At 40.5% G+C, this 66687-nt stretch overlaps 2 long non-coding RNA genes across 4 annotated transcripts in view; one reads left to right on the top strand and one right to left on the bottom strand.

The window, feature by feature from the left end:
• The first annotated feature begins 16505 nt into the window (after nt 1–16505).
• On the top strand, nt 16506–34578 carry LOC144321921 (uncharacterized). Its single transcript, XR_013387423.1, has 3 exons — nt 16506–18949; nt 23637–23703; nt 34431–34578. It is a non-coding gene; the product is annotated as an uncharacterized LOC144321921 (long non-coding RNA).
• Nucleotides 34579–61933: 27355 nt separating this feature from the next.
• Nucleotides 61934–66687, bottom strand: part of LOC144321922 (uncharacterized) — a 17889-nt gene continuing 13135 nt past the window's right edge. Inside the window, exon 3 of one of the 3 annotated variants that reach the window (XR_013387424.1) lies at nt 61934–62769. This is a non-coding gene — a long non-coding RNA (uncharacterized LOC144321922). Of the gene's footprint in view, nt 62770–65951 lie in introns of those variants that run through there. The other 2 variants (XR_013387425.1, XR_013387426.1) reach the window with 2 other exon arrangements.

Raw genomic sequence — 66687 nt, 5'->3', positions numbered from 1 at the left:
TCAGGGTGGTTCTCTTCCCCCAGAGACCCTGTTAAACATTTGCCGTATCTAAGGCTATTCAGCCAATTCAAAATAAAGACAAGGTTTGCCTGGACTATGCAAGTATGTGTTTTCACCCTTTCATGTTTACTGTGCTTTTAAATTTTTAGGTTGCTTTTGCAGACATAGATCTATTTTTCTCACTTCAGAGAAATCCTTTAAGGTAAGGTAGGAATATTATTTCTTCCCCTCTCCCATTTCAGAGATGAGGACATTTAGGTACAACACAGATGAAATATGTTGCCCCAGGACACCCAGCTACGTAATGGAAAAAACAAAACAGACTGGTTGGTGTTTTGGCTATCTGTCCTGCTCAGGACACGATGGATTGTTGGCAAAAGAGAAAAACGATTGAGCAAGGACAGAAAATCAATGAGGTGCCCCACGCAGCAGTGACCCTATGGCTTTGCACTTGTGATGCACGATACTTTAGTACTTTGACATGAAATCTGCCAACTGGTTGTGACATCATAGTTTCAAAAATATATATATACAGGAGGAACTCAGTCTCAATGGGCCAGTGAAGGGTCTTCTTTTTCCTAAGTGGATCCAATTAGTTACTATGTCATAGCAAAGTTTGAGACTGGGCTGTGCATTATTCTTATTTAGGATTACAATCTTTAGAGCTATGTTCATAGTTAGACCCTATGGCACCAGACCAGGATTCCAGGTTGTTTCCATTAAGACTCATTTATTAAAAAAAAAAAAAAAAAGAGTTTATTCATTCATGAGAGACACAGAATAAGAGGCAGAGACCCAGGCAGAGGGAGAAGCAGGCTCCCTGTGGGGAGCCTGATGTGGGACTTGATCCCAGGGCCCCAGGATCAGGACCTGAGCTGAAGGCAGATGCTCAACCACTGAGCCACCCAGGTTCCCCTTAAGACTCGTTCAAATGCAATTGCCAAAATGTAAGCCAAGCTGACTTGAAGAAAACAAGCTCATGTAACTGTGAAATCCAGGGGCTTCCCAGGCAAGGGTGGGTCAAGGGATCCAAACTGATTTTTAGGACTTTCTTGCTCTCCATATTTTTTAAGTCTAAAGACTACCCTTGTGGCATTAATATCTCCAGGCTTACAGCTCCAATTTGAATTTTGGTAAGATAAAGGGTTATTTCTCCACAGTCTGTCCATAGAAGTCAAGGGCTCCAGCTACACAGGCTTCGGTTGCATCACATGCCCATCCCTGACCCATTTGCCAGGGTAGGATCTCTGCCTGGCTTGAGTCGTGTGTCTGCCTCTGAAGTCAAGGCTGGAGTCAGTTCCACCAAATCAAATGGATTGGTGTGGGGCTTGGGATCATCAAGGAAAATGACAATTCTGTTATAAGAATAAAGAAGAAAGAGGAGACTACATGGTAGGCAGAAAATCAATGGGTTTCCACAACATAGAAGCTCGATAGCTAGATGTTGAATATATGAGTGAAGAAATGAACGAAAGATCACAGCAACTAAATCACCATTACCTTTTACCCCTGATAACACCATTTTATTTTTTTTCAAGATTTATTTATTTATGAGACACACACATACACACACACACAGAGGCACAGACACAGGCAGAGGGAGAAGCAGGCTCCATTCCATGCAGAGAGCCTGACGTGAGACTTGATCCTGGGTCTCCAGGACCACACCCTGGGCTGAAGGCAGCGCTAAACCACTGAGCCACCCGAGCTGCCCTGATAACACCATTTTAAAGAATGTAATACTAGTTGTTTTTCGTTCTCTTCTTTTACTGGTGAAACTTATAAAACACTCCATCGCTCCAAAGACAGAGGACTTTACAGATAGACTCATAGGTGTTGTCCAAGAAAATCTCTGATAACTAAATATCCTCCATCAAGCCCATATCAAAATTCTCCCACCAGAATTGCAGCCTTGTGTAATTGGGGGCAAGTGGGCTTTTTTTCATTGTCCCAGAATCTAACCAGGTCTTAAGGCTGAGAACAAAACAGAAGGTATCAAGTACTCTCATATTCAAAAGCGGACAGACAAAAGTCACTAAGAGGTTGGAGTCAGGCATCTCTGTTCGGAGCTTATCAGGAGTTGGCAGATCCTGCTGTCCTAGCAACAACCTATCCCTTCTACTCCCCAGTCTACATAAAATAGGGTGGAGGAGTTGGGAGTCTTTACATTGTAGTTGTGAGTTGGTCAAATCGCTCTTCAGGATGTTCACTGGGAGTGTTCAATGTTCATTCCCAAGCTAGGACTATAGTAAGTCTGTAAGAAACACATTCCAGCTCCTGTTGTGGCCACACTTGGCCCTCACCCACCCGCAACAGAACCAGGTCTTCCATTTAGATCTTAGGCATCCCGGAGCTTTGGCCACATCATACTTCCCTGCCTCACTAGCTTTGTTCTCCTGTCTCTTGCCTGAAATGCGCCCTGTCCCAGGACCCTGCCATCTGGGAGAAATAGCAACTCCTCTCCAAGGTGATACTCCCCTCGGAGTGTCAAGTATGATACTCCCCTTGGAGTATCAAGTATCATGTCTTTCAGAAGCTCCCCCTGTGGGAAGGACTCTCTCTCCATCTCTGGGATTCCATAGAATTTCACTCTCACTTTCTGGCAGCTGTTGCAGGTTCTGCTCTGCTACAAGAATTCCTGTCTGATCTACTCCCAGATAAGGGCCGCCTGAGGGCTGGACAGCCCCTAAGGTAGAGCCTTATTCAGCGGGGCCCAGCTTATTCTTGTACTGAATTGTAGCAAGACAGTTTTGTTTTGTTTTGTTTTGTTTTGTGAGTATTAATTTGTGTCTTGCTTATGCTACTTTAGAGAAATCAGAGAGAATACCAGGTGCTGAGTTTTTGTTTTTGTTTTTTTTAATTCTATTTTCCCTCATTCCAAGAGAGTAGTTGCCTTTGAAAACTCTTGCCTCAAAGACTAAAGAAGTGGCTTCTGAACAACCTCTCCTCCTGGCCTTTTTCTACCCTTAAAGGCTAAACTGATTGAAGAGATGATGGTGAGTGTTTGGGGGGTTGAGTAGGGCGGGAAGCAGGCTCTTAGAAGTTCTTTGTGGACAGTAGCTGAATGGAAAGGACATGGTTTCTTTGAGTAGGATCTGTACTTCATTCCCTATAAGTATTTCAAAAAAGAGTAGGTCCATGGTGCACCTAAAAAGGCCAGACTAGGAACTAGTGTCTCCAGCTTTGGCACAAAGCAGGGTCTTTCCCGGGATTTTATAGATTTAAGCAACAAGTGTATCAGTGATAACCAGGATGAACTAGAGATACTTCTATTGTCAGCATTCAAGTTCTCAAATTCTTCTGTAGTCCTCAGAGGGGAAGGAACTCCCTCCAATAAAAGCTAAAACCCTGGTAGGATATTGGCCAAGAGTTGCAATTAATTTGATTTACAGAAAAATAAAATAATACAGCTTTCTATGTTGGCTGTTGAACCAAATGCTGAATCAAAAGGGAGTTTACTCTAAGCTAGGATCATTATGTGTTGACTTGCACTGCACTGGACCCCAGGGAGAATCTGCTAAGAACACCTGGGTTTCTAATCCAGAAACAGTTCAAGTCTGGAGCAAAAAAGTGCAGGTAAATAGTATAAGAATAGAAGATGATGTCATTCAGGGATCAAGTGAGGCCCTGCAAGCTGTGGAGCTGAGAGACGCACTTTGTTTGGCTTTCCTTCTGCAAATGTGCATTTTGCAATATGGCAGCTCATAAAATAGTCATTCTTGGTCCTTGGCAGGCAACAGGCACTTATCAGAGGTTCTGATCATCATCACCCACAAATAAAATACTGGTTTAGGTACTTCCTATATAAATATGTGTGACACATGGAAGCTTTCAAAGATTTCTCAGGTAGGAGGAGATGAGTAAATGTTATGGGATGCCCTGCTATTTCTAGAAACTTTAATAACAAAAACATTGGGGTAAAAGTATGATTTAAAGTTGTGGGCCCTGGGACACCTGCGTGGCTCAGTGGTTAAGTGTCTGCCTTTGGCTCAGGGCGTGATCCTGGGGTCCTGGGATCTAGTCCCCCATTGGGCTCCCCGTAGGGACCCTGCTTCTTCCTCTGCTTCTCTCTCTCTGTGTGTCTCTCATGAATAAATAAGATCTTTCAAACGAAAGACAGAAAGAAAGAAAGAGTAAAGCCCAACTTCAGTAAGGTATTGCTATTGAGCCATTTTCTGTTGAGTGTCCTGCTGCAGCCAAAGAGCCAATCATATCAGGAGGCAGGGGGTGGCAGACAAGCAGGCTTTCCTCTTGGTCATTCTGGGAGGAGGCAGATTCTGGCTGAGGGAAGGAGGAGGTGAACGACAGGAAGGGGACAGAAAAATCCCTTCCTTTTCCAGCAGACATTGCAAAATGTGATGCATTTTGAGATTTTGGGGAGGAGAGGCAGGGCTGTACCCTCCGGGTAAAGGCAGGAGGTAGCCCCGTGAGGAATCCCAGAGCAGATGTGAGTTCTCAGAGAAGCCACAGCTAGCAGGACTATGAGTCTCTGTCCTAACCCAAATTCATTTCATTGTACCCAAACCCTCAGAGACATCGTCTTCCTTTCAACTTAGTCTTTGAGGGACTGTAAGGGACCAAGGGAAGGTTTGAGTCAGACTCACAAAAGGGCTTGATTTCTCTCTCTGATCTGAGGCCAGAGTTGGGGATGTAGTGATAAGCCCAAGGACGAGTCATTCCCAAGAATCATGGGCAATAACATTAGGCAAGAGAGCAAGGAAGAATGAAGAAGGTGTGTCGCACCTGCATGAGCTAGCATCCTACACATTCTTTTTTTATTTTAGATTTATTTATTTGAGAGAGAGAGACAGCATGAGTGGGACAAGTCGAGGGAGAGAGAGAATCTCAAGCAGACTCTGAGTTGAGCATGGAGGCCAATGAAGGGTTCAATCCCAGGATCATGGGATCACAACGTGAGCCAAAACCGAGTCAGATGCTTAACTGACTGTACCACCCAGGCACTCTGTCTGCATCCCACACCTTCTTCAACATGCCTGGGGGTTGCTTTGCAAAAACTAGGGTCTGAGATCATGCTGGTGGGGTCTGGAATCTCCTTCCTGGGAATATTAATAGAAATGTGATGATCTAAGGTTATAGTCGCAGGCCTTTGAGAGCTTCTGTGGGCTTATTGCCTGAGCAGTATCTCTTGGTGAGGCCACCTGGCCAAGGAGCCGTCATCCCATGTCCTTGGGTCCCACCTTCTTGCAAGACTCTTCCATCCCAATTTCCTGCTGCCACCTTCAAGCCTGGTCCCAAGGAATGCGGCTCTCCCTCTTCTGTTCTTGGGCCTGAGCAAGGATAAAACTACTCTTCTTAAATCTCTTGAGTATGGTATTATCTCAGCACTAAAAGAAGTCAACTCATACTCAAATTAATTTTAAATTTGACTTCAAAGGGGATTTGAAACAAATACTGAACTCTAATTATAAAAAGTTTGAATTACTTTAGGCTATATGTTTTTAATTTTTCATATTGGCAAAATATTTGCCTATTGGCAAAAATACATGATAAAAAAAGATATTATAGGCCTGCCTGGGTGGCTCAGTCCATTAAGTAGCTGCCTTCAGCTCAGGTCATAATCCCAGGATCGTGGGATCAAATCTCACATTGGGGCCCCTACTCAGTGGGGAGTCTGCTTCTCCCTCTCTCTCTGCTGTTCCTCCTGCTTGTGCTCTCTCTCTCTCTCAAATAAATAAATAAAATATTTTTAAAAAGATATTATAAATAACGCAACGTTTTTCAATATGCAAATCCAGATCCTACAGTAATTTCACTTCAGCACTGGGGCAATTTTACAGACATCCCTGAATTCTTTTTATATACTCCATCCTGTCTCCATGGGCCAAATGCCATCATATTCTCTGCCATACTGCAGTGGTGTTTTGAATGCCGCATTCTTTAATTGTCCCAGTCACCCACATTGGTGGCTTGCCCCATCATGTCCATACTATAGACCTTTTTCAGAGTTGATTAACAGTTCAGAGTAGTAGGGATGTCTGGGTGGCTCAAAGGTTGAGTGTCTGCCTTTGGCTCAGGTCATGATCTGGGGGTCCTGGGATTGAGTCCTACATGGAGTCCTGCATCCTCCCGTAGGGAGCCTGCTTCTCCCTCTGCCTGTCTCTGCCTCTCTCTGTGTGTCTCTCATGAATAAATAAATAAAATCTTTAAAAATGCATACACACACACACACACACATGCACGCACACACCAGTTCAGAGTAGACTGACACAGGAATGGCTATATAGATCCACAATACCACAAGCAACGGCATATATTTTTTAGCTCAGGGCACAGCCTAATGAGGAGCTCAATCTCATGACTGAGATCTCAACCTGAACTGAAACGAAGAGTCAGACACTAAATGTATTAAGAGGAAGACAGTTTCTCTTATATTCTGCTACTCTGTGTGCTAGATTGTATTTTCCAAAATGGCTAGAGCAATATTTTTGGGCCTACATGCTCTTCCAGAACCTATTCTTATTTCCTCTCCCCAAACCTGGGCAGGGCCTGTGATTGCCTGAATGAATAGAATGTGACAGAAGTGATACCACATGCTATCTAAGGCTAGACTACCACTTTCTACCTGCTTGCTTGTGCTCTTTCTCTCAAAATGCTCACTCTTAGAAACCATCCACCATGATGCATCTAGGAAGCTAAAACCAGCCCATGCAGAGAGACCACATGGAGAAGGCCCATGTGCACAGGAATTGAGCACCCCCCCCAAACAGTCAGCATAAACAGCAAGCTATATCAGTGATTGAGCTTCCAGATGATTCTAGGTATCAGAGAGCAAAGAAAAAGCATCCTCTCTGTGCCCTGTTGGAATTCATGACTGTCATAATTGTGAACATAACAAATAGTCACTTTACACCTTTACATTTTTGGGGTAATTTGTTACCAAGCCATAATAATTGAAATATGCTGGTAGGTTGGATATACAGATAGTGACTGAATCTATTTTTTTTTTTCATTGAATTTAGACTCCCCCCATGCACCTGGGTGGCTCAGTCAGTTAAGCATCTGCCTTCAGCTCAGGTCATGATCCCAGGGTCCTGGGATCCACCCCACACACACACCCCTGTCAGGCTCTCTGCTCAGCGAGGAATCTGCTTCTTCCTCTCCTCCCCACTCGTGCTCTCTCTCCAATAAATAAATAAAATCTTAAAAGAAAAAAAAAGAGAATTTGCACTTCCCTATTTCTGAGATTCCTTTCATGGCTGCACATACTGGGGATGGGGATGGGGCTTCAGAGGCCCTGAATTTGGAACAGTCCAGAGATATCCTTAGGAGTCAGACATACAAAGTTGGAGAATATCAATTTTGTTACTGGTACGTTGATTGGTAAATACGGCTTGAAAACTATGGTCAAGCAGGTTTGCTAATATATCAGTCCTCCATTAGACATGGTCACTCATTTGTGAGCACTGGCCCAGTAGAATAACAAAAAATAAAAAAACAGGGGTGCCTGGGTGGCTGAGTCGGTCAAACATCTGCCTTCAACTCAGGTCGTGATCTCAGGGTTCTGGGATCGAGCCCCAAGTAAGGTTCCCTATTCAGCAAGAAGCCTGCTTCTGGTGTGGTCTATGTATACGATGGAATATTACTCAGCCATTAGAAACGACAAATACCCACCCATTGGCTTTGACGTGGATGGAACTGGAGGGTATTATGCTGAGTGAAATAAGTCAATCGGAGAAGGACAAACATTATATGGTCTCATTCATTTGGGGAATATAAAAATTAGTGAAAGGGAATAATGGGAAAGGAGAGAAAATGAGTGAAAATATCAGTGAGGGTGACAGAACATGAGAGACACCTAACTCTGGGAAATGAACAAGGGGTAGTGGAAAGGGAGGTGGGTGGGGGTTGGGGTGACTGGGTGATGGGCACTGAGGGGGGCACTTGGCGGGATAAGCACTGGGTGTTATGCTACATGTTGGCAAATTGAACTCCAATAAAAAAATTTTAAAAAAATAAATCTATACATTTGGGCAAATTAAAAAAAAAAAAAAAAAAGAAGCCTCCTTCTCCCTCTACCGCTTCTACTCCAGCTCCCCCTGCTTGTAAATGCACGCTCTCACTCTCTCTCTCTCTATTGAATAAATACATAAAACCCTTAAAAAAAATCTCAGTTTTGAAAAAAAAATGGAGACTCCTGATTCCTCCTATAATGCTAGCAATTGTGGGATGATTCAGAATGTCTTCAGATTATGCTGGATTCTGAACCTCTGTGTGTTTATGTGCCAAAAGCTGTTCTACGAGCCTTTGAGACAAGAATTTGCTGCCTTATATGTGCTCTCGTCATCCTTGGTGACAATAACTGCTGCTCCATTTTTTTTCTCTCCCTTTTTTCTTTTTCTCACTCTCAGAGCCTTCGGGGAAAGATGCCAGACAGGGGGGTGCCCGCCTAGAGTGCAGTCACCAAACCACAATAGGACGGGGGTTAGAGTGTTCTTGGTTGCTAATCGTGGCCTCTGGGACTATTTCCATATGTGATTGAAATATCAATTTGAGAGAGAAGATAACCTCCTTTCATCCTGACAGCCCACACTGGAATGTCCTTGTCACTTGGTTTCCTGACTCACTGCACAAAGATGGGGAGCTCTGGAAGCCAGCCAGGCCCTAGAAGTACAAAACAGTGGTGAGAAATGCCCTCTTGTACCACCGACCTTTCTTTGCCAAGAAGGACATACTCGGCTGAGGGTTAGACGATTGTTTCTCACTATTTCTTAGGAACTTTTCTGAACTTCAGAGAATACAGAACAATGTATTCTGCTCTGCTGGGTAGAGGGGAATACAGCCAGGAGCTGGGTTCTGACTTCGCTCTGCTACCAGCTGCTCCTAGGATATTAGGCTTCCAAGTTCTTTGGGTCTTGGTTTCTATATCTTTTGATGAAAGGAATTTTTTTTCATACTGAGCTTCACAGAACCCTAGGATCCCTGGATTTCCCCTCAGACTTAATTAATTTTTTAATGAATTTATTTATGTTTGTTTGTTTGTTTATTTTCAGTGTGTGAGTAGGGAAGGGGCAGAGGGAGAGGGAAAGAGGATCCTAAGCAGACTCAACGCTGAGCAGAGTCCAATGAGGGGCTCAATCCCACAATCCTGAGATCATGACCTGAGCTGAAGTCAAGAGTCAGATGCTCACCCGACTAAGCCACTCAGGTACCCCTTCCCAGACTTAATTTAATGAAGGGCAAAAATTATGAGGGTCAAAGAATAGGCTGATAGTCTGGGATTAAGCACATCCTCCTTCCCCCTGTAACACCCAACCGCTCCAGCAACCAAACCAGCTTGGCTGTGAATTTCTACTTTATATCTAGGAATTCTAATAACAGTTTTGTTTGATCTAGGGAGAAAACTCACTGCTGATCTTTTCTCTTGCTTTTAATCCACAGAACTTAAAGAGGTCCTTAAAGAGTCCCTTTGATCTCTGGTGCCTATGATTCCAGAAGATTCCAGAAACCCTAGATGGAATCCATGGCACTAATCCTTCTTTGTGGGATTTCTTTTTCTTTTTGGTCCCATGCCATACCTGATTTTATTAAACTGAGTGGGTTTAATGAGTGGGTGACGTGGGCATTGTGATGATCAGTGCTCACCAGGGAATCAACTCAAGAGTCACTTAAGCCTACTTATCAGAGGAAACTGGTCCATCTGATTCTGCTCAGTCTCCACCAGAGTTACTTGAGTTACTTCTTCTCCTCCATGTCTCCTCCTGCGCCCCCCCCCCCACTCCCTGTCATAGTGATGTCCCTGATGAACTACTTCAAGTTGCCTTCAAAGGCAACAGATTTTGTGCAGTGGACTGCCAGGGCATTTAAAGGTACAATTCCACTCTAAAAGGCATCATATCATCTCAAAACAAGATAATCCCTCTGACTTCTTTCTCTCTGTTCAAGGACAGTGTGCTGTCACCCTAGTATCAAGGGCAGCAAACAAGGGAGACCTCCTCCCAGGTTGGGCAGCAGTGACCACGTTCAGCCATGGTATCTGCTAACCGGAGAGGTGAGGCTCCTGCAAAGTGCAAGAGCAGACAAAGTTCTTTCTTTGACCAGAGGGAATGAAGGACTGAAGGGATGAGTGACTCCCATTGATTGAAGGATCAGTAGGCATCTTTCTCATCCATGTGGATAAATAATGGCAGTGCGTACAAAGAAAGACTTGCTATCTCTGTACATGTTGGAAAGACACAAATGGCACCTGCCCCAGTTTGTCAGCAGCAGCATCTGCTGGGAAGTGCTGTCCTCCACATCAAACACCTTCTCTACAGAACACAGCCTGGCAGCCACAAGCACTGACCTGAGCCTGGACTAATGGGGTGCCCACACCACTCTAATCACTTCCTGGCCAGTAGGACATATATCATCATATGCAGTCCACAAGTTGGCTGTTTGGATTGCCACCAATAGAAAAAATACATATAGCTACCACCCATATATATATATTTTAAAAACTCTGCCTATATATAATTAAAACTTACTTTATAATGCAACAAACGTTGCCTAAATTTCAGGAAACCCTATTAGGAAACTAAAAGTGTGATTCAATAAACTGCAGAAAGAAAGTCTGCTTTGGCAAAACCCAATTCAACAAATGAATTCATTTATTCATTTATTCATTTATTCAACAGATGTCTATCGGCTCCTGTTAGGCGCCAGACATTGTGTGAAGAGTTGCAGGAAATCCAGACAGAACACAGCTCCTATCCTGAATAGGAGTATGTAACTCACACACTTACATACACACAAAAAATATAAAACTAATAAGAATGATGTCATGAAAGATATAAACCAAGCACTGTGGAAATTGAGAATGGGGAGGTCTTCTGTCCAAAGGATGGGTAGGATTTTTACAGGTAGAAATGGAGGATAGTATATTGGGGAGAAGAAAGTTTTCCCAATAGCCAAGGTTCACAACCTTTTGAGTTACATACATTTACTTTCTATTTAGGAAAATTACTTTACTATTTAGAATCCAATTTGACCACAGGGCGGGGTGGGAGTAGAAGGCCAGGGGAAAAAACAGAAGGCAAAGACTGAGGACTTTAGGCTTAATTCTCAAAGCAATGGAAAGTGATCCAAAACGAATAGTTATGTGATCAGAGCTGGGTATTAGGAAATTTGACCTGGTTCTTGGTGTGAGTGGGTTTGGGGAAGGAGAGAAGCAAAGGCAGGAAGGCCATTTTAGAGGACCCTGCAAGAATCTTGACAGGGAGATCTGGATCAGGAGTTGGCCATGGAAACAGACAGGAAGCAAGGGACAGAAGAACTGTTGCTGAGGTTGAATCCTCAGAACTTGGTTGTGGGCTGGCTGCTCGAAGCAAGTAATCAGAGGGATTGAACCCTCTACTCTGTGTCAGATGTATTTAACACAGACAAGTCAGGAAGAAACATATCTTGGGAAGCTAAAATTAAGTTTTATTCTGAGAAGTTTCTTAGAGAAATAGAATGTATGAACTGACCTGCCTTCTATTAATTCTCTTATCAAACTGAATTGCACTGCTGCTATCAGTAAAATAAAGCCTGAAGGGAAATGTGATTGGAGTGGGGTAAAGAAAATCCATGTACCCACTGAAGGAATGAAAAATGCTTTATAGGGACAGTCTATTCTGTGTGATTGGCCCAGATAAGAGAGTGCAGATTCACTTAATTAGTTTTTCCTGTTCTATTAATAACTTTTTTCAATTTTTCTGAGGTATAATTGATGAATACAATTGTAATTTATTTAAAGTGTACAATATGGGGGCACCTAGATGGCTCGGTAGGCTAAACATCCAACTCTTGGTTTCAGCTCAGGTTAGGATCTCAGGGTCACGAGATCAAGCCCGGCATGGGGCTCCTCACATAGTGGGGAGTATGCTGGAGGTTCTTTCTTCCTCTGTCCCTCCTCCCACTCTCTCTTTCTAAAATAAATAATGAGTCTTTAAAAAAATCTCCATGTGAGTCATTAAAGTTGCTTTTAACGCTGCATGAAAATCTAGTTCCACTTATGTCGTTATGTCTTTTCTTCCTCCAAGATACAAATTTGTCTGCATATTTTATTCAGCCATAATTTGCAATAACTTCAAGATTTTTTCCACCTATAATATTTTAAGATCAATACAATCAAACTACTCTTAATGCTGGTGTGCTCTTTCTTGACCCATACCAGACCACAGGCAGGAATGTGTAGTGGTCTGAACTGGAAGAAAATAATTGCCTTTAATTTATAGGTTCCACTGTTAGTCTTGGAAAGTCAAACTTAACTTCATTTTTTTAAACTTCAAAGTCCAAAATGGCTGGAAATAGAACTCTTTTATTTTAAAAAAATTTTTTTTTTAATTTTTATTTATTTACGATAGTTACACAGAGAGAGAGCTAGAGAGAGGCAGAGACACAGGCAGAGGGAGAAGCAGGCTCCATGCACCGGGAGCCCGACGTGGGATTCGATCCCGGGTCTCCAGGATCGCGCCCTGGGCCAAAGGCAGGCGCTAAACCACTGCGCCACCCAGGGATCCCTATTTTTAAAATTTTTAAAAAAATATTGTATTTATTTATTCATCAGTCACCATGGGAAGCCTGATGTTGGACTCCATGTCACAGCCCCAAGATCATGCCTTGAGCTGGAGGCAGATGCTCAACCACTGAGCCACCCAGGTGCCCCTGAACTCTTTTATTTTATGAGTAATTTTCACAGAGTTTTTCCAGAATAGCCATAAAATAATCTTTTTTACTCCCTTTACCCTCCCTCCACAAAATGTAAAGAAACTGATGACTAAATTCATCTATAGATATTTCAGAGATTCAAGTAAACAGAGATTCAGAAGGTCAGTCCAGACTACCTCCAAGACAGGAGGTGAAAGCCCACGGAAGCCTTGGGTCTCAGCATGAGAGGTTGCTGAGCAAAATCCTACAGGAATGAGCTAAAATGAGGGCTTGCAGGGCTGGAACCAAAGCCCCTGGACTCTTGGACTCCAGAGCATCTGCAGGCTGCGATAACCCCAAAAAATAATAAGACCAGTATGAAAAGTCAACCTCGCTGCTGCAGTACAGCGACGGATGCCAGGCACTGTGTATTCACAGTGTGATTTCGCCCTGTGCACAACAGCTCTGGGAGGGTGAGGGTGTGTTTTTCAATCTCATTTTACAGATAAGGACATCAAAGCCTCCCAGAAAGCTGCAAAGTGGCAGATTTATGATCTGGACCATTTGCCTGGCTCTACATTGTGCTGCCCCAGCAAGTTTTTCTCACACACTTCGAGAAGGAGGCCAGCTAGGAATCCAGGCAGCCGGCTGAGCTGTTCAGCTATTGATGGCCAGCAAACCGAGCCCTTGGGCATAAAACTGAGACTCTTTCCAAATTCTTCTGGTGAGGGGTTCTTCATTTTAGAAATTCCTACTTTTCCATGGCACCAGAGATTATTTTCTAATTTCTCCTGCTCACAACAAAATAAATATTTTTCTGCAGTTCAATGAAAATGAGATACACAGTTGTGTTGCCCTTCTGCTAATCCTTGTGTTTTTGCTTCCTTGCACTCTGAAGGCCAGCTTTAGAATGCTCATCCTTCCCTGTCACCCGCTCTCTCCGAATTTGCTTCCTGTTTCGATTCTTTGGTCACTTTACTTCTGAACTATTACATTTGGTCTTGTTATATCTGGCCTCAGCTCTTTAATCCTGAGACTCTTTGACACTTGACTTGTGCATTTCCAGGCTCTCTGCCGCTGCGTATTTAGATTTAACAATGCCTGCTTTGGGGTGCCTGGGTGGGCTCAGACAGTTAAGCCTCCAACACTCAATTTTGGCTCAGGTCAGGATTTCAGGGTCATGAGATTGGGCTCCATGCTGGATGTGGAGCCTGCTTGAGATTCTCTCTCTCTCCCTCTCCGTCTGCCCCTCCTCCCTAAATAAATAAATAAAATCTTTTAAACAAAATAGACGTAACAGCTTGTGCTTCAGAGTGCGTTGTTCATCACTCTTCCATCTTCTCTTGAGCTTTCCTTAGCTTGAAATACTCTTAGTATTTTCCTCAGCTAGGACAGATGTGGACTACATCATGTAAATCATCACACATTCATCAGGAGGTTTCTTCTTGCACTGGGAGGCCAAGGGCATCTTGGCTGAGAGCAGGCTTTTGAGATGACCTTCCTTTCTTTCAATGTGTAGTAGATATGATTCCAGCCTCCTACCTTCCCTTGCTGCCATCGAATCCTAGTCTAGGGCCAATCAAATACTTTGTCTTCTGTCCAGAAGCATGTGAAATTTCTCTTTATCCTTGCAACTCAGAAAACTAACCAGGAGATATCTAGGAATAGACACATATTAATTTTTCTAACCCTGCCTGGAACTCACCAAACCTTTTCAAGGTGATAACTTCAGTTTACTTAAACCAAAGCTTTTGTTCTTTGTTTTGAGAAATTTCTTCTGCTTGACCATTGCCCCAGTAATGAGATTCTCAATTTCATCTTTCATCCCTTTTTATGTTTTGACTGAATAATTTAGCCTCAAAATAGTGCTTGTTTGGCCCAGAGAGTGCTTGAGGGAGTGCATATCTATTATTTGTGTGTTTCATATTAAAGTTCTCTTCTGTCTCTTCCAGTAAATGAATGCAGTCAAAGTTAACCCAATTCTAAGTGTTCCCATGGCTCTTTATTGGGTTTTGTTTTGGGGGGTTTTGTTTTGTTTTGGCTGGTGGGTTCCCTAAAATCTTTAAGATTTATTTATTTATTTATTTATTTATTTATTTATTTATTTATTTATTTATTTGACACAGAGAAAGAATGGTAGAGCACAAGCCAAGCAGGAGGAGCTGCAGACAGGAAGAAGCAGAGTCCCTGGGGATCCCCAGGTGGGGCTCAATCCCAGCATCCTAGGATCATGACATGAGCCAAAATCAAGAGTTGACTCAACCAACTGAGACACCTGGGTGCCCTGTTTTCTTTCTTTATTTTTCAAATTCAAGTATAAGGAACATACAGTGTTATGTTAGTGTATACAAAGTATTATAGTGATTCAACAATTCTGTACATTTCGCAGGGCTCATCAAGATTAAGAGAATTTCTTTGTTTACTCTTGGCTCTCTCTTCCCCTGAGGGTTAGTCATGCTATGGAGGTTCATTAGGCAGAGGGAAAGCCACAAAGGATAAGTAGATGCAGGGGTAGAACTGTGATGAACAAGAGGACAAGCCGTGACTCCTTCCTTGGTCAAGGACCAGAGACGAGCTTCCTGCTCCCTTTCTTCTTTCCAGTAAAGGCTGGTGTTCTTCAGAGAGAGAGAGAGAAGGATGTGCTCTGTTCAACTGCCCCAGGGTATCTAGCAGTACTCCCTGGCCTACTTGGAGGCACATTGGCCAGTCTGTCCTCTTGAGTGGAGAGCTACGGATCTTTTCAAGGCAATCTCTCACTCTCAAATCCAATTCTTATCATATGATTCTTCCCCCATACTTCTCAGAAGCTGGTCTGGTTTTTAACAAGGGTGCCAAGACTATTTAATGAGAAAAGAATTGTCAACAAACAGCACTGGACAGCTGGATAGCCATGAGCAAAGGAATGAAATTTAATGGGTACTTCATACAATATATAGAAATTAACTCAAAATGGATCAAAGACCTAAACATCAGAGCTGAAACTATAAAATTCTTAGAAGAAAACTGAGGGGTAAATCTGTAGTACCTTAGATTTGGCAATGCATTTAGATATAATGCCAAAAGCACAATCAATAAATGAAAAAAATGCAAGCATTGGATTTAATCAGAATTAAAGACTTCGATGCTTCTAGGGACATTACCAGGAAAGTGAAAAGACCACATACAGAACGGAAGAAAATATTTGGAAATAATATATCTGTTGAGAGACTTGCAGCTAGACCACATAAAGAGGTGTTAGTACTTCATAATAAACAGACAAAGAATGGAATTTTTAAATGAGTAAGTGATCTGAATGGACATTTCTCCAAAGGAGAAATGACCAATAAACCTGAAACGATGCTGGACATCATTAATCATCAGAAACATGCGAATCAAAACCACAATGAGATACCACTTCACCCTCACTAGAATGGCTAGAATAAAAAAATAATCTAATGATAAGAGCTGGTAAGGAGGTGGAGAAATCAGAACCCTCATACACTACTGGTGGGAATGTGAAACGATGTAGCCACTGGCAGTTCCTCAAATGATACAATTTAGAGTTTCCATTTGATCCAGCAATTCCAGTCCTGAGTAACAGCCTCCGTGGAAACAACCCAAGTATCCATCAACTGATGAATAGAAAAACAAAATGTGATATATCCATAGGATGGAATATTATTTGACCATACAAAGGACTAAGCTACGAATACTTGCTACAGCATGGATGACCTTAAAAATATAATGCTAAATGAAGGAACCCAGTCCAAAAGATCGCATGTTATATGATTCCACTTATATGAAATGTGCAGAATCGGCAAATCTTATAGAGACAGGAAACAGATTAGTGATGCCCAGGGCTGGTTGTAGTTGGGGGTTGGGGACAGTGGTGAGGGAGGATAGGGGACAAAAACAATAGCTAAAGGGTTAAAGTTTCTTTTGAAGTGCCGAAAATGTTCTAAAATGGACTGTGGTTGTGGTTGTACATATCTGTAACAATTGTAAAAAGCATAGAACTGTACACTAAAGGGGTAGAATATATGACATGTCAACTATCTCTCAATAAAGCTCTTATTAAAATATCCTATTATGAAAAAAATAATAATATTGCTAATGATATTATGCAAGGACAAAGCAAGGACAAAGATTAAAATAACACCAAGCCTGTGTAATCAATAAAAAGAAAAGCAGTGTTCTCAAGTCTTCCAAAATGGGCAAAATTACAATGTACACATTGATATACAAAGTGGTACAATTTGTTATAAACTATAAATATCATACATAAAACTAAAACTCCATGAAAATTTAAATTTGATCTAACTGTGGGGTTTCAAATCTAGCAAATAAGAACTCAGGATGCCCATTTAAATTTGATTTATGTCTAATTGCCTAAATGTATGCATACATTTAAATAAATGAAAAATATTGCATGGGAGACACCTCACTATAAAATTACTTCTTATTTACCTGAAACAAGTTACAACCACCAAAATTATATACCACTTTCTTTAATTTTATATCCCTGGTGACTCGGCTCTCCTTAATAGATCTTTGCTTTGCCAAATTTTCTTATAAAATTCCTGTGTCTACAGTCTATATTCCACTTACATTGTAACATACCATGTACAGTGGTGGTCACATTCAGCTCATTTTATTCTTTTGTTCATTCACATCCATCAATGAGAAGACATGGTCGGTATTAGCATTATAAGCCAGCATGCTAAATATATACCAGCATAAAACTAAAATTCTGACCACTGTCCTCAAATTGCTTTTGTTGAAACACATATCATCTTTCATGGCATAGTTTGCTTTTATTCATATTTATATGTATACGTATGTGTATATGTATATGTATTTATATTGTATGTTTTTACGTAGGCTCCACATCCCTCCTGCGGCCTGAACTTGCGACCCGGAGATCACGAGCTGCATACTCTACCGACTGAGCCAGCCAGATGCCCCCAGAGCTGGTTTTATATTCTTTCAGATTATGTTTCATCTTTTGATCAATGACCTTTAAAAACATTGTCCACTGATATAAAAGAGAATTGTCCCTTTTTATTTCCTACTTCTTTGACGATACACGGGATTCACTTATTCCCGGGCTAGAAGAATATTTCGTAATATCCAGTAAACGAATCAAATTCTTCAAAGGATAACACTGACTTCAAAGCCAAGTTATAACAAGTGCCATAATAATTATCTACTTCCAGTTGGAATTTCTTTTCCTCTTCAAAAGTACTGTCGCCTTTTTCAGGAACAGCCTTGGGAACGAAAAGGATAAATCTATCATCGAGTCTCTCCTTAATGCACTCAAATAGTTCCTTCAAACGAGCGATGGAGCACAGTGAAAACATTGTAGCTCTTCTTTCACTTGCCATAATCCTTACTAAAGTGACTGACGGCTACGGACAAGAGGTCGGACAAGAAGTCGGCAGCTTCCACTGAGGACGCCAGTCCCGCCTTCCCGGGGCGCGGCTCCCCACAGCCTTCCTTCCAGGCAGTCAGCCCGCACCGGAAGCAGACGGCCCCCTGACCAGGCGGTCGCGAGGTCAGCAGGAGCCTGACCCCGCGTCGGTGACGTCATTTCCCCGCGTCGTCTGCGTCATTTCCCTCACGTCATCATTTCCTACCGCCGTTTTCTCGTCTCCCATCATCGCAAGAAGGTTGAGTACAGTAAGATAGAGAAAGAGGCCACGTTTACGTAAATTTTATTATAGTGTATTGCTATAATAGTTCTATTAGTAGCTACTGTTGTTGTTTTAGAGATTTAATATTTGTAAGAGACCCACAGAGAGAGGCAGAGACACAGGCAGAGGGAGAAGCCGCCCGATGGGGGACTCGATCCCGGGACCCCGGGATCACGCCCTGAGCCCAAGGCAGGCGCTCAACCGCTGAGCCACCCGGGGGCCCTGGTAGTCACTGTTAATCTCTAACTGTGCCTAATTTACAAATTAAATTTTATCGTCCAGGTGGAAAAACCAAGGATTCGGTACTATTGGAGGTTTCCGACTGAAGTTCTTGCAATGTGTCTAAACCCCGTGGATGAGGGCGGGACTACTGTATAAAAAACCCAAACCAGAATTTGGGGGGCCTTTTCTTCATAATTAAAGTGTGATTGTATACTTTAAGTGATAGACTGAGAATCCCTTCAAATAGGTTTGTTAGGGAGCCTTTTTTTTTTTTTTTTTTTTTTTTTGAGAGAGAGAGAGAGATTTAAATAATTCTGTTTTGAGAGCTGTGTTGAGAGAAGTAAATAATGCCAGCATAGTCATAGTCTCTTCAATGGCCCAGTACAAAGAGTATAATGCTGCGGAACAGCATTGGGATAACTGCTGAGGTAAGAGAACGGTTTCATAACAATATCGTGATAGTTGTCAACAGAAAGAGCATCACGTGCTATTTGAATAGCATTATGCAGAGTGTGGGCAGGACAGCCAGTGCTTTCTATGGAACCTGCCTATGCTCTGAATCAACTTTTTCTGCACCTTTGCCCACACAACTGTCTGGTGTGTGTCAAAAGCAATACAACGTATCTTACTAACTCCAGGCTTATTGGAGAGTCCATGTTAAAATCTGCTAATGTTTATGAATTAGTATCTAGAAGGGATTCTACTCACAAAGGCCTTCTAAGCAAGCCTCTTTCACAAGGAAAATATTGCACAAATAAAAGGAAAATGTTTTCTGGTTGTGGTTGTTTGCATCTGTGGCTGTGCCGCAGAAAGAAGAGGCGTTTTGATCTTTGATTACCGGTAGTAATGAATGCAGTTATTACACTTTTGATTATTGCTGTAGATTTTGTCCTGGCAATTGAATATTAGCTTGCAGTTTTGAAATCAGAAAATACTTCCGATAGCAGTACATTTGAAGACTCATTCAAGCTGGATGTCTAATGATACAGATGGTAGAAGGCCATTTTACAACCTCTGCTGTGATTATTTTATCTTCATCTGAATTTCATTAAATCAAAAAAGTGTCATTTTATCATTTTCTTTGGTACTAATTGAGGTAATCATACATGTTTTAAGCTCAGCTGCTAGTATATGCTGCTTTATATTGGACAGTTTTTATATTGAATGAACAGTTGGGTATCATACAAAAACTTCAAAGGACTTTTAGTTTCTCATTTAATAAGTGTCTACCGTTCAGAAATTCATCATAAAACATTGTGTTTTACGGATCCCTGGGTGGCGCAGCGGTTTGGCGTCTGCCTTTGGCCCAGGGCGCGATCCTGGAGTCCGGGGATCGAATCCCACGTCGGGCTCCCGGTGCATGGAGCCTGCTTCTCCCTCTGCCTCTGCCTCTCTCTCTCTCTCTCTGTGTGACTATCATAAATAAATAAAAAAAAAAATTAAAAAAAAAAAACATTGTGTTTCGGCATTTGGGGTTTCAAATATACATAAATAAGACATCACCAATTTGCTATTACCAATCACTGCAAAATTTAAAGATTGAATTTGGTAATCTTATGGCCATGTCATTGCCATCAGGTCACTCACAAATCTAAACTCATAATGACCTGTAAACAGGAGCTGAAGGGTTGCAAGCTTGCCAGCTAACAATAAATGGAACCCATTGAACTCTGATGCAGGAAGGGTAAACTTTCTGTTTGCCTACAAGGAAGATCTATACAGTGGACCTTTGAACAACATGGGTTGGAGCTGCATGTGTCCATTTACAGGCAGCTTTTTAAAGATAAATATGGTATAGTACCGTAAATGTATTATCTCTTCCTTGTGGTTTTCTTTTCTTTTCTTTTCTTTTCTTTTCTTTTCTTTTCTTTTCGTTCTTTCTTTCTCTTTCTTTTCTTTTCTTTTCTTTTCTTTTCTTTTCTTTCTTCTTTTAAAGATTTTATTTTTAAGTAATCTCTACACCCAACATGGGTTTGAACTCACAGCCCTGAGATCAAGAGTCACTCTTCCAAATGAGCCAGCCAGGCATCCCCTTTATAGTTTTCTTAATATTTTTTCTCTAACTTATTTTATTGTAAGATTGAAGTATACATAACATAAAAATATGTGCTAATCAACTGTTTATGTTAACAGTAAGGCTTCTGGCCAACAGTAGCTGTTAAGTTTTTAGGGAGTCAGAGTCATACAAATTTTTAACTACAGGGTCTAAACCCTGGATTGTTCACAGGTCAGCTGTGCTTGTAAGACCTGTTTCCCTGAGAAAGCCAGAGTTGGTCTTACATAGGGTTTTGAGAAGCTTGACATTTGGGGATTGGTGGGCTTTCAGAAGTAGGAGTATGTAGAGATGGAAGGATCTTCAGCTGCATTAGTGTGGTCCCTGGAGGAAGGCTGTTGATGGCCAGCTAACCATGACATTTAGGAGCATGGCTACTGGAGTGAGGTCCTTTTTGAATGGCTGTTGTCTAGAAGCATGAGCCGTCACAGGCTGTTGACTTCAGGGACGGGGTTCAGGATGAGTTATCACTGAATGGCTTTCAGAAGCTGGGGGCTGTTACTGATTTGCTCACTTTTAGACACTTGGAGTAATAAGGCTGTTAAATAGCTGCTTGCCAGGAGCAGGGCCACAGGAGTGAGGCTCCAGCTGTTTGGCTGGTTTTCAGGGCATGTGCACTGATATAAAGTTAACTTGAGTTAACAGTGCTTTTTTGTTCACAGGTTGGGAATTTGGTCGAAGAATAGTTTTTTCTTGAGTACGAAAAATAACTACTTTTAATTCTGAGATCCCGCTGTTGGTCTCCCTGGAGCCAAAGCTCAGGAGAGACCATAAGAAATTGTTCAGATGTTGTGGATGGTTTTCAGCTGGTATTGCCATGTAAGTGGTGTAAGCACCAATTACTGTGGCAGAAAAATAACTCTAACTGCTGAATTTTGTAATTTCTTTTTTTTTTAAGATTTTATTTATTCATGAGAGACACACAGAGAGAGGTAAAGACACAAGCAAAGGGAAAAGACACAAGCGGGACTCAATTCCAGGACCCTGAGATCACGACTTGAGCCAAAGGCAGACGCTCAACTACTGAGCCACACAGGCATCCCTGAATTTTGTAATTTTTTTTTTAAAGTTGAATATAGGGCACTTAAAGTGTCATGACAAAGTCAATATAGGACACAAGACAACATTATTAAGTACAGGCCATGTTTTGTATGTACAGGATAAGCGGCAACCACACCTAAATATAATATTCTAGCTGTAACAAACATTAAACATTTTACATAACAGTAAGAAGACTTGCTTTCAAAAATTTAAAAAAAGAATTAAAAATGTCAAATGGCCTGGGTTTCTTTAAAAACATAAATTATATTGAAAATATGCCTTTTTTCTCTATCTCATTTAATCTCCCCAAACTATACAGAGATAATTAAGATCTATTTTGTAAAAGAGGAGGTATTAGGTTTCTTTTTGTTGATGATGGAAATAGTTTCCCACTGAAAGATTCTTAAAATAAGGTCTGACTTTGCCATTAACCCCTTTGCTTCTGCTTAACTCTTTGCTTTACTAAAAACTGTGACTCTACCCTATTAGATCAATAAATACCACCAGGAGTGTGATTAACAGGTAGTGTTGCCTTTTTAAAACAGTAAGTTGAGAATTTCATATTTCTGTAGAATTTTCTTAAAATTCTATTTAAAATCTTTTTAAAAGAATTTATTTATTTATTTGAGAGAGAGCTAGAGATAGAGAATGCAAGCTGGGGGTGGGGCAGAGGGAGAGGGAGAAAAAGGAAGCCTGACTCTAGGCTGGATCCCAGGTTCCTGAGATCATGACCTGAGCCAAAGCAGATACTTAACCAATTGAACCACCCAGGCACTCCAAGCAAAAGCATTTTTAAATGGGCTTCAATAAATCTCTCAAAGATCAAATCATGAAAATACTGATATAAATATGCTTGCTTCATTTTATGCTATATATAAATATTCTAGAATAATAGTTGTGGTCTAATTGAAATCTATTGTGAGACCTAACTATAGTTCCAGGAACCTGCAAGCCCATTCAGCCAGTGCTATAGAGCAGAAAGGATCCTTTTTTTTTCTTTTAAGATTTTATTTATTCATGAGAGACACACAGAGGGAGGCAGAGACATAGGCAGAGGGAGAAGTAGGCTCCCTGTGGGGAGCCTGATGCAGAACTCAATCTCAGGACCCCGGGATCATGACCTGAGCCAAAGGGAGATGCTCAACCACTGAGCCACCCAGGTGTCTGGGAGATCCTAGTTATTAATTAGGGAATCCTGTGCAGAACAGCTGGGCAGATTGGCCCATCTCCTTTCTCCCACTCACACAAAGCAGTGGCAGCAGCTCTTGACCTCCATGATGGACTCTCAGTCTGAAACATTAGAGCAGTACCCCCCACAGCTGCTGACTCATGAGAGAGAGAAAGGACTCTCACACAGAAGACACCGGTTGGGACACCTCCTTCAGCCACATTTCCTGCCCCACCCCTACAAACCCTGAAGGCAAGATGTAGGGAACAGAAGCCAAATCCACAGACGTGTATACACAGAACCGTAGCATAGATACAAAGATAAGCCACATAACCAAGATTCATCATTTGAGTAATACTGGGAAAGAAAGCATCAACCCCAACAAAAAAATCAACAGTTGAAGAAAAGATTCCAAGGTAGTTCTAATGAATATCTTTGTATAATTAAAGAGGAACATAGATATATATTCATATATAACAAGATGTGCGATTATGAATAGGAACAATTCTTAGAGATAATCATAGAAAACATAAAAACTCAGTAAATAAGTTCTATAGAAGAATGGACAAAATTGAAGATTAAATGTTGATAAGAAGATCTAGATGAAGAATTTGCTTATAACCTAGCATAGTATGGAAGTTCTGATGTCTGCCTCAGGGGAGGGAAGGTGGGAGGGGAGGTAGGGAGGAGGTGCCAGAGGGAGGAAGGCTCCAGAAAAGTCTTTGAAGAAAGATTTAAGTAAAGAATGGATAAAAATAATTAAATAAGCCTTTAGTAGATACTAGCAAGTATTAACACATTTTATGTATTTATTCACAGACCTTAGTGTAACACAACCTATTATCCTTCTCAGGTAAATAGACAAGTCAAATGACCAGACTTATGAAGGAGTAACAGATAAAACGAAGCATTTTGGAGAGGTATGAGCAGATTCTGTCAAATTGTGCCTCTATGACCTATTGAGAGGCACTGAAGTCTAAGTACATGTGGGGAATGAAGGCTTTATTTGAACAGGGAAAATGCACAGGTCAGATGAGATGAGACAAGGGGTATGTGTTGTGCAAGAACAGATCCTAAACCTTGAGTGTTCACAGATAAAACGGTTATTTCCTAAATTTTGCCCCTTTGTGTTGATGATCTCATTCTGTACTTCTGTTTGATGAGTTCTAGCATATTCTTCTTTCTTTTTTTTCAAGAGGATTTTATTCTTTTTTATTTTAAAGATTTATTTATTTAAGAGAAAGAGGGAGAGAGAGAACAAAGGGAGTGGCCAAGGAAGAGGGAGAAGCAGACTCCCTACTGATTGATTCTCTTGCCCACCTTCATGATGGGAGCATTACATTCCATTATTATAGCCTAATAGACCTTCCCTCTACTGTTGTGTCCTCTGCTCTTCTACACTGTCACCCTTCTTACCAATGACTCAATTATATTCAAGTATATTAAAACTTCCAAATATCTGATTAGGTAAAACCATCAGGAAAATACTTTTTAAAAAAGATTTTTAAAATTTATTTTATTTTATTGGAGTTCGATTTGCCAACGTATAGTATAATACCCAGTGCTTATCCTGTCAAGTGCCCCCCTCAGTGTCTGTCACCCAATCACCCCATCCCCCCGCCCACCTCCCCTTCCACTACCCCTTGTTCGTTTCCCAGAGTTAGGAGTCTCTCATGTTTTGTCACCCTCTCAAATTTTTCCCACTCATTTTTTTTATTTTAGAAAGAGAGAGAGAGTATAAGTGGGAAGGGCAGAGGGAGAGAGAGAGAGAATTCCAAGCAGGTTCCATGCTCAGCCCAGAGCCCCACACAGGACTCGATCTCAGGACCCTGAGATCATGACCTGAGCCAAAATCAAGAGTCTGACACTTAGCCACTCAGGTGCCCCAGGAAAATGCAGGTTTTTTTAAAAAAGATTTTATTTATTTATTCATGAGAGACAGAGAGAGAGAGAGGCAGAGACACAGGCAGAGGGAGAAACAGGCTCCGCGCAGGGAGCCTGACGTGGGACTTGATCCTGGGTCCCCAGGACCAGGCCCTGGGCCGAAGGTGGCGCTAAACTGCTGAGCCACCCGGGCTGCCCGAAAATGCAGTTTTTATACGCATCTTAATACTTTGAATTTAGTTCAGTATAGGTATAGGAGTTTACCATTATGTGCTTTACCATTTATAAACCTTAATTTATAAACAATGAAGAAAATAAATGATCAGAAATACTGCAATCCTTATACATAATGTAACTCATCACCTATCAATGACAATATTTGTAAGTTAACAGATATAGTCTTCACATTACTGGTGATACATTCACATTTATTGGATAAAGTGGACAGATTAAAACCGGACTCAGCTGTTTTTTAGGAGAAAATAGCTAAAGCTTTGTCTTGTTGTGCTTTTTAATAAGTAAGCAAATACGTAAGCAAATAAAAGCAAAACAAAGAAAAAAAATTGAAGAAGAATCCAATTTTGAAAAATCTGATAAGGAGAAAACATAGAAATAAAGTATGGGACTTTACATATGAAGGATATTTTTCTGTTTTGAGGATATTATATAGAATTTTATGACATTGTAATTTTAAATCCAGTGTTTCTTTAAAGAAAATAGTAAAGTGGTAGAAAAATAGAACATCTGAGTGGGAGAAATAGAAGAAACATTTCTAGAGCCAAACATTTATCCATGAAAGTGTCACCATGCTACATTATTCTGTGGACAGATTATCCCAAATCTTCAAGGAACAGATAATTCGGGCCAGAGAAAGTGATCCAGACATATACAAAGATGAAAAGTTCCCTGTTTCATTCTTTAAAGCTGGAATAGCATCACCAACAATAAATAACAAACAAACAAAACTATACCCAACTTCAGCTGGGTATCCAGCTGTAAAAAGCACGAATGAAGTATTAGCAAATAACATGCATCAGTGTATTAGCAAATAGAGTTTATCTTAGGAATGCAAGGATGACTCCATATTAAAAGATACATTAATGTTATTTACAACAGTAACAGATCCTAGAGAATGCATTTTATGATCTTGAGGTGAGAAAAATATCACTTGACTAAGACTCAAGAAAGCCATTTTGGCAATGCATGGAGTAAAAGGTATTCTCTCATCCTTTCAAATGGATTTGGTTTGTTGTTGTTATTTCTAAAGATTTTATTTATTTATTTGACAGAGAGAGAAAGAGAGAGAGAGAGAAGCACAAGCGTGGGGAGTGGTGCTGCAAAGGGAGAGGGAGAAGCAGACTCCCTGCTGAGCAGGGAGCCTAATGCAGGGACTCCATCCCAGGACCCCAGAATCATGACTGGAGTGAAGGCAGATGCTTAACTGACTGAGCCACTCAAGGCCCCTTCTTTTTCTCTCTCTCTCTTTTTTTTTTTTCTTGTTTTTGGGTCAATTTATCTGAATCTATTAACACATTATATGTGCATACTTTTTGAATCACCGACTGTACTTCTAGGAATCTATCCTAAAGAAATACTCATCGAGGGGAGGGGTTGAGGGGATGGGGTAACTGGGAGAAGGACATTAAGGAGGGCACAAGATGAAATGAGCATTGGGTGTTATATAGGACTCATGAATCGCTGAACTCTACCTTTTTTTTTTTTAAAGATTTATTTATTTATGATAGACATAGAGAGAGAGAGTGAGAGGCAGAGACACAGGAGGAGGGAGAAGCAGGCTCCATGCCAGGAGCCTGACGTGGAACTCGATCCCGGGAGTACAGGATCGTGCCCTGGGCCAAAGGCAGGCGCCAAGCCGCTGAGCCACCCAGAGATCCCCCTGAACTCTACCTTTGAAACTAATGATACACTAATCTTAAAAAGAAAAGAAATTCTAGGGATCCCTGGGTGGCGCAGCGGTTTGGCGCCTGCCTTTGGCCCAGGGCACGATCCTGGAGACCGGGGATCGAATCCCACGTCGGGCTCCCGGTGCATGGAGCCAGCTTCTCTCTCTGCCTGTGTCTCTGCCTCTCTCTCTCTCTCTCTGTGACTATCATAAATAAATAAAAATTAAAAAAAAAGAAATTCTAATTACACAAATTCTCAAAGGTGTATAGTTCAATGAGGTAATAGTTTGAAAACTTGGGCACTTTGATTCAGTTTTTGCAATATCCATTCCGTCTCTCTATTATTGAAAGCTGCAGAGCAATTTGGGGAACTGACTCAGGGTCACATAGGAGGCCTGAATGGTCTAAGAGCAATCCCGACCCCACTGAAATTGATGGGTTCAGAAATGGGCAGGTGGCCCAAATTTAGTCAATCAGATGTGAGGTATCTTTAGTGAAGATTTCTGGGAAAGTTCTTTTTCATTCTGGAGAACTGAGGGCAGCAAATCTCTTTCTCCATTTGACTGTGCAAATAAGAAAGCATGTAGCTCTGTCAGTTATTTCATATGTGCAGAGGTAAGCCAGCCTTGGTATGAAATCGATGCTGAGAATGGAAGGGCAGAGAAATGGAAAGGGCTGGCTTTGTGATGGCTTTGTTGAGCCAATACATCAATACATCGGCAAGAAAGCCTGCTTTGTCTCTCAAATTGTGGTTCTGTGAGCTAAAAATGTCTTTATTGTTAAAGCGGTTTGAGTCAGAGTTTCTGTCACTTTCAGCTGAAGGTATCCTTATTGATGTAGTGTACACTGAAGCACTGTTAGGAATAGAGGTAACAGCCAACCAACCTAAATGCTTCTAAGCAGAGGAGTGCTTAAATAAATTCTGGTATATTCCTTATGGTGGAATATTAAGCAGTCACTAAAATAAGGTAGATCTCTGTGTATGGATTTGCAAAAGTCTTCAAGACCTTAATAAGTGATTGAAACAAATCTTGAAACAATACATCTATGTAATCCCATTGATATTTTATAAAATATATATGTGGCCGCCTGAGTGGCTCAAAGGCAGTTAAGTGTCTGCCTTTCGCTCAGGTCAGTATCTGAGGGTCCTGGGATTGAGCCCCACATTGGGCTCCCTGCTCAGCGGGAAGTCTGCTTCTCCCTCTCCCTTTGCAGCTCCCCCCTACTTGTGCTCTCTCGGTCTCTCTCTAATAAATAAATAAAATCTTTAAAAACATAAAAAAATTATATATATGTAAACATTTGTTTTCAAATGCCTACAAATAGAACTGTTAGGACACATAGCTCTGGAGAAGAAAGTGGGAGTATGGGTATGGAAATGCAAGATCCCACTTTTATGTTTTATTTTTCATCATTATGTGTTTTTAAATATTTTACGATGTGATTGAAGCCATACATTAATCTTGTGTTTAAGAAAATGTACAATTCAGGAGTGCCTGGATGGCTCAGTCGGTTAAGCATTTGACTCTTGATTTCAGCTCAGGTCATGATCTCAGGGTCATGAGATCAGCCCTGGGTGGGGCTCTGCACTGGGTGTGGAGACTGCCTGGGATTCTCTCCTTCTCCCTCTGCCCCCTTTCAAAAGAAAATGTACAGTTCATTATACTACACCAAACTGCGTGATTCTTCTAGCAATTCTACATCTTTCATAACTTTCAATAAGACCTCATAAGTTTGTAAAAACATTAATTTTTCCCCTTTTTTAAAATAAATGATGACAGAGAACACTGGTGATATTCAGCACATTTGACAATCACTGACACTTATCTCCAGGAAAGATTCCATGCTGGAATTTAAATAAAAGCTTTTAAAAAAATAAAACTCCATGCTTTCTAGAAGTACAAGTATATAACTACAGGATCTATCTTTTATCTATCTATCTATCATTGGCTTTGATCCTAATGTATAATGCTGTAGGCTAGGGAAGACATGGCTTTTCACATCTATGGGCTGTTTCACTGGTTCATAGTGTAAATAAAACCAGAAAACACTATGAACCAAAATTATCATGTAAAATGTTCCAGGGCAAGTTGGAAGTGTCTAGCTAATTTTAGGAATAAATGATTTCCAACTTTCTCTGACACTAGTGAGTGTTTTTGCTAATCTCATAGCTAATTAAGAACTAGCATTGAGGCCACAGCAAATGTGACTTTTTTGGGTCCCATTTCAGGGTACCATGGCACTAACTGCATCCCTTAGGATGTCATAGTTGCTTTGCTAGTTGTAATAGTTTACTTTGCTTGTAATACATCTTACATAAATAAATTCAGCAATAAATCTCATACATACAATATGGAATCTCCTATTGATTCTATTCTCTGGAGGAAACCCGACTAATACACATGTCCATGATGTGATGGGCCCTTTTATTCAACGTTAAGCAAAACAAAGGTAGATTTACAGTTTAGTATTGGGAGAAATGGTAAATAGGTAAGCAGTATGTATTTTCAAGTGGCATGTACTGAGAAGAAAAACGAATAGGTTATTGAGTGGAAATTATAGGAGGGACCTAATTTAAACCAGGTGGTGAGGGATAGCCCCTCTAGGGAAGTGATGTATAAGATGAAGCATGAAATGGCATCGGCATTTAAAAATGCAGACATGGGGCAGCCCCGGTGGTGCAGCGGTTTAGCGCCGCCTGCAGCCCAGGGCATGATCCTGGAGACCCTGGATCGAGTCCCACGTCGGGCTCCCTGCATGGAGACTGCTTCTCCCTCTGCCTGTGTCTCTGCCTCTCTCTCTCTCTGCCTCTATGAATAAATAAATTAAATTTTTAAAAATGCAGACATGGGGATCCCTGGGTGGCTCAGCGGTTGAGCGTCTGCCTTTGGCCCAGGGTGTGATCCTGGAGTCCCAGGATCGAGTCCCACATCGGGCTCCTTGCATGGAGCCTGCTTCTCCCTCTGCCTGTGTCTCTGCCTCTATCTCTCTCTGTGTGTCTCTAATGAATAAGTAAATAAATAATCTTTTTAAAAAATAAGAAAAATGCAGACAGTCCTTGGCAGAAAGAATAGTACATGCAAAGGCCCTGGGAACAGATGAGTGTTTGGCCTCTTCCTGGAATTACCAGAAGACAGGAAAGTAATCAGTATTCTGATATCTCCCCTGGAATTCTGATACTATACCTATCATTCATTCGTTTGACATATTTGCATGTGTCTGTGTAACTGGATTTTTTTGTTTCTCTCCTCACCACTAAATAAAAGTTCCATAAAGGCAGGGATTTTGTCTGTTTCCCAGCTGTGTCTTCAACTATGTTGAAAATTTCCTGGTACTTAGCAGGTATTCATAAATATTGAATGAATGAATGAATGAATGAATGAATGAATGGTTAGTACAGTTAGAACTATTGCAGGAGTTCAGACTTGGTTAAAGTGGAGGTGATGAGGATGGAAAAGAGTCAATGGGTTTGAGGCAACTTTTGGAGTTTGTCAATAGCACTGAATGACAGGTGGGAAATATGGTATAAAGAAACAGAAGAAGTCCAGTGGTTCACAGATTTCCAGCCTAAACAGCCAGGTGGATGGTGATACCAGCGGCAGAAATGGGAGAGCCTACAGGGAAAATATGTTGGTATTTCCAAAACCTGGCCTGAATGCTTTATGATTATTTGATAAGTGAATGGATGAAATGGTGAATTTAATTTCCATCACTGTATTGAGCAAAAGGCAGTTGCCTTAATGTTCACTGATTTTCAAGTCCTTATTTTATGTTTACTTTTTCTTAGTGTGTTTTTTTCTCATAAGTATTCATCTTTAGCTCCCTCTAGAAAAAAAGATTGTTTTTGGTTCTTTCATATTATAAAGTAAATATCTTAGTAGTATGGAGAACTGTGTTTGGATGAGTTTAAGGGATTTTTAGCTACAGTGAAATCTAAGGAACAGGAAAATCCCACATGCCACCTGCTACCAAAAATACTTGTTGTCTGTGCAATAAGCACAGAATGTTATTTGACTATATCATACTTATTCTCCCATGGATGTGCAGTGAAGTTTTCCAGAGGTCAAATGATGAGTAGTATCACAACAACTGAATGCAGCAGATAGGAGGATCCAGCTTTCTCCTGTCAAGCTAGATATTAAAGAGATTTTCAAAATATAAAACAATGCCACTCTCCTCATTATGTAATTTTTGTTTTGAAAAACACAGTTTTCATAAAAATTTTATGTTAACACATAATGCATTTTCTATTGTTACTTTAAAATAAATTCATAAATGTCTTTTTAAAATATTTTAATTTCAAATACAGCAAATGCCAATAAATATAATTCACATACACAAAGGCTGTTTGGGTGTTCAGTTTTTTTAAAGAACAGGGGAGGTGCAGAGGGAGAGGAAGTGAGAGTCTTAAGCAGGCTCTACACTCAGCACAGAGTCCCACCCAGGGCTTCATCTCATGACTCTGAGGTCCTGACCTGATCTGAAATCAAGAGTTGGATGCTTAACTGACTGAGCCACTGAGGCACTTCATGTGTTCAGTAATTTTTAAGACAGTTTTCTTGAGCCAAAAAGTTTAAGAACTATTGTCCCAGATTTATTTTTCCTTGATAAAAAATCTTAGGGGATTGTGATGGTTCCTGATCTGCTGTGCATTCCGGATCCCTGTGATTTATAACCAACCAAGCTTGACCAGGTGGAAAAATATACTGTTGAGACTTTGGTGAAGCCCTTTGTCTATTCACAAGTAAACAGTGATGGTTTCCATGAAGATTAAGTAAAAAACTGGAAAAACAAGCTCTCAGAATTCCATTCAAGTAGCCGAGTCTAGTCAACACTGAAAAAGGAACAGATGGGGCATTATCAAAACAAAGATGTTTTAGGCATGCATAATATGACACAGTAAAAACAGCATTGTCTTGAAGCTAGCATTCTTGGAGATAAGATTTCTATTTCCTGCTTTCTGTTTCTTCCTGGGAAAAATCAAACCTCTGGGCTGTAAGTTTCTCATCTGAGATTTATATTGGAATCTAACATTCATTCATTCATGCATGCATGCATATATTTATTCCTTTTTTCTTTTTTTATTCAACAAATATTTCCATATCTCCTTGAGTCAAGACACATTAAGTACTGGAGATTATGGAGGTAAATAATTTAATGTCTGACACTGAGGTTTTCACAAGCTACAAGGAAGATAAATGTATTTAAATTATTTAAGTTACTCTGACTTAAATCAGCTCCCCATGTCCACAACTGTTTATCTCTTCACTAAGTATTTCTTCATAGCCCTTATCATCACATGATATATTATATGTTTCTGTATTTATTTGGGGGGGGGATACTTATTATCTTCCTCCTCAATAAACTATTAGTTTTAGGAAGACAGGGACTCTGTCTTGTTGACCAGTCTTCTTCCTGGCACATGGGTGACATCCAGTAACTATTTGTTGAATGAATGAAAGAAAAAAGGTAAAAAAGATGGTACAGGGGAAAGAAAGAGAAAGAAGGAGAATGCATAGGAAAAGAGATCGATATACTTTAAAAAATATTTATTTATTTATTCATGAATGACGCAGAGAGGCAGGGACATAGGCAGATGGAGAAGCAGGCTCTATCCTAGGACCCCGGGATCACCACCTGAGCTGAAGGCAGGCGCTAAACCGCTGAGCCATATAGGTGCCCTCAAATCAATATACTTTTGAGAAAAGAAGAGTGAGTTGATATTATTTGAAGTTTTAGAGAGACAGAAATCTAGTGTTCCAGGCAGAGGGAAGAGCAGGTACAAAGGTATAAAATGTGGAATAACATCTAAATGTAAGTTGTTCAATAAAGACAGCTGGAGTTTGTGATCCGTAGGGCAGGGAGAGGTGTGTAGAAGAGATGGGAAGCTCTAACATTCTATGAATCTATTAAGAAATGAGTGGCTTTGTGCCACCCTTCTACATGACTACCAACACAGGGTGGGCTTGTCTGTGAACGGGATTGATAGATATAGTTTTTGTGTGGGAAGGTTGTTAGCCATAAAAGGAAGAAACTATTGTTTCCCTTCTCCACACACTCAATACTTCACTTCTAGTCACTGACTGTATAGTTTTTTCTCACACTGACCAGTTCTCCAACAGATGTTGTTATCCTATAAATTTAACCCCATTCTGGAATGGGGTTACTACATGGAATTACTGTCAGATCCCACAAATCCCACAGATCCCACAGCCCCACAAGACTATCCCTTCACTCCAGACTCCAACTGCAAAGCTTGGTTGTCACCTGTGCTTTGGATTGACTGGCTATAAATTAGAGGTTCCCACAACATCCTCCTCAGGTTTGATAATTTGCTAGAATGGCTCACGGAACTGAGGAAAACAGTTTCACTTATGAGGTTGCTGGTTTACTGTGAAAGGAACCGCTGAGTATAAGAGATACATGCATTGGGCAAGATATCTGGGAAGGAGGCAGAGTTTCCATGTCCTTTTCATTCATACCACCCTCCCAGCACTTCCACGTCTTCACCAACCCAGAAGCGCTCTGAACTCCAAGTTTCATACTTTTGAGGATTTTTATGGTGGCTTCCCTATTTAAGTATGATTGATTAAATCATTAGCCATTGGTGACTAACTCAGCCTCCAGCCCCTCCCCCTCCCTAGTGGTTGGAGGGCAGGCTGAAAGTTCAAACTCTCTATTCACAAGGTTGATTTCCCTGGCAATCAGCCCCCATTCTTGTTATCTAAAGGCTTTCCAAAATTGACGTAAGTCAGTAACGTAAACTGAGACGTGGTTGATAGGGGATCCTCGTGAAAAACAAGACACTCCTTTTTACCTTTATGTTCTGGAGCTGTTTCAGTAACTAGTACAAAAGAACAAAAGGTACTCCCTTTTCTCTGATTACCTAGGAAACTACAAGCAGTTTAGAAGCTGTGTGTAGGAGAGGAAGACCAAATTTCTATTTCTCAGAAATCACAGTATCACAGCCATCATCTAACAGTGTTGATAACACTATTATTATGATTATGGCTAATGTGTACTGGGTTCTTACTAGGGAAAAGCACTTGACGTACATTATCTCATCTTCAAACAACTCGTGAGTTAGAGACTATTATGAATTTCCGTTTTATAGATAAGGACATTAATGCAGAGAGGGTCTATGGGACCTTCTCAGAGTGAGTTTGACACTTTGACAGCTGAACTATGACAGCCGGCTAATGTCTATGAAGGCTCTCAGTGATCTTTACCTCCAGCCATTCCCACCCTTCTTTACTCCCATATTAAAATCAGAGCTGATTTGATTAAAATAAATAGAACATGGTACAAGTGATGGTGTATGACTTCAGAGGCTGAGCTTAAGGAGTTTGTCACCATCATATTGAACGCAATCTGAGAAGTGTTGAAAGCAAAGAATTTTGTATTATTTGTTATGACAAATAAGGAGACAGGGAGATAGCTCTCAAAACAGTGTCCCCATGAAGTAGTACAGGAAGACATATTCAATGTATTAGCTGTGGGGGCAGGGAGCTTGCACAGGCTCTTTGGTTCAATTGTGCATGCTTAGCATATCAACATGCTAGCACACACATCAGGAAAACTCTGCCTATAATACTAAGGTGGAGATCTTAGTATTATAATGAGCTAAAAGTAACTTCAGGACAACTCTGGGGGCTTCTACACATCCTTTGCTCTAGTCCAGCTCACACTGGTTCACATGAAAGGTTATCAGGTGAAATACCTAGCTGGGTGTCTCATTGACTGGAACTGTTGGTTCTGCAAAACAAAATAGATTCCTTCCCTGCTTTAGTCCCTTGCTTCCTCCTTTCTGCTGATAGCTCTCAACCTTCTTATTTGAGTAACTTCCCATTGCATTCTAGTTAACAACTGTAGCTTCAACCTTGATCTTCTACTCACTTGATGAAACCAGCTGCTATTCTGTGAAGACACTCAAGCATTTCTGTGAAGAAGAACTGAATCTCCCATGAAAAGCCAGCATCAACCAAATTAGTCACCTTAGAAGTGGATTTGCAGGGATCCCTGGGTGGCGCAGCGGTTTAGCGCCTGCCTTTGGCCCAGGGCGTGATCCTGGAGACCCAGGATCGAATCCCACGTCGGGCTCCTGGTGCATGGAGCCTGCTTCTCCCTCTGCCTCTCTCTCTCTCTCTCTCTCTGTGACTATCATAAATAAATAAAAAATTAAAAAAAAAAAAAAGAAGTGGATTTGCAGCCCTTGGTCAAGCCTTCAGATGACATCAGCCCCAGTGGACATCCAACAGCAACTTCATGAGAGACCCCAAACCAGAACTGCCCAGCCAAGCCACACCTAAATTCCTGACCATAGAAATACATGAGATAATAAATGATTATGGTCGTGTTAAGCTACTAAATTTTAAAATAATTTATTATGTAGAAATAGATCATTTATACAATTGGGATCAGAATGCAGATTTGTCTGACTTAAAAAACAGTTCTCTTTTTTTTCTCCCTTGCTACTTTTACTAAAAATAGCTTGTATTACTGAGCATGACTCAAACAGTTGCCCCAGGAATAAGGTATGGAATCCAGGAGAGTATTTGACTCGAAAATTCTCAGTATGCCCCAGTTAGAAAGCAACTTCCAATAAAAGGCTGTTTTTCTAATTTCTAATTGGGATTACTTTTTTAAAGTTTCAAGGGGCCATCTTGAGTATATAAACTTTTACTGAAGTAGATGATAATTTTAAGTGTTCACTTAAACAATTTCACTTATTAAATCTGCTGTACATATTTTAAGTTGATACTATGTAAAATAATTCACTGACTTAGAAATGTTATTTAACAAATCAATAAACCATTTTATTGACATTCTCCATATGCATCCTTTACATTCTTGCTACTAATATCCATGGATCAACAGCATGGGCATGCTCTGAGAGCTTGTTATAAATGCAGAATCTCAAGCTCTGTCCCAGACTGCCTTGAATCACAATGCATTTTTTTTTAAAAAGAGAAATATATTTATTTTAGAGAGAGAGTAAGCAGGGGATAGGTAGGGGCAAAGGGAGAGGGAGAGAGAGGATCTCAAGCAGACTCCATCCTGAGTGCAGAACCCAATACAGGGCTTGATCTCAGGACCACAAACACATATTCATTTAATAGCAGGCCAGTATTGTTTTGCATTCCTTCAGTAGGGATACTTCTCTGATTGTCAAAATTTAACTACTTACTATACTTCTTTGAAAAGTAATTTTAAAAGACTTGTTTATGAGAATGTTTAATTTAGTCCTGTGGTCATAGCCAGGAATAATGATTAAATCTATGTTAATTTATTTTCTTCCTCTATTTTTTAAGCGAGTGCATCAGGTGACCTCTCTAGGCATCAATATTAGTATTGATGGAACACTTACCAAATAATACTTTATTTTCCAAAATGAAACAACTGAGATAAGACCTTAAAATAGAAAAACTTTGTGAAATTTCCAATTTAAGGCAGTTTCCTCTTTTCTGATAATCCTTAACTTCTATTTAGGCATTGATAAGCATCAGGATAAATCTGTGCATCTGGTATTCTGAATCTACGTACAGTTAACTGTACAGAGTTTGGCCTGAGCAAGGGCTTCTCTTTTTCGAAGCAGGGTGGCTTCCTTGGAGACAGGAATTAAAGGTAGAGTTAAAAATGGAAAAATGCTCTTGGAGTTTGGCATAAATATCTTAATGCAGAGACAGTGTTCTAGAGAAGCAGCTGAATTCAATTTATGGGCACAACAGCCCTATTTTTGTATGTTTTGAGAAATGATGTAAAAGAGGCTGGATCTGATTCATTGCAGTGTAAAGTGAACTGGACAGAAAGTACTAGGATAATGAGAGTTTCCTACTAGAAACTTAGGGCTTTGGGTTTCCAGAGTAGCATGAGATGGGATTGCAATTATTCATTTGAGTATTATTGGCCAAGCTGACCCTAAAACATTGGAGGATTTGGGAAGGACTGGGGTTTCATCTGGAAAATCACCTAGCACATGTGTCTGGCATGGGGTCGATACCCACTGTAGGCGTGTTAATGCGAACACGTTTGTTTGACTATACTCACGGAAGGTTCAGTGTAATAGAACAGCTTACCCAGGGACACCTGGGTGGCTTAGCAGGTGAGCATCTGCCTTCGGCTCAGGTCATGATCCTGGAGTTCTGGGATTGGGTCCCGCATCAGGCTCCCGGCAGGGAACCTGCTTCTCCCTCTGCCTATCTCTGCCTCTCTCTCTGTATCTTTCATGAATAAATCTTAAAAAAAAAAAAAAAAAAACTTATCCAGAACATAAGTCAAAACAACAGTCCTGTCAAGGCAAGTGTTCTGTATAAATCTCCAAAATGTGAATTGAGTGATTCAAAATGAACACTTAGGGAGTCTCTTATGCCCAGCATAAGTGCTCAGTACTTTCACAGATACATTCACCTGCTTCTTGCAACAGTCCTCACTTTAGGAGTTTCCTCTGCTCAGCAGGCCAAAACAGAAGCCCGTGTGCTGGCAAGGCCTCCTGTGCTGATCAAGCTTGGGATGTTCTATCCCCGCAGAGGAGCTGACCCGCTGGCTCTGAGGGTGTGTTCCTTGTCTCCCTTTCCTCACAAGCCTTCTGGGTAAGAACATATAGTTCCCTTCTCTGTACTGCTGTGCATTGCTACTCAAGAACTACACTTAAGCCTGAAACAATATCCTCTATTAATTCCACATCTTTCCACTGAAAGAGCAATAGCCTATAAACTTCACCTGATTTTATATCTCATTTAAGAGGATGAGATCCCACTGATTTAGTGGAGACACTGAGATAAAGAGAGACTCATCCCAAATTATAATTAGATATTATAATTTTTAAAAATGTTTTTAATATATAAGACTGATGTTTCTCAAATTGAAGAATTATATTAACCTTTTCAAGAGGAAAAAATTGCTCATAAGATCCCAAGAATATGCCCCATTTATTTCAGTGGGAGAAACACTACTTTAAGAAATAAAAGTCATGAGTATCCAAGATATATAAAGAACTTATATGGGGCGCCTGGGTGACTCAGTTGGTTAAGGATCTGCCTTCAGCTCAGGTCATGATCCCAGAGTCCTGAGATGGAGTCCCACATTGGGGGGGGGGGGGGTCCCTGCTCAGTGGGGAGTCTGCTTCTCCCTCTGCCTTTCTCCTGCCTTGTGCATACTCTCTCTCTCTCCCAAATAAATAAACAAAACCTTTTTTTAGAAAAAGAACTTAACTCAGCACCCCAAGGCCTACAGATAATTCAACTAAAAATGTGCAGAAGACACAAACAGACATTTCTCCAAAGAAGAATTACAGATGGCCTACAGACACAAGAAAATGCTCAACCTCATTCATAATCATGGGAATGCAAATCAAAACTACATTGAGATAACACCTCACACCTGTCAGAATAGCTAAAATCAAAAACTTAAGAAACAAGTGTTGGCAAGGATGTAGACAGAAAGGAACCCTCATGCACAGTTGGTGCAAACAGACACAGCTACTGTGGAAAACAGTATGGAGGCTCCTCAAAAAGCTAAAAATAGAACTACCCTACTATCCAATAATCACATTATTGAGTGTTTAACCAAAGAACACAAAAACACTAATTAGAAAAGATATATGCACCACTATATTTATTGCAGCATTGTTTACAATTGCCAAATTATGGCAGGAGGCCAAATGTCTATTAACTGATGAATGAATAAAGAAGAGGTAGTACATATACACAAGAGAATATTATTCAGCCATAAAAAATGAAATCTTGCCATTTGCAATAACACAGATAGAAGTAGAGAGTATAATACTAAGAGAAATAAGCCAGTCAGAGAAAGACAATTACCATATGATTTGACTTGTGTATGGAATCTAAGAAACAAAACAAAAAAAAAAAGTAAGAAAAGATGAAAAAAGGGACAAAAGTCTTCTACAAAAATAGTTTTTCAGATGTGAATTATCACTACAAATGGATTATCTCTTTATAACCAGTAAGATGATTTCTTAATCCATCTCTAAAGCAGAAACTGAACATTTAAACTTCCTCACAAAACTCCCAAGCCTTTAAGAATACAATTAAGTCCCTCTTACCACCTCCTAGTTTCAGGAAACTTATACAAACCGCAAGGTTATTTCCATACAAAAATCTCCAATTTTCCCTGACAGAGTAAGGCACCACACCTATTTCCTTGTATGTGGACTTAAGGGGAATAAACCCCAGCACAATGCTTCAATTTATTCCTGTAAAATATAGGTAGTCTGCATTCCATTGTCTGGGTTTGCTAGGTATGAGGGAGCCTGATGTCATAGTGACAGGCAAGATGTCTTCATCTTTCTTTTGCATGAGGTTTCAAGCCACACTTCCATTTTCAAGTGTCAGTCACCCTCTGGGGTGGACTCTGTCACATGGAGATACCCATTCTGTCAGTTACCAGTGTTACAAGAGCTCCAAGGCCTTAGGAGAGCTTTGTCCTCAGAGACTACTGGCTGCCCAGAAATCTGATTTTGTGATGACAAGAGGTTGCATGGCACGTGTGTCACGATGGGTCTGGGATCCTTTCCTTCAATAATTCTGCAGAATCATGTTACAGTGTCCATGGTCTAAAGAGAGACACTCCGTACTGGTACTGACGTCAGAAAGACATGAATGGATGGCCTTCTGAAGCATATGGAAATGGGGCAAACTATGGGGATGAAGGCTTGGATTCACTCAGTAAGGGGCAAAGCAAAGAAAAAAATGGCTGGGATTCCCAACCAAAACTTGGTGGTTCAAAAGACTCATTGTAGGACTATTCTAAAATGTTGGACAGAGGGGCACCTGGTGGCTCAGTTGGCTAAGCGTCTGCCTTTGGTTCAGGTCATGATCCCGGAGTCCTGGGATGGAGCCTTACATCAGGCTCCCTGCTCTGTGGGGAGCCTGCTTCTTCCTCTGGCCCTCACCCTGCTTGCTCTCTCTTGCTCTCAAATAAATAAATAAAATCTTTAAGAAAATACACAAATAAAATGTTGGACAGAAATTTTAGAGTTATATCTATTAATAGTTCCATTTGTTTCCTATAAAAACCATTGCTTCAAAAATACTGATGATTAAAAATTTCATAGAAAATTTATTGTCATTATTACTGGAAGAAATAGCATCAAATCTGTGATTATTTTTCAGTGGTAGGATGACTAGTGATTTCTTTTTCCTTCTTCTTTATATTTTCTGTGTTTTCCAAATGAGCTGTAATGACTCAGAGCAGGGATTTATTATTTTTTCTCTTTTTAGATTCTATTTATTTAAGAGAGAGAGAGAGAGACGGAGATAGCGAGAGAGAGCACGGAGAGGAGAGGGAGAAGCAGACGCCCCTCAGAATAGGAAGCATGATGTGGGGCTTGATCCCAGAACCCTGAGATCATACCTGAGCCAAAGGCAGATGCTTGACCAACTGAGCCACCCAGGCGTCCTCAAGAGCAGGGATTTAGACTCAGACAGTTGGCTCCACTGTCTAATGCCCAGGTGGCCTTGGGCAAGTTACTAATCCCACTCTACTTCATTTCCTTCTGTTAAATGGGGATAACGGCACTAATAGTGTCTGCCTCCCTGAGGCTCTTATGAGGATTAAACAAGATAATACAAGAGTGTAAACAGTGCCTGGCACATAGTAAGCACCCTCAAATCTTACAGCTATTATTACTTTAGCTTTCATTGATTCTAAGACTCACTATTTTCTCTCTTTCTAATTTATAACTTCTGTCTAATTAGGACATATCTTCCACTTGATAACATGCATGGCTTACTTGACTGCTTTTTTTTTTAATTTTAGTGATACATAAAACAGAAATGCATCATTAGCTGATGTTATCACTTGGTGTTGGGCAAGTAGTTCTTTCCAATCCTTGTATTTCTCATGAAGGATTTGAAGCATTTAGCCCTGATCGTCTAGCCTCCCAGGATCAGAGTGCCTCCCCGACTACAGAGTATGGCACCAGCTGGGCTGCAGAGACTCACTTCTTTCTTGCCTGGTCCTCATGGGACTGCAGTTTGGAGAGGGCGAGTTGAATGCAGATAGTGTTGGCAGCAGACCTGGAATAATAGATAAGAAGCAGAACTATTTGGGTAGCCAAGTGGCAGCCTTCGATGGAAGCTTTAGGTGAAGCCAGATCACACAGGTTTTGGACCATGGTGGTTTGATGCTGTGCATCTGAAACAACTGAACAATCAACTTTTAACTGCTGCATCCAGGTCAGCATCTCCTTCCCTTGTATGTTGTGTGAACTTGCAGGTTACTGCTGAACTGAGGCTCTACTCACAGAACAGTGATTGTCTTTTACAGAAGGGAGTTCAACAAATGTATGGGGCCTACAGTTGGCCTCAGCAGACAAATGTATGGGGCCTGGTGAGCAGCAAGACACCTGCCCTGTTGTGCTCAGCGAGGGCACTGTCCCCAGATGGAGGCTCTACTATGCAGGCTGCAGCTGGTGTTGAGATTACAGAAGCATACATGTTCTGGCTTCCTGGGCTTCTCGAAATTTCAGTAGGTCTCAGAGGGATTAATAGCTGGAGTTGGCAAGGCAGTCATCCAATTTTAGGAAAAAAGATTCTTTGGCCATGCTTTTAAAGTAGCATTCTCTTGCCAAAGTGTAATGCAGCTAAGTCACACAAATGCATGCATTTGTGCTGCAGAGGGTCCTGAGTGTGCCAGAACCTTGCAGGGAGTGCTAGCTGAGCTGCCTCATCTCCATTCTGCCTCCAGGACCAAGGAGGCATCTGTGAGGAAGCCAACCTCAGATTCACAGCCCTTGTGCACAGATTTAAGGACCACTCCTTGCTGCCATGTGATATTACTGTGACTCAGATTAGAATAAGAAGGCAAGGTCTTAGGAATAGTGAACCAGCAGCAAGAGGTAGTATAAACAGCCTCTTATGTATATGAGCAGAAAAGCTCTGCTCAGATAGGAATGTGAATGCCGTGGAACTGGGATGGGGCCAACCTTCAATTCAATATTGACATTCTAGTGAAGGAAAATGTATGCTTCAAACTATGAAAACTACGCAACAGTTCTTGTCTACAGTCATGGAAATAATCACCCTTACCCCCTATCTTGTGCAAAAGCCAGTTGTATCCATTTGTACGTTCCTTTCAGCATTCCCTACTCCATAAAAATTTGTACTTCCTTGACTTCTTCTCATTTGAACCCATTGCCTGGCTCTTCCATTTAATCTGGGAGTTAAATAAAATCTTTAAGACCTGTTCATCTTCTATCTGTATGTCAGTCAGGATTCTGCTTCTTTTAAAAATATCTCTTAACACTAGAAACATGGAGTTCACAGGAGAAATGACAAGTTAGGTTTTTAATAGATGGGATGGGGAAGAAAGGTAGCTTAAATAAAACTGGCAGTGCCACCCAGTCAAATTTCTAGACTTTACTCAAAGCAGCAATATCTTAAGTGTTCTTCTCTGACAGAACACGGTTTGCATAAGCAGATTTTTCTCCCAATCTAGAAAATTTGCAGTTGCAAAAATGATCTCTTGCCAAGAGATATTTCCCAATTGATGTGAAGATCCCAGAGCACAGCTTTCGGATAGGTGTACAAAATTTGGCACACTGTTGGAGCTCAACCCGAGGAGCTATACTCCTTTTTCTTTCAAAGTCCCCTGAATTTCTACAGTGATCCTTGCCAACCCCCTCTTTGGTTTAAACTAAGCACTGAGTTACTGAGTTTGAAGAAAATAATTTGGCTCTGGGCTAATGGCAGCCCTAAGGACTGGAGAATTGAGTCATTTTCTAAATTTGGTAGATGTGGGGCCAATGCTATGGTAATCTTATACGTCCTGCTAATAATTTACTCTGGACCTTTTTCAAGGGTGGTTTGTGAAAGATTTAGCACTAAGTGGTACCACTTCTTACAAACTACATTCCTATTTATGGTAGGAAACAGCCAAAACTTAGCCACTGGAAGCGTCCTAACTTTACCCAAGATGGAAAATCACTCTATCAAAACTGAAAAAAATAAGAAATTGAGAGGGGTGCACTGTGTACATTAATGTCTTTGAACTTTAACACTGAAAGGCAAAGAAAATTGATTCTGGACTTTTAATTCCTTTGAAGCGGTAGCTTTCTATTTCCCTTGTAAGCACAGCTTGGTTTGTAGACCTCACTTGCTCCTTGAGAACTGTTAATGGAAGGGAGTTTATATACATATTATTATTTTTACCACTTTCTGTTGGACTATGCTAATGTGGTCATTTACTGTCATTGAGGACTGCTAACAAACTATGTTGGACAACGAGGCTGCTCAGAAATTGTGGTGGGGAACAAAACAGGGAGTTAACTGGTATAATATGATGGAAAGTGGCCTCAGCCTTAATCTATCTAATGTATTATTCCTTTCTTTTAAGATTTTATTTATTTATTCATGACAGACACACACACACACAGAGGCAGAGACATAGGCAGAGGGAGAAGCAGGCTTCCTGCAAGGAGCCAGATGTGGGACTTGATCCCAGGACCCTGGGATCACAACCTGAGCCAAAGGCAGATGCTCAACCACTGAGCCACCAATATGCCCTACCTATTGTATTGTTCTAATGCATTGATGAGCCTTCTGGAGGCTAAATCAAAACTGCCCGTAGGTGGTTCCAGCATGCTATTCAAAGGGCATCCCCTTTGGTATTGAAGCACTTATTTACCACTCATAGGACTTTACAGGTAGAATGCAGATATTTTCCCGCAAAAGGGGTGGTTCCCCCAGCATTAATGGTAATAGAACACAAAAGCAGAGAATACATTTGAGAAACATTCCTGATGTTTCCTTCTCTGTGAAGGATATTCTATCAGATAACTCTCCACTCTCACTTATCAGACCCATTAACTTGGAAGGAGAAAATGGGCATGGATAGTGTAGACTATGCATTTTCCCTTCTTGCTGAGAGCGATGTGCCAAGAGAGAACATGCACCTTCCATGTACAGAGGACAGCCCTATCCAGGGCTGTGGGGAGAGGGGCTAACCCTGGTTCTAACATCAGGAAGCTTGCTTCTCCACAGATACAAGCCCCTTTCTCCAGGATCAGTTTTATCAATGACAAAGGTGATGTTAAGATCTCACATCTGAAAAAAAAAAAACTCACATCTGGTGGTGGTTGTTATAATCTTATTTCAAAACTCAAGGAGAAGAAGGGCGTCATTCTTGGACTTTCCTCAGATCCCAGTATTATGCATGACTATTTTTCATGGTAAATATATTGTATTTAAAATGATCTTTTAATTATTCAAAATAAATCAATCACATTCCAAAGAGTAAATGGGTTCTGCTGAAAAATAATAGTTTTCCTGTAAATGCATGACCTTGAGTGAATCTGGGGAGTTTTCATTTGGGGCTCTTGGTTTAAGCTACTCTGATGCCTTTGTGATTTAGCTCTTGGGTAACAGCTCAATTTCTGATGTGTGCCTATACATCCTGATATTTCCATGACAGTCCTGATGTCCTGGAGAAGTATATCAATAGTGTCCTCCTTCATTCTCAAAATTGTTCCAGATAGGATCATAGATTAAATGGTCACCTTACAGATGAGTGATAGCATCAGCCTGACTAAACAGTATATACTAGTTTCTTTTCCAAGTGATCTATGAGATAGGATTATACTCAGGCTCACAAAAAAAAATGTTTAAAAATATATAGCCATGTTTCATTCTAAATATTTCTTGATTTGTCTGCTCAATAGAAAACTGAGATGGGAGAAGGCAAACTAAGTAAAAAAAAAAAACAGATTTGTTTACTTATTTGAGAGAGAGCAGGAGAGAGCGGGGGAGAGGGGCAAATGGAGAGAGAAGGCCTCTCAAGCTGACTCTGCTGAGCATGGAGCACAATATGAGGTTTAATTTCAAGACCCTGACAGCATGACCTGAGCCAAAACCAAGAGTCGGATGCTTAACTGACTGCATCACCCAGGTGCCCCAGAAGGCAAACTAATATTAATACCCACTGTTTACTTTGCTTTGTTAGATGCATTCACATTTACCAAACTTGTTTAATCTTCAAGATAGATATAATTCCCCTTTATGTGAAACAAGTCTTCAGGAATTAGCTCACAAACCTCAAGGATGACAGAAGAAAAGGAAAGAAAAATTTTGTACTGCAGATGGATTTAGGTCAGATTCTTTCAATGCTTTCCAACCACGATGTACCTCTTCCTGGTAACATTATAACATCTTCCTCACACTTAGTTGAAGGGCAAAGATGGGGTAGAAAAACAAAAACAGCCTTGATTTAATTCTGAAATATTTGGAAAGCCTTGATTTGAGGAAGTGCTGAACATTATATCATAGCTTTAGTTAATTGTAAACCCTACCCGACTAATCATTGCTCTAGTTTCTAAGGCCTGTGGCTTTGAAAAACATTTTCAAGCATATAATAAGGCAAAGGAATGGAAAATTATGGGGAAAAATGTGACTTCAACCATTCTGAGTGTATCAGAGAATGTCAGCCTTCATTTGAACAAATGAAAGTTTAGAGCACAAAATGATAGGATTCTGAGGAATATGGGATAGTACCCAGTCTATACATAAACATTTACAAAAATGTATTGGTATGCTAGGGCTTAAGCCATTGTGTTTTTGTGTATTGTTTTTTCCCGTGTTTTTTTTTCATTTCCCTGTTTTCTTTTTTCTGCCTTTCTGCAGGTTATTTGAACATTTTTTTGGAATTTCATTTTGATTTATCTAGCATTTTTTAGTGTATATTTCTATTATAGACTTTTTTCCTGGTTGACATTATAGATGCATAAATAGTAGTCTACTGGTGTCAACATTTTACTAATTCTGGTGAGGAATAGTTCTAGTTTTTTTCCATTTGTAATATAATTGCCGTATATTTCCTCTGTAAAGAGTGAAAACCATTATCACCCAATGTCATAATTTTTGCTTCAGCGGTCAAACATAATTAAGGACCTCAAGAGAAGGAAAGTCGATTGTATTTACCCATATTTGTACTCTATTGTTCTTTCTTCCTTCTTGATATTCCAAGATTCTTCTCTTCTTCTCCTTTCTGTGTCAAGAACCTCCCGTATGGGGCACCTGGGATCTCCCTCTGTGATCTCTCTCACTCTCTCAAATAAATTAATAAAATCTCTCAAATAAGTTGGTTGAGCAGTTGGTTAAGCACTTGCCTTCAGCCAAGGTCATGGACTCGAGGTCCTGGGATGGAGCCCCACATTGGACTCGCCATTCAGTAGTGAGTCTGTTTCTTCCTCTCCCTCTGTGATCTCTCTCACTGTCTCTCAAATAAATTAATAAAATCTTTAAAAAAACAAAAAACCTCCTGTAGATATTCATTAAGGGTAGTTTGGCTGGTAACAAACCCTCTTTGTTTTCCTTCATCTGAGAATGTCTTGATTTCCCCGTCATTTCTGAAGGATATTTTTCTGAGTGTAGGATTCTGAGTTGACAGTTCTTTTAGCACTTGGGAAGTATTAGCCACTTTCTTCAGGCCTCCATGTTCTGATGCAAAATCTCATATCAGTTAAATCATGTTTATTGGTGAGGTGTTGTTTCTTTCTGGTTGATTTCAAGATTTCCCTATGTCTTCAGGTTTTAGAAGTTTGATTATGATGTCTGGTTCGGGTTTTCTTAGGTTTATCCTATTTGGAATTCATGTAGTTCCTAATGCTATATGTAGATGCTTATCTGTCTTGCCAAATTTGGGGAAATTTTCAGCCATTATTTCTTCATGTGCTTTTTTGTTCCCATCCTCTCTTTCCTCTCCTTCTAGGACTCCAGTGATGCAAAAGTTAGCAATTTTGTTGTGGTTACATAGGTCCCTGAGGCTCTATGTTTCATTCTTCTCTTTCATTTTCCCTTTATTTTCTTTCTGTAGATAACATTGGGTAATTCTATTGTTCTATCTGCAACTTTACTGATTCTTTCCTCTTTCCTCCTGATTGTGCTGTTGAGCCCATGCATTGAGTTTTTTATTTTAGCTATGTATTTGCACTTAAAATGTCTATTTTAAGGGGATGCCTGGGTGGTTCAGTCAGTTAAGTGTCTGCCTTCATCTCAGGCCATGATCTCAGAGTCCTGGGATCGAGCCCTGCCTGGGGCTTCCTGCTCAGCAAAGAGCCTGCTTCTCTCTCTCCCTCTCCCTGTTGCTCTCCCTGCTTGTGCTCTCTCTCTGTGTCAAATAAATTAATGAAAACATCTTAAAATAAAATAACAAAATATCCATTTGTTTCTTCTTTATATCCTTTTTTTCCCGAGACTTTTTCTTTTCTCCATTTATTTCAAATAGAGTTGTAAATCTCATTGATGCAATTTTATGAGAGCTATTTTAAAATCCTTGTCATATAATTCAAACAATATTGATGTCATGTAGTCTTGGTCTCTGTTTATTGCTTTTTCTAATTCAAGTTAAGGTTTTCCTTATTTTGGTATGAAGAGTCATTTTCTTATTGGGTGTTTTGGACATTTTGGTTATTATGAGAGTCTGGATCTTATTTAAATCTTCTGCTCTGGGAGGCCTCCTCTGACATCACACCAGCAGGGGAAGGGAGGGAGTGCTGGGTGGGGTTAGAGATCTAAGTTCTCAATTCAGCCTTTTTTGATATCCTCAGGAGAGGGAGAGGCACCTCATTACAGCTGGGTGAGAGTGGAAGTGTTAGGCTCCCCACTAGGTCTTTGCTGACAGGAGTAGGGTGGGTTTCCAGTTTTCTCCATGGTGTTTGGCTGGAGTTGGGTGATTATTGTAAAAAAAATTTTCCATCTTGCTGGCTTGGCTGTTTCTTGGTCCTTTGGCTAGGGAAAAGAGGATTTCTCTGGGCTTTTACTTTTTTTCTTTCTGTCTGTGTTTGTTGGTGTTTCTGGGTTCCAGGCACTGAATCCAGAATATGTAAGGCAAAGAAAATCCAGATAATTGACTTCCATGTTGTTTCTAAGGTTTCTCGGTCTGTCACTGATCCGTCTTCCCTCAATCTTTCCAAGTATTCTTTTTTTAAGACATTATTTATTTGAGAGAGAGAGAGAGAGAATGCAAGAGAGCAAGAGAGGGAACATGGGCGGGGGGAAGAAGCAGAGAGAAATGCAAATTTCCCACTGAGCAGGGAGCCCAGTGCAGGGCTTGATCCCAGGACTCCAGGATCATGATCCAAGCCGAAGGCAAATGCTTAACTGACTGAGCCACCCAAGTGCCCTTCTTTCCAAGTATTCTTGTTTGTTTTATATACAATGTACAGGTGTTATAGGATTTCTTTTCCTTGGGTGCCTGCAGTTCTTGGTCACACCACTTTGAAGAATGAAGAGGTAGACCAGACAAAGAGCGGTGGGCAGCAAAGTAAAGTTTATTGAGTGATACTAAAGTTTATTGAGTGATAGTACAAAGCTCTTAAAGAAGGAGGTGACCCAAGAGGGTTGCCACTTGAGTTTCTAAGTTTAGGGGTTTTTATGGGCTTGCTGGTGCTATTTTAATCTGATTAACGCTTCATGGCCCACCTATTACATGGGAGAGGGTGGAGGGAGGGCTTCTTCCAAGGGGTGTAAAATCCTTTTAAGGGTGATTTCTTCTTAGGGTGAGGTTGGGGGGTGGGGAGGCTTGTCGCTGCCTGCCTGCCAGCTATCCTTCGTCACAGAAATCTAGCTGTACCTAGAGAAAGGAATAGGAAGTGTGTCCACTCTGTCTTCTAGCCATAATCTTTTAACTCATTTCCTACACCCACAAGGTCCAAAATTTTGAAATAACTCTGAGCTCCACAAAGTTCCAGTACCGTGGTAGGCATGTGAATCCCTATGTCAGCTGGTTCCACCAAATATTCATATACAGTTGAGGTGTCATTGTAAGTAGGGATATTAATTTAGGAGAAAATGTATATTGTCTGACTTACCTTGGTCTAATTTGCCTTTTCTTTTTTTTTTTTTTAAGATTTATCTATATATTTATTTATAATAGACATAGAGAGAGAGAGAGAGAGAGAGGCAGAGACACAGGAGGAGAGAGAAGCAGGCTCCATGCCAGGAGCCCCACGCGGGACTCAATCCCCGGACTCCAGGATCGCACCCTGGGCCAAAGGCAGGCGCCAAACCACTGAGCCACCCAGGGATCCCCCTAATTTGCCTTTTCAAATTGCATTCTGCCAGATTATTTTCAGCCATATTTCCCCCCCACCCCCATCATAGACAAATTCTTACCTTGTGAGCAAATATTGACTTTTTTCCTAATTGGTGAAATAATTTCTGAAAAGTTTGCTTTGGATTTAGAAGTGAAACTGAAAGAGGACTTTAGTTGCCTCCATTTTGCTATCAAACTTTCTAGTTGGGTTCTTTTTTCCAGCTTGTCTCTTGGCTCAGGTGGAAGACCCTGAGGGCGAAACATCTGCTGATGGGAAGGAAAACTAGCCCCTTAGGAAATAAGGACCACCCTGAGTCCGCAAGACCCCTGTGACTGACCCCAAGACTGATCAACTTGACTTTCCCTGCCTACTTGCCTATATCCACCCACCTTTGTCCCACGTTTTCCTTAAATCAACCTGGAAGTATTTTCAGCACTTGGGAGATGGTCTTTGGGATGCTACTCCTCTGTCTTCCTGATTTTGGCTTCAACTGAAATAAATCCATTTCTTATTTCATCACCCACTTTATATTTCTGCCATTGGATTTTGTCACTGGCCAGTAGACAAACCTGGTCTTTTTGGGACCCCTGGAGCCTGGCTACAAAACCACTTTCTCTAATCTCAAAGCACATTTCAAATATGGGTTCCATTGAGTTTACCTGTAAAGTGTGTTTTGCTGAGTAAATTTCGGAATGTTGTAAATTCCTTCTCAAGAGATCATAACTCTTGCTACAGCGATGTGCATTCTAGATAAGGCAACTCCAGATTAAGAACACAGATTATGTGCCTGGAAGGAGTCTCCAGAGTGGTGGCTTTGGGAAGGGGATCAAGGAAGAGCTTAGGGGATGACAAAGAAAGGGAGGGAAGAATGTACTATAAGATGTGAGAGAACCGGTAATGTGAGCGAAGCCCCAAAGGCTAGAGAAAGGAGGCCACCAAAGGTGGCATATTCCTGGAAGTTAGTCAACATGACGAACTTTGCCTATCAGGGTGGTGGAAGTCAGGTATTTTGTATTGTATTATTATAATAAGATAAACTATGCCAGGAATTTCAGACTCAGATGGCTATGGGAGCCATGGTGATGACACAGTTAAAAAAAGATATTTCCCTTTCTTCTTAGCTCTACCGTAATAAAATCAGTAACTCCAGCCTGATTATAATTGACAAAACTCTGATTATAGTTGACAAAGACTTCCCATCTCACCCAGGAAATGACAGATTCATGTCAATAGTCTGTAAGACCTTATACTATCTCTTCCCTGGTATCTCTCTGATTTCTTATTTTATGTACTCTGCTCCAAACCATAATTGCTTTTCGTTGAAGATAAAAAGACCTGGCAGTTTCTCCTGCTTGGAATCTCCTCCTGGGGTGTTGCCTGTGGTGAGAATTGCTCTTCCCCGGGATATATATATGGCTCACTCCCTCACCTTGTCAGGTTTCTTCCCAAAAGTCCCCTCTGAGTGAGGGCTTCCCTGGCTCCATAGTTAATACTTTACCCCTGGATTGCTCTGGATTTCTTCCTGGACTTAATCTTTTTACTTAGTACATATCTCATCCAATAAACTATATATTTTACTTATTATGTTATTTAATATCTCTCTCCAACTCCACTAAAATGGAAACCACATAAACTTCATGATGGTTATGCATTTTTGCTTGTTTGTCACTGCTTTATCTCCAATTCCTAGAATGAGGACTGTCCCCTATTAGGTTCTCAACAGACAAGTGTTAAGTGGATGATAAGAAACACGTGTTAGATAAAGAGTAGTAAGTGTGGAAGTCTGTAGCAGAACAGAAAGGGTGTGCCCCTTCTAAAGGGCAGGTATGACCCATTTCCTGTGATTTGGGGCACATGAAAATAGAGATCAAATGATACCAGACATTTTAATTTTCTGTTTTTTTTTCTTTTTTTTTTTTAATTTATTCATAGACACAGAGAGAGAAAGGCAGAGACACAGGCAGAGGGAGAAGCAGGCTCCATGCAGGGAGCCCGATGTGGGACTCGATCCCAGGTCTCCAGGATCACACCCCAGGCCGCAGGCGGCGCCAAACCGCTGCGCCACCAGGGCTTCCCCAGACATTTTAATTTTCAGGAAAATCTAGATATCTTAAATTGCATATAAATGTTCCCAGTTTTTAATATTTCTATTTTATTGAGGTATATTTTATGTATAACAAAGTACATTTGATATGGGATGAGTGTTCAATTTGATGAGGGATTTTTTTTGGGAAGATTTTATATTTTTAAGTACTCTCTACACCCAACATGGGACTTGAACTTATACCCTCAAGATCAAGATTTGCATGTTCCAGACTAAGTCAGCCAGGTGCTCCTTGATGAGTTTTGCTGTATGTATACAACCATCACCACAATTAAGAAACAGAATATTCTGATTGTCTCGAAAGTTTTCCTATATAGCTTTGCAGTCCTTTCCTCCCACCCCTCCATCCTTGAGCCACTGATCTGCTCTCTGTCAATACATACTGATTTGCATTTTCTAGAATATTATACAAATGGAATCATGCAATATATGCTTTTGTTTTCTGGCCTCTTTCACGTAGCATAATGACCTTGAGATTCGATCATAATGTATATATAATTCATTTTTTAAAAAATCGTCAAGTAGTGCTTTCTGGGATGAATATGCCACAATTTGTGTATCCATTCACCTGTTGATGGGCATCCGAGTTGTTTCTGGTTTTGGCAATGACAAATAAAGCTGCTGTGAATATTCATGTCCAAGTCTTTGCAGGGAGCTATATTCTCATTTCTCTTTAATTCTCCTGATTTTTAAATATGGGTAACTAATGTAAAAAAAATTTCAAACCGAATCAGGCCAATAATGAGGGGTTCAAACAAAACATAGCTGCCAGCCAAAACCAGCCTGTGCCTGACCACTTTGTGGTCAGTACTGGTGTTCTATGCTTTTCTTTTTGGTAACACATGTATCCCAGTGGTTCTTTAGTTACACTGACCTGAGACTTGAGCCTAGATATCTGCATTCACCACTTTGAAGTTAAGTCATGGGGAGACCATGATAGGAGGCCATAACTTATGGCCTAGGTATTGCTCCTCAGGCCAGGGACGCTCAAGAGGGGTCAGCTGTAAGAGGTTGTCCCTTCCATGGAAAGCTTGGGTTCTAGAGACAAGAGGATACCCTGGCATATCTCCTCCAATGGACTGGACCAGTCAGGACAGTTGTCATAAGTCTGTTTGGAGTGCTTACCTGGGGTACTTCAGTTTGATCCCCTACCACTCCACCAGAAAAGCCAACTGAGAGTCAGGCAGCTTCTTTCATATCTGTATGGATGCCCCCCCCCCACCCTAATCTATTAGCTCCCACAAGTGGCCTCCTGAAGGAATTTTATTAGTGAGATTTCCAGGAAGACTGGAAAACATGGATATTTTGTTCTCTTTGACATGAGGAGGAGGGAACACTGCAGGACTGGTTTGGACATTAAGCCCTGTTTATTTTTTATTTCCTATCAGAGGTAGAGAAAGGGTAAAAGGGGCCATTGCCAGCTTTGGAAGTTAACAGTGTTCTCCATGCAAAGGGAAAGTCAATAATGATAGGTCAGTTGGGGTAAAGATAGGCGATGGTAACCTCATGAAACCTTCAGTCCTTTGGCTGAGATGCTGGCAGGCACTCACCAGCAGTAGTGCAAGCTCTCTGAGGACCATGTGAGGAGAGCTCCCCTTTGGCATCCTGGCAGGGCACATCACCACAGGAGAGGTGGCAAATGGGAGACCCACATGGTAGCCAAGATGGTAGTTTTAGGGCACATGTGGGAGACCCCCTGCAGACTCCTCAGCATGGGATGAATTTGAAGGAGCTGAGATTCTGCAGAACAGGTGTGAATAGGCCCAGAGAAATATTGCTTTGTTATCAGTATTATGCCTCTATCCTTTAAAATTAAAAAAAAAAAACCTTTGTTTTTTTTTCTTGTTATAATAGTCATACAAACTTGTAAAATTCAGAAAATTTAGGAAAGTGTGAAGACTAATGTAAAAGTCATTGGAGCTTCCACTATGTAGAGGTAGCCACTATTAACTTCTGAAGAATATCTTCCTAGATCTTTTAGTATTTAGGGAGCCAAGATATATTATATCTATACTATAACACATATAGTATGGAATATACTATATATTATATAAATTTATATATACATGTATATATGTGCAAATATACATTATGTATGTGTATACATACATCAGCATCCACATATCTCATGATGAAGACATCTTATTCTGTTACCTTCCTCACAAGACTGGATGTGGGCTCACACCAAGGCTTCCAGGGAATCAGTCAGGTTAAAGACTGAGGGAATCTAAGAGATCACCATGATGCCCTTGAAGCCTTGAATAAAGTCGGCAAAAACTCACAAAGGCTTATGCAGACTGGAGTTCTTGTGAAAGATTAAGTTTCACATTGGAGTTCTATGAGGTGAAACAAGACCAGTGCACTTGGGTACAGAATTGCAAGGGCAGGTGGAAAGATGAAGTAAACTTCTGGGAAGAAGTCAAGCTCTCAAAGGCCTTGGTGTTGGTTTTAATCAAACCAGTCACCACATCCAAAGCCCATTCAACTCCAGTGGGCAGCATAGCTACTATTTGGCCCTCTCTCTCTCTCTTTCCCTGCATATGTATGTATTGATACATATGCATATGTATGTATATATTATGTATAATTATATAGATATGTATGTATTACATATTTTACAAAATTTTACATGATTTTAGAATTATCATACAACCTATTGTGTCGGGTGATGGTGCTTTTTTAAAAAAGAAGTTATTGCACAAGTTGTATAATGGGATTTTTTTTCACTTAGTGGATCTTAAATAACTTTCTATGGCAATAAAAACATATCCAGATGGTGACTTTTTCATAGTGGTATGATATTCTATATGATTGGATCACAATATATGTGACTCTTCTGTGATGGAACATTTAGATTCCCTCAGTTTTTCACAATAAATGTTTTGCACATATATTGATGAATAATTATCTAATAATTTTCTAGGATAAATTCCTACAGGCAGGATTGCTGGGTCATAGAGTATGTCCATTTTGAAGGGTTTGTGTTACAAATTACCAAAGCCCCTTCACAAAAATGGTAGCAACTATTCTTCTGTATGAGGGCTCATTTTCTTAGATATATGCTTACTGTCCATGGATAAGGTTATTGTTAAATAGTTTTAGCAGTCTGTTAAGGAATTTTTTATTTTTTCAATCTATTTTTAAAATTTATTTTTATGTTTACTTTTTAAAAAATTTTATTTATATGAGAGAGAGAGTACAAGCAGGTGGAGGAGTAGAGGGAGAAGCAGACTCTCCTCTGAGCAGAGAGCCTATTTTCTAAATTTTTATTTTTTAAGTAAATTCTATACCCAACATGAAGCTTAACCTCTACCCTGAGATCAAGAGTTGCATGCTCTACCAACTGAGCGAGCCAGGTGCCCTGAATTTTAGCTCTTCAAAAAAACTGTTATACTTCAGTTGATTATAGCCAGGATTTATTTCCTCCTTTTTGAATTGGGTGACTGTTAAAATGTAAATTCTTCATCACATATATTTTAAATACGTTTTTTCAGTTTTTTAAAAATTTTGATATTGCTTTATTGCACTTATTTTTGGCAGTATAAAAGTATTTCCTTTTTCCTTTTTGACTGTGCTTACATATAATTTTATGCTTCATGGTTCTGTCTTTGGTGTTATGAACTTACTTCCCCTATGAGTAAAAATTATTCACCTATTTCATGTTTTTTTCTAGTACTTCTATAGGTTGATATTTTACTTAAACGTTTGAACATACCTGATATATCTTTTTCTTAGAAGTTTAAGGCAACGATTTAACTTTATTTCATATATCTTGCAAATAGGTAGTCAGTTGCCATAGCACCATCATTACCTCTGATTTCAAATGGCTAATTGATGACAATCTTATTTTGGTCCCAGATTGGTGGCAACAGAGAAGTGTAAGAAACACATATAGAAGCCACCTGTCTATGGCTAATGCTACCCTTATCCTATTTTAAAGTTTTGCATTCCAGGAGCTGCATTCCACACTAACTCCTTCAGAATACTTGCATGCTATTTTTATTATACCCTAGCAGCCCTGCAAAATTTTGAGAACATTACCCATATACTCTGTACACTTAGCAGCCAGAAGATCATGCCCAGTTTTTCTTTGTTTTGTGATAAACCCTTTGAAAATGATAAATTAGGGATCCCTGGGTGGCGCAGCGGTTTGGCGCCTGCCTTTGGCCCAGGGCACGATCCTGGAGACCCGGGATCGAATCCCACATCGGGCTCCTGGTGCATGGAACCTGCTTCTCCCTCTGCCTGTGTCTCTGCGCCTCTCTCTCTCTCTCTGTGACTATCATAAGTAAATAAAAATTAAAAAAAAAAAAAAAGAAAATGATAAATTATAAGACCTACCCTGTTTGTTGTCTCGAGGCTTAAAAAAACTCACTTTCCATCCTTCTAAACCATAGAGAAATTTCTTCCTTTGAACCAACTTGTAAAAGACAATAAGTTGGCTGACACTGTTTCTGCTCTTGCCAAATAGCACTTAAGATTTGCTTCTAAGCACCATGGATCTGATTTTAGGTACTCTACTGGAATCTCCATTCACTTGGGCCTCTGCAAAGGATGTTTGGAGATTTTTCTTTGCTTGGATTTCAGGACTCTTGTTCTCAGTAATGTCAACCACAAGGGTCCAGGGAAAAGGAGAACAGTCTGAACAGTCTAGAAACAGTCTGAACACTGTTTACGAACTTGTTTTATTCCATCACACACTATAATTACTTGTCCAGATCAAATCTTTTTAAAAAGCACGAAATTACAATTACACCCTACTTTATATTATAGTGATTTGTGCATTTTTCTCTCTTAATAAATTGCAGACAACTTGAGGACAGAGTCCTTGTCTTGTATATATTTGTCCCTTCCTGGGGTAAGATACAAGATAAAATAATGAATAGTATAGGAATGGTCTTTGTTCTCTTGAGACTCTTTTAAGATTAAGGTGGGTGATAAGAATGGAGTGTGGTAATGGGATATAATATAAGATAGATAGATACATGAGAGACGGATTGGAGAGGAGAGGATAGGCAGGGACTTCTGGGTGGCTCACTTGGTTAAGTGTCTGATTTTGGCTCAGGTCATGATCCCAGGGTCCTGGGATCAAGCCCTACGTCAGGGTCCCTGCTCCGTGGGGAATCTGCCTCTCCTCTCTCTACCCCTCTCCCCATTTGTGCTTATTCTCTCCCTCTCAAATAAATAAATAAAATCTTAAAAAGTGCCTCTCCCCCAGCTCATGCTCTCCCTTTGGCTCTCTCATAAATAAATAAATAAATAAATAAATAAATAAATAAATAAATAAATGAAATGGGGGGTATAGATGCATATGAAAATTAAAAGAGGAAGAAGAGAAGGGGGAGGTGAAGAGCAGGCAGGCATTTGGCTAGTGGGTTAGCTGAGATACATCTAAAATAGCATCAGGACAAAAAGTGTCACTAGATTGTAACTGGATATTTGGTAAGCAAATCTCACAGTCTACCAACTCACTTGCTGCCAGATCCTGCAAGCTCCCTTTCCTGTCCTTCTCAGAGTTTAGTGATGGGATGGGAAGAAACAGAAGAAACCAAGGATGACTCACTCCTACTGGAGCCATCATGACACTGTTCATAGAAATACAAGTTAGGCATAGAAATTAGGTCTCAGGTTTAGTTTCAAACTTATATTCCAGGCATGTGCAGCTTGTCCAGGTGGAAATAACTAACTGCTAGATAGTGGTTGTAATGTGCATTGGAGACAAGTTCCCTTTGGAAATAAACATTTGAATAATGTATACTGAAGCCATGAAATTGAATAGTTCCTGAGGAAAGGAACAAAGATAAAGATAAGCCAAAGAATCAATACTGAATTTTGAGGTCATCACGTAAGTGGTTCTTTCAGGTGGTAAGAGGAGGAAGAGGTACAATCAAGGAAACTGGAGTTGTCTACTGGAGTTGTCTGTGAAGGAAGAGCCAGAAAAATGTGGTGTCAGTGAACCCAAGAGAAGAAAATGTCAAGAGAGTATGGTAGGCCACCAATGGTGATGAATGACTTTGTGAACAGATTAAAGAAGTTGAAGACAAAGATTAGATTTGGGGAAAAGAATATCAACGGTGATGTTTAAGAACCATTTTAGTGAGGTAGAAGAAATGGATATCAGCTGGTAGTGAAGGAGTAGACAATGCAGAGTAAAGATATCCGGGAGTCCTCTAGAGGAGTCCTCTAGCTCAGTGACCCCTGGGTGCTCAGTAGAAACACAGATTCTCTGCCCTTACTGAATCAGAATCTGTTCTAACACCATTCCCCAGGTGATTCACATGCATGATCATATTTAAGAAGCTGCAGATTATTTGTTCAAGGTGATTGATGGGACAGGACGTTGACAGTAGTATCTTGAGGTGACAGCATATCATAAGGAAGAGTTTTTCAGAATAGGGAAGATGGGCACAGGTTTTTGGTTGGAAAGGAAGGGATAAGAGGTGGAGAAGATATTCAAAAGAGAGCTGGAGGAAGGAAATGGATGGGCCCAGGAGTGGGAGGAGAGAAGCTTCTCCCTCTGACGAAGGAAGGAAGATGGGAGAGAGGAGAAGGAGACAGTGTGGTCACAGAAGTGGAGAGAAGATGGTTGTTTTCTCACATAATGCACAGCCATGAGCAGAGGGGCTGGCTTGGGTCATCTATCTTTGGACCATCCTAAGACATTGTTGCCTCTTAGTCACAATTCATGGAAGGAAAACAGGTGAGCAGGGTATACCTCAGCAAAAGCAGAATTCCCCATTGTCATTGTCATGATTTTGAGGGCACCACAGAGACTCTTTCCCCAAATTATTTCCTCAATCCTTAAGATTCTTTTTCTTATTAAATGGCTTTATTGCATCTTAAGTGATATTTTAAAATAAATTAACCTCTCTCACATGTGACTTCCTTAAAGCAGAAGTTCACACTAAAATTAAGTTTTCCTGCAATTAATATGATTTTAGTATTCAAGCTCTGAGTGGGGGCTCCTAAGCATGTTTTTGCAAACCTATGTTCAGATTAAACAAAACAAGAATAAAAAGGCATACAGGTTAAAAAAGAACTCTGATTGGAGTGCCAGTCTAGCTCAGTCGGTAGAGCATGTGACTCTTGATTTCAGGGTTGTAAGTTCAAGCCCCACGATGGGTGTAGAGATTACTTAAAAATAAAAATCTTACTTTTCAAGCCCAAGTCTACTATATAATTAAAGCATACATTTGTCCAGGATGTCGCAAGAACACATTTGTAAAGCTCCTATACTGATACAATGCGTGTAACAAGAAGGTATGAGTTAACAGAACAGTCTGCAAGCCGGATGCTGCTACTTGATCTTTGATTTCCAAAAGAAAATCACAAAAACCTTTCATTGTAAAAATGATTGGCATTCTTAGAAACATTTGCTCAATAGGAGGAACAGATCATAAGAATTTGCAAAGGGGACAAACTCTATCTTCCCTTGACCTTCTTTCTCTCATGCTCTTAAAATTAGAAGCAATCTTTAGAACCGGAACTTCTTTTTTTTTTTTTTTTTTTTTTTTTAGAACCGGAACTTCTTTAAAAAAAGATAAGTTTCTTGTGTCTTCCTGTTGGCCCATATTTTGATACAGGGAGGCGGAAGTGTGGGAGAGCATGATTCTGAGCCAGTAGGGAGGAGAACCTACCAAAGATGAAAGAAAATAAGGAGACATTGCACACCGAAGAGAAATTTCTTCCGTTTCACAATTTTCTAGGAGTCACCCTAAAATAAATTTCCCTTCAAGTCATGTGAGCTTAGTATTCAAGTTATAGGAATGAGCCACTACTTATTTATGAACTCGTTTTAAAAATAGTTCTAATGTTTTAATTCATAGTTTTCATTTCTACTAACAGTGAAGTTCAGTTTTCCAATACCTCATTTAAAGATTGAAAATATGCTCTTTCTTTTTCTTTCCTTTCAACTTATTATGAAATAATGCAGACACATAATGTATTCCCTATACTAAGGAGGGTTTGAGGTTTTTAAATGCAGTGCAAATAGTCAGTGGATAGAAATATATCCAGATTCCTACACTGTTTGTCAAGCACTCATGCTGTAATCTGCTTCAAAGTCACAGCATTCCCAGTTCTGTTCATTTTACAGCAAAACTGGTTTTCGTGCAATTTCATAGTTGAGATTTTTACATAAGTTGAAGTTGAGAAATCTCTTTTTTAAGATTTATTTATTTGAGAGAGAGAGAGTGAGAGAGCAAGCATGAGTTGGGGAGGAGCAGAGGGAGAGAGAAAGAGAGAATCTCAAGCAGACTGAGCTCTGAGACCATGTGTGAGGCCTGATCTGAGCCAAAAACCAAGAGTCAGTGGCTTAATTGTCTGTGCCACCCAGGCGCCCTGAAGTTGAGAAATCTTAACTTGTTCTCACCTAATTGGCTTTAGTTTAAAATCTTTTTTTTAATAATTTAGACAGAGAGTTGCAGAAGCCAAAATACATCTAAACTGTAGAAATCAGGAGAGATCATTTCTATGGCAATGTGCCTTTGCTTTTCTTGGCCTGTAGTGAATGATGCCCTGTCATCACCTCACTTCTGCGTGGTGCTGCCACCACAGATTTCTCCCTCAGGGGGTGGTTTCAGTGAATGATATGGGCATCTCATCCATGTGGAAAGTTACTGTCCTTGACATAAGCCAACAGATAGGTGGGGTCCCTAAGACCTGTGATTGCTTGTTGTCTTGAAATTCTGCTGATGCAGAAAAGGATGCCTTGCACACCCCAAAATTTGTTTCTTTTCTTCTCTCCCCCCAAAGAGGGGGAGGGACCAGAGGGAAGTTAGAACATGTCTGGATTAGGATTGTAGGGTTTTAACACAGTTCTGGGAATATCAGGCATTGTGCAAGAGGACAGCCCGCTGGTATCTGTGTCCCTCAGCTTCAAGCAGCTAAGTAAACAGCACTCATCTCTGGGGTCTAGCATCAAGGCCTCCCTTGCTTAGCTGGAGGAATGACTTCACTGTGGTCTGGTGAGCTGACTTCTCATTGCAACAGCCACCAAGCATCTGAGTTACTGCTTAGAGGGAGGGTAGCAGCATTTGAGGTCTCTCTTAAGGGTTCTAGCCAAAGTTTGCAATCTTAAATGTTTTCAGGGGACAGATAGGTGATACAGTTGAACAAGGCAAGCACATGGAGATGCAGAGAACCGCAGAGCTCTTGCCCAATATAAAGGTCCTGGCTTGGCTTAAAATAGCCAGCACCTCTTTGTTCCATGTAATTCTTGTCATCCAGGAATGTGACTCCATGTTGAAAAATCTTTGGATTTGACGAAGAAAGGCCAGATACTTACAGGAAATCTATTCATCATACACTGTAGGCAACAAACTCAAAATATTTTCAACACTTCATCAGATGTTCAAGAGCAAGGCTTTGCTCAAATGTCACCTTGTCAGTAAGGATTTCCCTGACTCCCCTATTTTTTTTTAAAAATATTTATTTATTTATTTATTTATTTATTTAAAAGAGAGAGAGAGTAGGGGGAGGGACAAAGAGGGCAAAATCTGAAGCAGACTCCCTGATGAGCACGGAGCCCCATGTGGGTCTTGATCCCACAACCTGTGATATCATAACCTGAGCCATAATCATGAGTCAGAGGCTCAGCTGAGCAAGCCACCCAGGTGCTCCCCTGACTACCTTATTTTAAATGACTCTCCCTGCCTCACTCTGTACGTCCTTGTTCCTTTTCCCTGCTTTATCTTCTCTTTAGCACTACTTGTTATCCAGTATTGAGAGTGGAAACTTTGATCCAATTGCTCCACCTCTGGATGTCCAGCATCAAGAACAGTGTTTGGCCTGCAGAAGGTACTCAGGAATGTTATTGAATAGATGCAGGTCTGATACACAGAGACAGGACTCGTTAGAGTAAGGTGAGGCCTCCTGGGGGCATGGAGGCAGGACCATCAGAGGGAGTCCCTCCTTCTACTTTGTCTCCCAGATGCCACACCCTCCGCACCTTAGTCACTGCCCTGGGGATTCACTTGCCACAGTGGTGTCTGACATGATTCCAAGGGCAGGGTGAGAGACAGGAAAATGGATTGGAGAGTTTATGCACTCACATGCTACTCTTATTGAAAAACGTATTGCCCGGGATATGCACAGGTGATACTGGCTAAGAATAGTGCATAATCTTCAATTCGAATGCATTTCTTCTGGGGATTGGGAACTGGAGTTTATGCTCTCTTCTGTATTTTTATGCCATAAAAAAATGTAAAATCTGATGAGCTTATGTGAAAATTTGCATCAGTGAGGAGGGACAAAATTGATTTCAAGTCTAGGCCCAGGTTGACAAGAGGTGAGAGTGCTTATTTATGGAAAAGCACCAAAATGTGGTACAAATTGAAAAAAGAAGCAATGCCTGTGGCAGAGATGATATGATCAATTTCAAATAACCCATTTCAAATTGAAGTCAAAGCAAAACTTTGAATGGAAAATAATAATCATAAGAAAATTTTCAGATACTCCAACAGGGGTCCATCAACACTTTTTACATGTAGTTTTGCTGGCTGAAAGGGATGTCATTCTGTGGACCCACTCAAGTGACAATGAGTCACACTATGAAAGGATTAATGTTATAGGTTATTAAATAGGAGATTTGGACTAAGGCTCTGAGATAGGCTAGCTCTCGGGTAGCAAAGGGGGTAATGAGGCTGATCAAAATGCAAACCTCTCAAAGAACCACCGGACAACTGGTTTGTCCAGCAGAGTGTGGTGGGAGGGACCCATCATGGGCACTTTTAAAGCACCCACCATAGTTCTCAGGGTAGAATCGGCTTTAGACGTCTGCCATGCCAGATAGTGCAAAGCTCCTCAGAATGACATGAGTCATGAAAGAACTTTCTGTACTCCTTTCTCTTCTCCCCTCCAACCCGAGGGGTCTGGTTTAGCAGGTGGAGAGAGAAATAAATGTTTGAAGCCTGCCCTTGCCAGGAGAATCAAAAGATCCAATGAACCGCAGAGAAAGTTCTGCATATTACATGGGACTCAGCATTCTCATTATCAAATGAAAACTGTTTTTGTGACATAAAGCGACCTAGGACGGCCTATTTCCTAAGAGCAGAAAAAGCATAGAACATGTTGGGTTTTGCAAGGGAAAGGGGAAACAAAACACATTTTAAAGGCACTAGGAGACAAAGCTTGAGGTTTTTTGTTTTTTTTATCACATCTCACGAATGTACTTGTTATGTGTCCTAATTAACCAGAGCTAAAGCAGCCCCTGCAGTAATCCTATGACCAGTCTCTGCAATTCGTGTTAAATTATCTAGAAAACTTGCTCTTAGGAAGAAAAACTAATGAGAATAGTTCATAAGAGTGGGGGAAAAATGATTAAATATAGCCTTAGGTGCATTTGTATGGTGGTGTATAGTACCTGAGAGTTAAAAAAGTTTCTTAGCTCAGGCTGCTATAACCATCGAAAGAGTGGTTGAAAGAACAAATATTTATTTCTCACACTTGCGGAGGCTGAGAAGTCCAAGATCAAGGCACTGGCAGATTAGTGTCTGGCGAGGACATTCTTTCTGGTTTATAGATGACTGTCTCCTGTTTTATCCTCACATAGCAGAGACAGCAGAGAGGAAGGAAGTTTTCTTTTGTCTGGTCTTAAAAATTCACTAATGCCAACATAGGGTTCCACCCTAACAAAGGCCCCATCTCCAAATCATACTGTGGATTAGGGTTTCAACACAGGAGTTGTGGGGGGACACAAGCAGTCTATAGTAAGAAGTGAAGGAGCTCACAGAAAAGGTCTTAGATGGAAGAATGGAGCCATGTAATACTGGGGAGCTTGGTGGTGGGATCTTAACCCTCCTTGAGGATTTACCCTTTACCAGTTACAGAGCAGGGGCCTCTCCCTGGCAAAATAGAACCCATTATTCTTAGTTCAGACCTTTTAATCCAGATGTTGTAAAAGGAGATTTTGGAGCACAATTAAGAAACTCTAGTAGGTGAGAGAACTAGTGATTCATTGTTGAATCAAGTAAGGAAGTGGAGGGAGTACAATCTTGGAAGGAGGATCTTCCACTTAAGGCTCTGTGCAACTCAATGGTCTCACCTGTAAAAGATATGGAAATTAATACTGCTTTTGATCATTGAGTGGATTAAATGAGAACATACATATAAAATACAGTGTCTTGGTACTCCTGGGTGGCTCAGCGATTGAGCATCTGCCTTTGGCTCAGGGCCTGATCCCAGAATCTGGGATCCAGTCCCATATCGGGCTCCCTGCAGGGAGCCTGCTTCTCCCTCTGCCTGTGTCTGCCTCTCTGTGTATATGTCTCTCATGAATAAATAAATCTTTAAAAATAAATAAATAAATAAATAAATAAATAAATAAATAAATAAATAAATAAATAAAAGAGTGTCTTACACATTGCTGGACCACACCAGTATTCAATAAATGTGAGCTATTATTATTGAAATAGAAGATGCACCATCTACATTGAGAAGACAATCACTTGTATCGTTACATTACTTATATCCATCATCATCATTATTATGCAATGATGAATACTCTCACAGAAATCTTATATGAGAAAAAAATGTATTTATTGAGTGTAATCTGCTTGTCTTCCATGAATACAAGGAAGCACATGACTGAAGACGTGTATAGTAGACCTCTGCATGTATGCTCCTAGAAAATGACCTTTTTTCAGTTTTATTTCACACTATAAAGATATGTCTGGAGGGTGTTAATAATAACTTCAAAATTCCTTAAGAAGATTAGAAGGGCTGTTCTAAAGTGAGTGAATTTTTCCCCCTAGCCTCTGTATTTACAGGAGAAAAGGCTGAATTATCTTAGGGTGGTGGAGACCCACACTATTGCAGCTAAAGTGACAAGTCCTTATGCAAACAGTTTCATGACTTTCTCTTATGCCATCTTGGTAAATATCTGTAGGACCTGACAAACCAAATTGGGATGATTTCTCAGAGTCCCAGAGGGTAAAACTTAAAAATTTTTGTTTGCGTGTCTGTAGTTTTTAGAAGTTTCAGCAAGATAGAGCTTAAGTTGTGGCTGATAGAACAAATATCATCACTCCATGTGCCAATCTGGTTAGCAGCCATGCATGCCATCAGTAGATAAGAATAGATGATCAGATTTTGGCCCTTAACCAGTAAAAAGTTGTGATAGTGGTTACATAAATTACTGCCTAAGTAGCTATCTGAAGACTGGTATTTGACTATTCGTGTATGTGTCACGTCTGTGTCCAAGTCCCTGATTTTCAATATGCCAGCCCTCTGTCTACCTGAACTTCTTTGAGGACTGTTCTCTCTCATCAGGTACTGGGGCCCTCAGTGAAGTGCTGGTGCACTTGTGAGCCCAACTAAGGATTTCTCGAGGATGGGAAAACAGGATGTATAATTCTGGAACTTTATTTTCTACTACTCAAATTGAGTCTTGATTGTAGTAGTAGCTACATGTGTGTATCACACATACACACTTCAAAACTCACTGACTTTACACTTAAAAGGGATGCACTTAGTTACATCTCAATACAACTGATTAAAAATAATGATGCTATAATCAGCTTTTGATTACTTCTCAATAAAGTAATAATTGACACTAAAAACAAAACTCTTCAGTGGCTCCCATTTATCTATAAGACTAAATTCACACTGCTGAAGTAGGTATTTAAATCTCTCTTCTCTATGGCCCCAAGCTACCTTCAGCAATGGTTATTAACCTACTTTATGTTATGGACCCTTTTGGTGGTCTGGTAAAAACCATGGACTCCTTTTGAGAGTAATGTTTTTAAATACCTAAGACAAAACACATTGGAGTACAAAGGAAACCAATTATATGGAAATTATAGCAAAATACCTATACAGTTTGTGATATAACCATTTATGTTCTTTCTTAACTCATGACATATATCTCATGACTACCATAGTTTCAAAGTACTGACGAGCAAAATGATAGTTTATGATGTCTGCAAATGTCATGTGAAAGGAAATACTCTGTGAGTTTTATTGGTGAGGAAGTAACGCATGCTGCTAATAGTCTTATGGTTCTTTGCCCACATTCACAATGGAAGGAGATGCTAAGTTTCAGTTAAAAGCCAATGAAAATAAAGGTGCATTTTTTCCCCCTATCAAATTCAACCTCCCTCCACACATACCGTCCCTTACCCACTCCTCCTCTGCCTTCACTCCAGGTTAAAAATGCCTGCCTACCCCCAAGTCTCCTGACAGGCCCCTGTTTCAGTGCAGAGTTCCCCATCCTAAAGCTGCAGAGACAGCAGGTAACAAGAATATGTGACTAGGTGGAAAAGCCAGAGTGGAGGACTCTAACGACTGATACAAAGCCCATGTCTTTGCTCAGAGCATTCCAGTAACACTTCTTTGTTTTTAAATGCAGTCATGTACTCGCCAAATAAAGATTAGCCAGGAGTTGGCCGGTGTGCAACTACTGTTTAATCAGCCAGAATGAACTGCCAGTCCTCCTCCTGCTGCCCTCCCCTGCCACATCTCGAGAGAGTTTCCCTTATGTAGAAAGTTCTTTCCCTCTAATCTCTATTAACCAAAATTCAGCTAGTTCAGAAGTCGGCATTTCCTGCTTCCCTGAGCTGGAAGTCATTGGGCCCTGGTCTGTGCTCCTAGAACACTTAGTTCAAATCTTTGTCTGTGTTTGTTTTTTTTTTGTTGTGGTGGTGGTTTGGTTGGGTTTTTTAAAGCACAGATCACATTTTGGCTCGTATTGTGCTCACTGATGTGCATGTTTCAACTGTTCCAATCCATCATGAGCTCCTGGACGGCAGGACACAGCCACGTTTCTTTTTGCAGCTCCCCTAGTACCTGCACTCCATGTGCACGGAGCTGAAGGGACATGGTACTCAGGCTGATCGTATGGAGACAGTCCCTGCCTCCCTGCCTCTCTGCCTTGTGTTTTTGTCTATTTTACATATGGTTTCTCATTCTCCAACCACTAGAACTAAAGCCCTGACATAACCTTTCTGTCATAGAAGGGCTTATGGTGTAGGCACAAACCTCCTGGCCCGAAAGGTAATTGATGTCATTTAAAGTCTTCCTCCAGATATGGATATTAATCTATTCAATCATTCATTCCTATAATCCCTTAGGAATCCCTTGCACCAAGTGAGAGCTTACTGTATGAAATACATCAGGCCAGATCATGCTGTGATACAAGTTTGTGAAACTGTTTCTTTGTAGCCTAGAGACTTCTTTCTTTCTTTTTTTTTTAAGATTTTATTTATTTATTCATGATAGTCACAGAGAGAGAGATTGAGAGAGAGAGAGAGGCAGAGAGAGAAGCAGGCTCCATGCAGGGAGCCCGACGTGGGATTTGATCCCGGGTCTCCAGGATCGCGCCCTGGGCCAAAGGCAGGCGCCAAACCGCTGCGCCACCCAGAGATCCCTAGAGACTTCTTCCAAAGGACATTCATTGCTCCTCTTATGGAACAGGGGTGCCCAAAGAGCATTCTCTTCCCATGATTGGTCAGCAGGGTCCAAGGCTCCATTGAATCCCCATAGCCATGGACTCCATGAAGTTATATATAAAGGCATGGAAAATAATAAAATCTTACTTTGTATCCTGGTTTTTTAAATTCTTTGCACTTTGAATAAATTACTGAAGATCTCTGAGCCTCCATTTTGTCATCTGTAAAATATGGGTGGTAATAACATCTACCCCCCAGGGTCATTTGGTGGTGACATGAGTTAATACATATACAGTGCTTAGAACAGTGCCTGGCACATGAATGTCACTGAGCACTTACCAGTGCTAGCTAAAATAAAACTCCGCCCAAATACCTGTTTCCTCTCTAAGCACCTGCTATGGGCTAGCACTGGGCAAGCCATCAGGTTATATGAAGCTGAACAAATCATAGCAAGGAGCTCGTAACATAATATAATGGTTTTCAGTCTGTAGACTGGAGATTCCTTGGGGAGACATTTTTCTGAGAATTGATTTGTTCATCACACTGAATAAATGATCCACCTCAGACATATATAC

The sequence above is a fragment of the Canis aureus genome, chromosome 10 (assembly GCF_053574225.1).
Source record: "Canis aureus isolate CA01 chromosome 10, VMU_Caureus_v.1.0, whole genome shotgun sequence".
In the NCBI taxonomy this organism is placed as follows: Eukaryota; Metazoa; Chordata; class Mammalia; order Carnivora; family Canidae; genus Canis; species Canis aureus.
This window is presented reverse-complemented; position numbering and strand designations above follow the sequence as displayed.